The sequence below is a fragment of the Aotus nancymaae genome, unplaced genomic scaffold (assembly GCF_030222135.1).
Source record: "Aotus nancymaae isolate 86718 unplaced genomic scaffold, 86718_ANA_hifiasm-v0.15.2.pri h1tg000057l, whole genome shotgun sequence".
Lineage (NCBI taxonomy): Eukaryota > Metazoa > Chordata > Mammalia > Primates > Aotidae > Aotus > Aotus nancymaae.
Window position 1 is genome coordinate 39570570 of NW_026988471.1, and position 72089 is coordinate 39642658.

At 34.4% G+C, this 72089-nt stretch overlaps 1 long non-coding RNA gene across 1 annotated transcript; it reads left to right on the forward strand.

Annotated features, from left to right (window-relative positions):
• Window positions 1–25520: 25520 nt before the first annotated feature.
• Window positions 25521–49202, forward strand: LOC105716085 (uncharacterized). Its single transcript, XR_001107186.3, has 3 exons — window positions 25521–25700; window positions 41846–41896; window positions 48976–49202. It is a non-coding gene; the product is annotated as an uncharacterized LOC105716085 (long non-coding RNA).
• Window positions 49203–72089: the final 22887 nt, after the last annotated feature.

Consider the following 72089-nt stretch of genomic DNA (forward strand, 5'->3'; position numbering starts at 1 on the left):
GGGTTAGAGATGGGAGTAGAAATAAAATTAGCAATCTTGAGGTCGTTTTTCCTAGTCAGAAATTTAAGGCATGTCTAGTTGAATACTACTGTACTTTAGATTGTTTCAAAAATCTCAACTAACTGCAGTCTCTTGGACCTTGTTAATATTTTCTTATCTGTTTATAGGCTTATTGGAAATTCCTGGAACTGTTGTTGATGCCTGATAAATTCTTAAACTAAGAGAACCATGAAGTCAAGGTCTATTAAAATACTGCAAGGAAACCTTTGAGCCCATGAAATTTACATTCCACTGTGCTGATCACATTCTTTTTCTTAATGAAGAAACATTTTCACTCAGGGGTTCTCACAAGAGCAGCACTATAAATTTAGTACTCATGACCTCAGAATGTCACCTCTTGAAACTAGTAAATGTGAAATACCTTAACTAATGTTTGCATATAGTAGATTCCATTCTTCAGTATCTCTTCTAATAGAGACAAGAAAATACAGATCTGAAGATATTTGAAGGATGTATATTCGATGTTAAAAGTATTTTGAAAGATGATGAGACCTGAATCAAATTCATGAGACCTGAATCAAATCATACGAACTCAATGTAAAGGTCTCATTCATTAGAATATCTTTATACTGCTTTTATTCTCAAACTTAGAGATAAAATTGGTTTCACAGCACTATAAGAAGAAAAAATAAATGAGCATGTGTACTCTCTCTCTCTCTCTTTCTCTTCCTTTTTACTATTATGTACTTGTTCACGTTTTCCTTAGGGCTGAAAGATGGTTGTTCTATACTAAAAGGCATCTCTATCAACGGTGTTTGGAACAAATAAAGCATTTTCTTATGTTAGGGCATTGATCTTCAACTTAATACTTAAGTGAGGCCTTTCATTCTATGCTACTTCACAGTTGTTAAACATTTTAACATGTATTAGCTCATATTCTCAAACCAATATGAAAATAGAATGGGCAAATTGTTTTATTTTGTCTTTGTTTTTAACTAGAAATATGGAGACAGAAAGGACAAAAGCCATAGCCAGACAGACTCATCTAGTAAAATCCAAAGGGTCTAACTTCTACTTTATTGCTATTTCAGTTAGTTTATTTTTTTAGAATCTTTATCGTTAGGACTTTGTCTAAATCATAATATTCAAATTCTCGCATGTCATTCAAGATATTTTCTAATCTAGCCCAAACTTATTGGTTAAACTTTATTTCTAAACATTATTTTGAATCATCCAGCTCAGATAAGAAGTTTATTATCCCACAAACATCCCCTTTCCTCTCTGTGTTTACCTGCACCTGGAAAGTCTTCTTCCTGCTCCCAAACCCACCCAGGTCTCCTCTGACCTCCCATGCTCAACTGTTACCAAGTCCCTACTTGCTGCCACAGAACTTTCATAAACATTTCTCAGAAACAGATTTTTCCCTTCTCTGACCTCATAATGTACTTCTTATACTGCTTATTCCTCATTTATTGGACACTTCCTTTTAAATTTCTTGTTGTATAATGGCTTATGATGGTTTTTATCTGTGTGCATGCCTCCAAACATAGGTAACTTCTCCCTCACAAAACATTATGCTTTTCTTTGGTGAAAAGAGTATGTGTTATACCATTCTTTGGTGATGGTACTTTTCGTATGGTAACTGATTCACAATACATGTTTGAAAAATGAATGCAAATGTCAACAAAACAGACAAAACTCAAAAGCAAAATTTGCTGCAGATAATTATATTTTGGCAAATCAACTAGTGTTCCCAATTTACAAGCACATTTTATAATCGTTCAGTTAAAAATTACAATTTGAGATTTATAGGTAGTTTGGGATTTTTTTTTCTTTTTTTTAGAGATGGATTCTTTCTCCTTTGTCCAAGCTGGAGTACAGTAGCATGATCATACCTCACTGCATCCTTGAACTCCTGGGCTCACGGCATCCTCTTGCTTCAGCCTCCCAAGTAGCTGAGACTAGCTAAGATTTGTTTTTAACCTTTTTTTTTTTTTTAGAGATGACCATCTTGCTATGTTGCCCAGGCTAATCTCAAACTCTTGGCCTGAAGCAATCCTCCCACCTTGGCCTCCTGAGTTGTTAGGATTAAAGGTATGAGACATTCTCTATCGCTTGGAAAATCACTTCAGAGAATTCATAGTAGGAAGTTTAAACATTGAGATACTTAATTACAGATAACCTTTTTCCATAAAAATTACCTATTAAGCATTAAGCATTGTGGTAGATGGAATAATGCTTCTTCACTACTCCCAAAGATATCCACATTCTAATCACCAGAACTCATGAATATGTTACTTGGAATGGTAAATGAATATGGTAGAAGGGATACTATATGTGAAGTTAAAAATCTTCAAATGGGGAGATTATCCTGGATTATCAGATGGGCACAATAAAAATCACAGAAGTCCTTATCTGAAAAAGGAGAGAGAGTAAAAGTTTGAAAAAGGATGTGTCAACCGAATCAGAAGTTGAAGTAATATGCTTTGAAGATGGAGAAAGGGGCCACTTGTCAAATAATATGGTGACTTCTGGAAAGTAGGAAAGTCAAGAAAACCTTATCCCCTGAAGACTCTAGAAGGGACACAGCCATTCTAACATCTTGATTTGTAAGACATTACAAATGTAATCTTGTACAGTTCAAGTAACATCTTGAACTGTAAGAGATTAACTTTGTGATATTTGAAGCGATTATGTTTGCGGTAATTTGTTAGGACAGCAATAACAAACTAATGCAAACATAATAAAGATATTACCTTTGAAGTCAAGTTAGAATTTAAATTATTGACATAGAGTTGTTTTCTCTCCATAAAATTTGGCTGTTATTGTGTTGGTCACTGATATTGAGACCCTGATACTCTGAGCATGAGCTAATCTCAGCCAAATCTGGATAACACACTCAGACTTAATATTTTAGTTACCTTTAGTGTGAAAAAACAGAATTCAAAAGACTTGGGGATTTTTAGATTAAAGTCAGCATCACTGAATAACACCCCAAACCTAACTGCAATTTGGATTCACTGGTTTACATTCATCTCATAAGTTAAGTGAAACATAACTCTCCTTTCAACTTATTAAATGTTCAGTGATTAGGTGCTCATGGACTTGGGAGCAATTATGTTTGGTATTTTCCACTGGTTATTTCCCCATAGCTATGATTATTATATGCATTCTGTTAGAGCTGATAAGAAAATACCTCATTAATGACTGGTCTGCTATTTTCCTTGCCTGATTTTATAGTTCTTGAATATACTCACCAGATTTGCACAGTGATAAAATCTTAAACAAAACAAGCAACACATTTAACAGACATCCTGTTGAAAAACAGCCTTATAATTAAGCAAGCTCTCCTCTCTTCCCAAATAAAACATGCTCTAGCATGTGGTCATCTTCCATGTTAAAGAATTAGCTCCTCTCAGGTTAAATAAATTGGGTACATTTTTTAAAAATGGGATATTAGCCGTATAGAAATGGAATTATAGATGCAGATATATTGTCATGACATGGATAAATGTTCCTGGCAGATGGTTAAATATTGGAAAGCAAATTGCAAAACAATCTTAAGAGCAGCATTTCCTAATCTTTTTAGTTTCAAGACTCCTTTACATTTAGGGCACTGAAGTTATTTTGTTTACATGGATTTTATCTACTGATAGTTATTTGAAATTAAAACTGAGAAATATTTAACACATTTATATCATTTAAAAACAGTAAGAAGCCATTGCATTGTCATTAGTAATATTTTTTATAAAAGTAATTATGTTTTCCAAAGCAAGTAACAATTTAGTGAGAATAATGGCATTGTTATGCATTTTTGCAAGTCTGTTTAATGTCTTTCTTAATAGAAGGCACGTGGATTCCCATATCTGTTTCTGCCTACTGGCCTCAGAAATTTCAATATGTCTGTGAGACAATAAGAGTCAAAAAGGCAAATACCGTCTTAGAATTATATAAAAACAGTTTGACATTACAAACTCCCTGAGAAGATCTTAGAGGCCCCAAGATGTCCAGATGTCCCCAGACCGAATTCTGAGAATTGTGTGCTGTGTCTGTATATTTACATATTTCTCATATATCTGTACCTATGTATATCTATATCTGTGTCTTACTATCTTTTGTTTCCTTAGAAAAAGTTCTGAAAGAAGTCAGATTCCATTAAATGGTAATGGTGATGATAATAATATCACAGTATAGTTATAGCAACATTCATAATTAACATTTGGAATACCTAATATGTTGCAGGCACTGGAATAAATACTTAAAATGATTAATTGTTCATTCTTTAAAAGTCCTGTGACTCATATAATCTTATGATAGGTGAGGAAAGCTGTTTTACAGGTGAGGAAACAGATGAGAAAAATTACCTTGCCATTTCGTACTTAGATTTTATTCTAGCAGGATTTTACTCTAGCACGCTTCACTCTGAAACTAATGCTAAATGTTGTAATTATAAAATATTAGAGAAAAATTAGCTAACCAAGCACTTAAGTATGTGTGTGTGTATGCAGGCATGTTTGTATGTGCTTATGTGTGGGTGATGGCGTATGTATTCCTGCATACTTGTGAGTCTTTGTTTCTTTATTATACAAGCCTTTTGAGAGCAGAATACCTAATAATTTACGAAATTCCAAATTATAAGCAAGTCCATATTGGTGATTGCTTTTTTTTTCCATTGGTGTGGATACATTTTCACCCTTTTGCAAGATGACTGAAAAAGCTTTTTGTTTTAAGAAAGCAAAAATGACTCAAGTATGTATTTACTTTTTTCAAAAGAAGAGTTTTGTCAAACTCCTAGAGCAAATATAAATACACCAGTGAACACTTTTCATATTATTCATTGTAAAATGTTATTTGTGTTTATTTTTCTGATACGAGTTTGGCTTGGAAAATCTTAGTTTTTTATTTTTTAAACTTTTTTCCAGGAAATTGATCAATTTAATTAGCTCTTCAATCATTTTGAATAAGTTGCTATAAACCATTGAGTACATCTAAATAAACTGTTAAATAGAATGGCAGTGATTATATTTTACAACTAACATTAGAAAACAGATTTGACTTCAAATCAGCTCTAAATCTGAGGTCTAAGCATTCATTTCATTTACTTCCCCACTATCAATGGCATATATGCCAGGTGGATATATGCATGTGCACTTTTCTGGTAGATCTATATTTTATGTACATATATATTTACATATAAAAAGATGTATCCTGCCAGGCACGGTTGCTCAGGCCTGTAATCCCAGCACTTTGGGAGGCCGAGGCGGGCGGATCACAAGGTCAAGAGATCGAGACCATGGTGAAACCTCATAGCTACTAAAAAGTACAAAAATTAGCTGGGCGTGGTGGCGCGCACCTGTGGTCCCAGCTACTTGGGAGGCTGAGGCAGGAGAATTGCTTGAACCCTGGAGGCGGGAGGTTGCAGTGAGCCGAGATCGCGCCACTGCACTCCAGCCTGGCGTCTGGCAACAGAGCAAGACTCTGTCTCAAAAATATATATATGTATCCATTATCAGGTTTATGAGGGACCAGTGATCCAAAAAGGTAAAAATCATTCCTTTGGTCAAAACTGAATGCATCATGAAAAGAAATGTATCTAAATTACATTAGTGTGATTATATTATTATCAAGGCTAAAAAATATGCCCTTTGGGTAAAAAAACCAAAACAAAACAAAAAAAACTTTCAGAAATAATTACATATATTTATCATAGTTAACCTCTTTATTAATAAAAATTGATCATTTTAGCAAGTTATTTTACCAACATCAAAAACAGTGAAAAATAATAAAATGAAAATCTAAACAGCTGACTTTGTTAAAACAAGCAAAACGTTGAATTGATAGCTAATATATAAGGATATTTGAGCTTAATTTCTATTTTAATTTGAAGTAAATTATATTTCCCCTTAGGTTCTGACATTTTGAAATGTTACACTCAAAGAAGCAATATTTTATAATTCTTTGCTCTTACTAGGACCCATTATGAATGAAAAATTTTTTAAAGTTTGCTATAAATCCCCTTTTTTGTTGTTAGAAGGAATTATTGGTTTTATGTTGTGAATAGTCTGATATAATTTTGAAAGAAATGATCTTTCAGTGTGTTCATATGAACACCTTGTCCTCAAATATTTTTTCCCTTTATTCAAAACTGTCAGGTGAAGGAGATAAACACAATGTACTTATGATCCAGTTTCATCTTTGGGATAATGAGCAGAGCATTTTCTTATTTTATTAAAGGTTACTTAAGAAAGTAGAATAGAAAACATAGTAACTTACAATTTTAGCCTTATTTTGAACTAATAGCTACCATATATTCTTCCACCAATTACTTTCACTTTTATTATTCAGACAGGCAAAGATACCCAATTATAATTTTCCATCAGCATTCTTGTATTCCTTCCTTGTCATCCCCTCAACTGATGGGAGTATGGATACTCAAGCACATTCTAAATTATAGGTAGTGTAAGAAAAAAGGCAGAGGAAACTATAGCTTGATGAATTACAAATATATTATCTGTTTTGAAATCACCTAGAGTTAGACAAAATTTGTGTGTTTGTGTCCAGGTAATTTTCATGTCTCAAGTTAATATTTAGAAGTACCAGTCATTTATATTATTATATGTCTCAGTCAGAAATGATAACTTTTTAATTTACAAATTAAAGTCACTGAAAGTTACTTCAATAAAAAAATTCAAAGCTGCTGAAGTTACAGACTCAGTACTCTCATTTCCTTGTTTTCAATGAAATTTCCCTTGTGAATTATTGTGGAAATAACCCAGACTTCAATTATTATTGAACTGCATTTCATTGTTAAATGTTATACAAATAGTACTTCATAATTCTTTACACTTTAAGAAAAATACAAGTGTTGACATTTATGCCTGGACTTGAGCTTCAGCTATCCATTTGAAGATGATATTATAGAAATGATATAGTATGAGATTGGACCCTTTCCTTATACCTTACACAAAAATTAACTCAAGATGGGCTAAAGGCTTAAACATAAAACCTAAAACCATAAAAATTAAAACCCCAGAAGAAAACTTAGGCCATATAATTCAGGACAAAGGCATGGGCAAAGACTTCATGACTAAAACACCAAAAGCAATGGCAACAAAAGCCAAAATTGACAAATGGGATCTAATTAAACCAAAGAGCTTCTGCACAGCTAAAAAAAAAAAACTATCATCAGAGTGAACAAGCAACCTACAGAATGGGAGAAAATTTTTGCAATCTATCCATCTCACAAAGGGCTAATATCCAGAATCTGTAAGGAACTTAAACAAATTTACAAGAAAAAAAAACAAACCCCATCAAAAAAGGGGCAAAGGATATAAACAGACACTTTTCAAAACAAGGCATTTATGTGGCCAAAAAGCATGAAAAAAAGCTCATTATCACTGGTCATTAGAGAAATGCAAACAAAACCACCATCTCACACCAGTTAGAATGGCAATCATTAAAAAGTCAGGAAACAACGGATGCTGGAGAGGATGTGGAGAAATAGCAATGCTTTTACACTGTTGGTAGGATTGTAAATTAGTTCAACCATTGTAGAAGATGTATAGTGATTCCTCAAGGATCTAGAACCAGAAATACCATTTGACCCAGCAATCCCAATACTGGATATATACCCAAAGGATTATAAATCATTTTACTATAAAGACACATGCACACATATGTTTACCACAGCACTATTCATATTAGCAAAGACTTGGAACCAGCCCAAATGCCCATCAATGATAGACTGGATAAAGAAAATGTGGCACATATACACCAAGGAATACTATGCAGCCATAAAAAAGATGAGTTCATGTTTTTGCAGGGGCATGGATGAAGCTGGAAACCATCATTCTCAGCAAACTAACACAGGAACAGAAAACCAAACACCACATGTTCTCACTTATAAGTGGTAGTTGAACAATGAGAACATATGGACACAGGGAGGGGAACATCACACACCAGGGCTTATCAGGGGGTGTGGGACTAGGGGAGGGACAGCATTAGGAGAAATGCCTAATGTAGATGATGGGTTGATGGGTGTGGAAAATCACCATGGCATGTGTATACCTATGTAACAAACCTACATGTTCTGTACATGTGTCCCAGAACTTAAAGTGTAATTTTAAAAAACAGAAATGATGGCCAGGTGTGGTAGCTCACACCTGTAATCCCAGCACTTTGGGAGGCTGAGGTGGGCAGATCACTAGGTCAGAAGTTCTAGACTAAACTGACCAACATGGTGAAACTCCATCTCTACTAAAAAACACAAAAAAAATTAGCTGGGCATGGTGGCACACATCTGTAATCCTGACTACTCAGGGGGCTGAGGCAGGAGAATCGCTTGAACCCAGAAGCTGGAGGTTGCAGTGAGCCAGTATTCCGCCACTGCACTCCAGCCTGGGTGACAGAGCAAGACTCCATCTCAAAAAAAAAAAAAAAAGAAAAAAAAAAGATATAGTATCAGTCATTTTTTCTTTATAATTGCATTTTTAAAAATGCAAAGTACCTCTGTAGATAACAACCTACAACCTTTTCAGTCGGAAACATGACTGTGTTAGGGCTTTTGTTTGCCACCCAGAGACCCTGAACTCATACTAGTTTCAGAAAAAGAAAAAATATATATATTGTTTAGGATTACTCTGAAGTCCAGGGATAAGTTGGCACCAAAGACTCCAGGGTCTTGAATAATGTCACTGAGAATCTTTCTCTTCCAAATTCTTATTTGTTGGTTTTTTTTAAATTGTTATTTTTTGCAAGAGTGAGGAAAGGGAGGAAGAAATGTGCCTGTGATAACTTCAGGCTTGCAAAACTCAATATTCTCTGTCACAGAAGGCAGAGTTTCTTTCATCTAGATTCCATATATAAAGCATTGTGGTAGACATTCAGGAGTCTTATTAAAGCTATTGACAGATAATTATTGTAGCCAGAAGATAACATTATGTCTGGCAGCCCACTAAACCTTCATGGGTTGTAGAAGGCCATGCTGGTCAGGCATGCACTACAGGTTGATTCTACAACAACAATCTTGTACTGAAATTGTGCCTTTCTCATAAGCAAGCTCTATCTTGTGCAGGCTTTCTTGTAGCTTCTTAGATGTTAGCACTGTATTCCTTCCCACTCAGTCTTTTTCTTTGATTTGTAGGAAGCCCATTGTGTTAACTTAAGAAGTCTTTTCAAGTTGGCTCTCCACAATATGTGTTCTTTCTTTATACACTTTCTTCTCCTTCAAGTGCTTCTTCTATGTAGGCTCAGAAACAAATGAAAAACACCACAACAACAACAACAACAAAAAAAAACAAAAGCCCACTTCTTTTTCTAAGTTTGTTGTAATTCTTAATTATTCGGCAAATATTACACTAAGGAATGTTTAAAAGTTAAAAATGGTGGATTCCTCAAATATATCCTAAGTGATAAGTGAGGGTAGGACCAGGGATCTGAAAATCATACTTTTACTTGTATAAAATCTTCCTGAGTAGGTTCATTAGCTTTCTATTCATGGTATATAGGTTTAGTAATTGTGTATGTGTTTACACTTGCAACTGAGTATAGCCCCATTCAATATCCCTGTTCTAGTAACATATATTAGCAAATACCTATATTATATAATAATAATGATAAGGATGTTGCAGTTAGGAAAAAAAAAAAAACACTATTACACAGAATTGATTTATCAGATTATGGAAGCTGAACGGTCCCAAGATCTGCAGCGTGAGTCAGCAAACTGGAGACTCAGGTGAGCCAATGGTGCAGTTTCAGCCCAGAGGCTGGCAGGCTCAAGACCCAGGACTTCAATTTGAGTCTAAAGGCAGGAAAAAGCCAATGTCCCAGTTTGAAAGCAGTCAGGCAAAAAGAACTCTCTCTTCCTCTTGGGACTGTCAACCCTTTTGTTCTCTTCAGGTATTTAATTGATTAGCTGAGGCCCAGTCATATTATGGAGGCAATTTTCTTTACTTAGTATACATACTTAAATATTAGTCTCATCAAAAACACCCTCATAAAAATACCCTAAAAAATATTTGGCCAAATATCTGGGCACTTTGTGGCCCAGTTAATTTGACACATAAAATTTGCTATCACAGTATATGTGGCCAAGGCCTCTGATTTCCTTTCCATGGATTGGGGATGACTTCTCACCTGCAATATCCTGAGTTTCTTAAATAGGGTTTACCAGAAAATTTGGAAAATTAATGTTAAAGAGTACTAAATGTTTTTCAAGAAACCAATAGCCTAAAAAATTCCGAAGGCTCATCTGTTGCAGATTCCCCACATCGAATAAACTCAGAAGGGTCATGCCTACTTAAATGGAAAATACTTGCCTTTGGCCTGGTAAGTCATATCACTTAGCACAAAGACTTTATTCTTACAAATATGACTTGTATTAGCTTACAGCTTTGAGATTTCTTTCCGAGTCAGAAGTTTTAGAATCTTCATCAGAGCTGTGTCCTTTGTTCTCCACAATCCAATATCCTCTTTTCCCTTAATTAATAAATGTTTAAAATTCATGGCTACAAGAGAAATTCAGAGAACCATATACAGATTATCTGACAGGTATAGCTCTTCTAAGCACAGATACTTGGTTTCCATATGACAACTTGCCATTTTTCCTAATTTACCAGATTAACATGCTCTTACGGGTAGAATCTCCCCTAAATCAGCATGTGGGAGTGTGTGTCTGAGTTGTAACCTGTCATCACATTAGCATAGTCAATGGAAAATAATTGTAACTAGAGTCAGGAGACTTGCAGCTAAGTTCTAGCTCTGCCAGTGGAGTTATTTGGAAAGTTATGCTTAGGCTGTACTCCATTTTAAAAAGCAGATGTTTTCCTGTATCAATCTACCTCTCAAGTAAATTTTAATAAGAAGAAATGAAGGAAAGTTTTAAAACTGTATCAGTGATGATAAAAATAAAACAATAATCTATTTTATTGTAGCCACTGAGTCCACTGTAGTTCTGCATTGCTTTAAATAATTTGTTAAAGATAATGCTTTGTTTCAACATGTTACAATTTAATAATTGATATTTACCAGTTTAAAATCAAAGATAATATATGACTTTAGTTGAATATCATTATGTTATAGGATCCTTCAGAGCTGCATTTTCACTTCTAAATAAAATATGCTTTGTTTAATTTACCTTTCTGCTGTATAAAGTCACTAGGCCATTTTGGGTCCTCTTTTTTATTCTAACAGTAATAGACATTTTATATAGAATTTTATATTTGCAAAATGTTTCATTTATATGAATTCTCACAAATGACCCATCAGAGATGAAGAATTCAAAAGATACAGTTCTATCGAAGACAAAAATATGTGTGAATCAAGGCACAGATACAGCTTTATCTTGAAGTATTCAAAACTGCCAATCGTAAACATCTTGGAGCAAATGGGTAGCAATCTTCCATAAATACTACAATGAATGCTCTGGTGCTATTGTGTTATACTCCATATAGTTAATCTAATAATATAGTAAATTATTTGCCCTCATTTCTTGTTGCTTTGAGCTGAATATATACCATCCTTTACACTGTATTTCCCCAAACAAATCACTGAATAAAAGGTCAGCCTGGATTGAGTTATGTGAGCTGCCAATTTGTTTGCCATTTCATAGTTATCATGTAATGGAAATTTATTGACTTTTCAGAAACAAATACAGAAAAAAAAATGTAACAACAAGGAGATGTTTAAACATTTGTCACAGTCTGAGGATCAAAATGACCTAGACAAGTTAAATTCTTTAGTGGAAATTGACAAGAGAGACTTGATTGCACAGAAACTCATATGAAAACCTGAGTGTTGATTGCTTTTGTAGTGCAATTTCCTGTTGTTATGATTTAAGAAATTTAGGTGGCCTGGTACAATTTGGGCAAAAATGGGATGATAAGTCAGGTTGGGCTTACTTTAATAGACAACTCCATTAAAAACACTTGGGTCTCTGGTCTATTTGTTTTTATGCATTAAAATCAAACCCAGAGATGTTTCTTAATGCTAGTCTTTGATTCTAGGATATAGCCTTGGAAAGATTTTCTACTGATGGCCAGCCTGGCCTTCCTTGCACTGCCTTGCTCCTAGCCTCAGACTGAAATCCATTCTGTTGAGCAACATAAAAACACAGGATAGATGGTGATGCAAGGATAATCTACTCTTTGCCTTAGCTTGAATCTATCTGCATCTTCTTAATGAGTCATAATATACTTTTCAGGTACAAGATACTTAACACAGGTGCCTTGGAGCTGGTCTTGCTATTCTTGGAACCCGATATTTATTCTACGAGATCTACTTCCTCCTTGTCTCTGCTGGCCCTAACAGTTTGGGACAGAAATCTGGCTTTTTCTAATCCTGAATGAGAAATGATCATAATCTCTGTCAGGTTGGATGATAGATTATATTCAGAAAAGGCTCTAGCAAAGCAAAGTTTTCTTCCCTTTCTGGTCTCAAAATGGCCAGTTTTAACGCAAGTATTAATTCTAACAGCATGTCATTAAGGCGACAACACAACGTAGCACATCCAAATTCTCCTATGAAATATATTAATGCCGTAGGCTTTCAGCATATTCTCAGCTAATCAAGGAATTGTAAACCACAATTTGAGAAGAAAAGAATTAACTTAATGGCAAAGATGACTCGTTTGAAATATCCAGGATGCTCATTTTGCTGTTCCCTCCCAATTGCAACCCATTCCACATTTAAGATCTGTAACATGTAACACCCACCTTCCTTGAATCACATTCTATTACTAGAGAGAATGTTTTTATTTATAATTAAAAGAAAACCTATTTCACTTTTTAAAATAATGAAAGGATTATACAAACTATCTTTAAAGGTCAAATTTCAGAATAAGCTTTAGGTAAAGTTTGACTGGAATTCTGAACTCTGTCTTGTTCACTGTTTAATTCTGTTGTCTTCTTTGTATTTCCCTCATGATCACAAAATGGCTATAGCTCCAGTCCTCACACTGACACGTGCACCCCATATTGTCCAGAATGAGAGAGGGAGAGAGAGAAACCGTTTCCCAGAATTAACAGAAAATAAGCTGAGAGTCATTTTAAATAGAATGGTGTAAGTCACATGTTCACCTCTGAGCACATCAGTCTTTCTGAACCCAGGCCACCTGCTGCCTCCCTTAAAAATCTCTGGAATGGAATGAATCTACAGTAGGTATCTGGGTTTACTGGAAAGATGGAGGGTCAAGTGATCAAAATGTCTACTTTATTAGTGGAAACCCAGAGAAGTATCCACATGATAAGGGTCTGCACATCATGTTACATGAGAACTAGCTGAAGATTAAGCAGATGCTAAATCCGGACTGAGTTCATAGCTCAACAACATCATTTATGAAAATTGATCACTTTGTTTCATTTAATTTAAACATAATATTGGAGAACTATGGAATGAAGTTACAATGAAAGTTAACATGATCTTAGGCTATGTTCATAAGTATGTAGTTAAGTTTCAATTTATGCTAGTCTGATTTAACATGGATTACTATTATTAAGTGTAAGTGTAACAAATTAAAAGTGATATCATGTGAAGAAGGACAAGGAACTTAAAACAATTTCATATGACTATTCTGGTCAGAAAGTCATGTTTTAGCACTAACTACATACACATTTAAGCCATTTAGTTTCTGTGTGTATGAGTCTAGGCTTCAGACATACATACGTATAATATATATATGCTTTTATTTTTATTTTTGACTTTTGAATGCAATGTATGAAAGCATTCTCATTATAAAAATTCTGGCAATATTTATATTAGGTGAGCAAACCACCTTTTTATCTTCATATTTTCTATCCTTATAATTCATATATTTATGGAATTCTTTGTTTTATATTTTGCATTATAAATATTTTTAACAGAAAATATGAGAATAAATTATTTAAAAACATATACAAGTTTCATATAAACCATTTAAACAAACCCCCACCCAACTTAAATAAACTTAAATATATTTTAATATTTTCTTCAGATATGTATCTTTACTATGATAAAATATAGATCACATAAAATTTACCATTTTAACCATTTGTAGGTATACAGTTCAATGGCATTAAGTACATTCAAACTGTTGTACACAATCTCTGACACTCCTTTACAGAACTTTTTTTTTGTCTTTCCAAACTGAAACTCTGTATGCATTGAACAATAAGTCCATACTTCCTTCTCTTGCAGGTATATTTGTAAAGAAATAAAAAATTCCAGATACAATTTAAACTCTCTTCTAATACCTTTCCTGATACTAATCACTCTTCTCCCCAAGATAACTCCATCCAGATATTGGTTTCTATCCTTTTCTCAATGATTTACTAGTTTCACCAAGAGTTTACCTGTGTCTTTTAAGATTTAAATATAGTTTTTACTCAACATTAATTATGGAGATTTGTTTAAATTAACACCTGTGACCTTGATCCATTGATTTTAACTATTGTAGTACATTTGGTTGTGTGATTACATGTCAATGTATGTTCTTTCTAATTCTCAATGGATGTTTAGGTTATTCTACATTTTTTACTGTTATTATTTAATTTACTTGATATTTCAAAATTGCTATCGAAGTTGGCATACCAATTTACTTTCATACCAGCATTGAATAAGAGTTAATGTTTATTCACTTCTAGTGCTAACATTTAACATATGTTTTGCAAATCTGAGTGTATAATTTTAATTAATTAGATTTTACATTGCTTTTTTAATAGTAAGGTTAGGTATCTTTTCTTGGCCAATTGAATTTCCTACCCATGAATTCAAAATCTTTGCATGCTTTTCACATTGGGCATAATTTTAAGTTATATTTACTAACTTATAAGAGGTATTTGTATTTGCTGGCTGCTAATCTTTTATACTTTATATTTGTTAAAATAATTCTATTCAACTTTGTCTTTTCTTTTTTCTTTTTCTATAAAACCTTTTCTTGTGAACACGTCATTCATGTTAATTTAATTCAAATTACCTTTTTCTTTTTCTTGATTTATGTCTCTTGCTCCTGTGTTATATGCAATGACCTAAAGAGTGTTTTTCTTTCACATCTTGCTTTTAATGTTTTGGGGTTTTTTCCTAGTTTTTATGACAAAATCCAAGGTCATAAGTATGTTTTTCCTTTCCTTCTTTTTATTACTTTGCCATAAAGCAAGTCTGAAATGGCCTTCAAGGGCTTACTGGAGACTTTACTATCACGTTTGGTAACTCTTGATGTCTGTAGGTAAGAAACAGAGGCTCACCAATTACCTGATTATTTTTAATAACTTCACTGATACATCCCTGTTGGCAGTAAAAGATATTGAATGTGCTGATTTGCTTCCCTCAGCTGCACAAAGTCTAAGGTAGTGAATAACTCTGGGCTGAAAATCTCTTGACAGCTGGAGTGGAGGAAGGATCCCTAAATTCTATTGATTGTTATTCATGGGAGGAGGTCAAATATCAACATTAACAGGAGTTTGAACGGAGTTGATTTCAACCCTTGTGGATAACTTTGAGGGGTTCAAGACCAGTGGAGGAAGTAATTGCACATGTGGTGAAAATAGCCAGCAAACTAGAATTAAAAGTGGAGCCTGAATGTAACCAAATTGCTGCAATCTCATAATAAAACTTGAATGGATGAGGAGTTACTTCTTATGGATTAGCAAATAAAGTGGTTTTTTTGAAATGATGTGTACTCCTTGTTAAGATGCTGTGAACACTGTTGAAATGACAAAAAGATTTAAAATATTACATAAACTTAGTTGATAAAGCAGGGGCAATGTTTGAGAAAACTGACTCCAATATTGAAAGAAGTTCTGTAGGAAAATGCTATTAATATCAAACACCATCTTATGGGACAGAGAAATCTTTTATGAAAGAAAGAGTCCATGAGGCAGAAAAATTCATTGCTGTCTGATTTAAAAACTTGCCACAGCTCTCCAACCTTCTGCAACCACCACCCTGATCCATGAGCAGCCATCAACATGGAGATAAGACTCTTTATCAACATAAAGGTTATGACTTATTGAAGGCTTAAAGGTTCTCAGGATTTTTTGCAATGAAATATTTTTATAAATTAAGATATATACATTGTTTTTTAGACATAATGATTGCACATTCACTAGACTACAATATAGTGTAAACATAACTTTTATATGCACTTTTTGGGAAATCAAAAACTTTATGTGACTTGTTTCATTCTGTTACTCACTTTAATACAGTGGTCTGGAATGTAACCTGCAATATCTCTGAGGTATGCCTGTATTTTTAACTTTACAGTTTAAATATTGCCTATCCTGTTTGATTGTAACAAAAGCACTGTGAAGTGGGCAAGGCAAGGATTTTTCCCTTTCAACAAATGAGAAACAAACTCAGAGTAAATATCTTTCTTGAGATCACATAACTAATAAAAGAGGCAGTACTGTTTTCATTAATTCATTTATTCAACCAGAAAAGTGTATAGAGTGTATAGTGATAGACGCTTTCTAGGCCTTCAAAATACAACATATAGTAAGAAACTTATTAACTACATAACTAGATTTGCTTAATTTTGTCTAATTAATACTTGGACATTTATTTACTATAGTAACTCTCAGTATGGTCTCTGAACATTTATTCAAATTAATCTTACTACTTTATGAATCAAGCAATGCACAAACCTTATCCTCTTCTCAAGATAATGAAACATGTAGCAACTTTTGATGAGATAATTAGCATTATTCTGGCATTTCTGTAATTCCACCTAGAATAAGCGCATAAGAATAAATTACAGAGAACTCTGTAGTTATTAACGTACCTAAGGGGAAAGGCCTTGATCTTTAAAATTATTTTATTGAATGCTTGAAAACTATTGAGAGCTTAATAAATGTTAAATGAATGAGTAGTTTTTAATTTCAAAGATATAACAATTCCATGTGGAAGACATGTATTTATTTATTTTAGGAGTAATTTTTTTGGTTAATTTTATTTATTTTATTTTTCCATAAGTTACTGGGTACAGGTGGTATTTGGTGACATGAGTGAGTTCTTCAGTGATGAATTGTGAGATTCTGGTTCACTCATCACCCGAGCGGTATACACTGCACCACATTTGTAGTTTTATCCCTCTCTCTACTTCAACTCTTCCCCACAACTCTCCAAAGTCCATTGTGTCATTCTTATGCCTTTGTGTCCTCATAGCTTAGCTCCCCCATATCTGTGAGAACATACAATGTTTGGTTTTTCATTCCTGAGTTACATCGCTTAGAATAATAGTCTCCGGTCTCATCCAGGTTACTACAAATGCTGTTAATTCATTCCTTTTCGTGGCTGCATAGTATTTCATTATATACACATTATATACAATGTGTTATATACAATGACCTAAAGAGTGTTTTTCTTTCACATCTTGCTTTTAATGTTTTGGGTTTTTTTGCCCAATTTTTATGACAATATCGAAGGTCATGAGTATATATATATATATATATATATATATATATATATATATAAACAGTTTCTTTATCCACTTGTTGATTGATGATCATTTCAGTTGGTTCCACGATTTTGCAATTGTGAATTGTACTGCTGTAAACATGCATGTGCAAGTATCTTTTTTGCATAATGACTTCTTTTCCTCTGGGTAGATATCCAGTAGTGGGATTGCTGATCAAATGGTAGTTCTACTTTTAGTTATTTAAGGAATCTCCACACCATTTTCCATAGTGGCTGTACTAGTTTATATTCCCACAAGCACTGTAGGAGCATTCCCTATTCACTGCATCCATGTCAACATCTACTGTTTTTTTGATTTTTTGATTATGGCCATTCTTGCAGGAGTAAGGTGGTATCGCATTGTGGTTTTGATTTGCATTTCCCTGATCATTATTGATCCTGAGCAGGTTTTCATGTTTGTTGGCCATTTGTATATCTTCTTTTGAGAATTGTCTATTCATGTCCTTAGTTCAGTTTTCGATGGGATTGTTTTTTTCTTACCGATTTGCTTGAGTTCATTGTAGATTCTGGATATTAGTCCTTTGTCAGATGTATAGATTGTGAAGACTTTCTCCCACTCTGTGGGTTGTCTGTTTACTCTGCTGACTGTTCCTTTTGCTGTAGAGAAGCTCTTTTGTTTAATTAGGTACCAGCTATTTATCTTTTAATTGCATTTGCTTTTGGGTTCTTGGTCATGAAGTCCTTGCCTAAGCCAATGTTTAGAAGGGTTTTTCAAATGTTATCTTCTAGGATTTTTAGTTTCAGGTCTTAGGTTTAAGTCCTTAATCCATTTTGAGTTGATTTTTGTATAAGGTGAGAGATGAGAATCCAGTTTCATTCTCCTACATGTGGCTAGCCAATTAACTGAGCACCGTTTGTTTAAAAAGGTGTCCTTTCCCAACTTAACATTTTTGTTTGCTTTGTTGAAGATCAGTTGCCTGAAAATATTTGGGTTTATTTCTGGGTTCTCTATTCTGTTCCATTAGTCTATGTCCCTATTTTTATACCAGTACCATGCTGTTTTGGTGACTATGGCCTTGTAGTATAGTTTAAAATCAGGTAGTGTGATGCCTCCAGATGTATTCTTTTTGCTTAGTTGTGCTTTGGCTATGTGGGCTCTTTTTGGTTCCATACAAATTTTACAATTTTTTTTCTAACTCTGTGAAGAATGATGGTGGTATTCTGATGGGAATCGCACTGAATTTGTAGATTGCTTTTGGTAGTATGGGGAACACAGATATTTAAACCACAATAACCCACAATAAGAAAGTTACGCACAATCTGGGACATACACCCCTATATTGTCCATTGACATTTTATGTATTCATTAGGAATTAGTCTTGGTAAATCACAGCGGTAAATACAATTTCTTCTATTACCATTCTTCTTTACTTAAATAGGCCATTTCCAACTTTCCATTCTTCTTTATTTCATTTTTTATTATGGTTAAAGGTCTTAGGTTATCCCAGTGTCTCACTGAAGAGCTCTTCACATCATGTCTATCTAGAACATCAAAGTAGATTTTTTAACCCAATTTCTTCAGTGCAACCACTTTATCAAGTGGTTAAGAAGATCTATTTGCTATCATTAACAAACCTTTAAATAGTAATGCATTAATTCTCTTGAAGATATTTACATTAGGTGATTTTTGTCTTCAAGAATTTTGTTGACCCAAAAAAAAATGCATCACAGATGTTTTTGACGTTTTTGATGGGAAATATTCAAAGGTTTTTCCAAAGCCCCTCAGACCTCAGGAATGGGCAACTGCTTATCTTGTTTTGACTGAGACCAGCCCTGAGGAATTATTTGGAAGATCTGTGTTTGCCTTGAGCTCCAATTATTGGCATAAGACTATTAATTAATTTTTGTACTTCAATGTCTCACTTGAAATGAGAACCTTATCCGAACTTAACCTTCCAGAGCATGGTGTAGATTAATTAGATAAAGCACAGTGAATCATTACTTCAGAGGTTTATCATTAGTACAGTTCTATAGGAAATACCTTCATTATTCTACCATCATTTGGTTTATAAATTTATAAACATATAATTAATTATAATCTTTTTCTGTTAAGACCTTGAATATTTGTCTTTGATGAGTTTGATCAAAGGCTTAATCAAACAATGGTTGCTAATCTCATCTTGCTAATTGGTTTTGTTGTTAATTAAGAACTTATCTTCTTACAGGCACATTAAAATTTCTGAATTTATGAGTATCTCCAAAGTTTATTTCTTCCCCCAAAAAGGAACAGTTTTCTTTAGTGTCTTAATTCTGTAAATGTGAGGATATTATCTTTAACTCACACAACATATTATTTATTTCAGCTTAATACTGAACAAATTTCTAATGATTTTTTTTCTTTTATAACTTGTTAAATATTTTTGGAAAGCCCCATCTCTTATAAAAAGTCCCTCAAAATTATTTGTCTCTCAATAACTATCTTGAAATATCTTCTTTTATGAAATAAATATAGTTACTTATTAACTTGATATCTAATTTTACCTACCTATGATTCATTTATTAATACATAGATTAATTATGCATTCTTTCCCGTATTATTTCTATACATGTCCTAATTTACTGTTTTATGAGTTTAAATAATGTTACATATGATGGAGATAAGTATTTCCCTTCCTGTTCATCCTTTTTTCTTTCTTTATTACATCCACCTCCCCATCCCCCTTTTTTTGCCCAGCCTTTTTTTTTTTCTTTTCATCGTCTTTACTCTCTCCCTCCTTCTTTTACAACTCCACGTGAGGGCACTTCTTGCTTCAGGAAAACAGGCAATTCTATTATTTTCAGCTTTCATATTGCTACCCATTCTCAGGTTAAAACTGTCTTTTTGTACTACTTTCTGATGCTGCTGCGTGGTCATATTCCCATGCCATAGTCCTTTAAGCAAACATATTTTGCCCCCAAGTCACAGATATTGGTCCTTTAAAGAAGTTAAGAAATGTAGGGCTAAAGGCTTAGCTACATTTCAGCAAGAAGAAAACAAGTCACTTCCTCTCCTACGGAGAATGAACAGCTGAATGATAGTTGTGCTGTGATCAGTCACCTCAGCCTACTTATTTGCCTGTGAAATCATCTACAGAAACTGCTTAGTGTCAAGAATGGTTACATTCTGCAATTTGACACATTCAGAAGAAGGTACAGGGATGCTTGGAGCCTATAATAGACTCATTTCCACAGGAAACTGTAGTATAGAGAGGATTACTTTTTAAAAATGATAATAGTACCAGTTATTGAGTATATACAAAGGGTCAGTGTTGTACTTACTTTACATGCATTAGCTCAAATAGTGATTAGCCTAATAACTGCTAATATGGCAGGTATTATAAATAGCCTCATTTGATTGTTAAACTCTCTGAGCTTTGATTTGTTCATCTAAGTTTATGTCGGTCACATATTTATCAAGTGGAAGGGATGGGCAGGTTTGTTTGACTCCAAAATTAATGCATCTAACCATTTCTTAAGTATAGACCCCCACAGAGGGGCTTCATAGACAGCCATCTCAGTACTTGGCTAGAAACCCAAGGCAGAAAACACTGCCTTGTAAAAGTAAGAGACAAATTTGAACTCAGGGCTATTAAATTTCATACTTTCCATGATATGCTGATGCTCTTCAATCTTAGACCTGCTGTACCAAAATCTCTAAGAGATGGGGTCTAGTTACTGGAAATTTTATCATTTTAAGCATAGAATAAAATGTTCTATATGAAAAGAAATTTGCATTTAATTAATTTAGTTGTGAGACAATCACCAAGGGGGTCATTTATTCCCAATCCATACTCTCTAATAATGGTTAGCAGATAAATTACCTAGGTGTTTTCAATAAAACCTCTGCATGGAACATTGAAAGTACAAAAAAAAGAAAAAGAATTAAAGAGTTACTCATTGCAGTGTTGACTGCATTTCAAGTCCAGCAACAAAGATTAAATTAAAGTTCCAGAGGTGGCAGCAGGTGTTCAGGTGTTGAGTCATAACCAGATTGTACTTGTGGTGATCTTAAACATATACCCTATTCCCTAGCTTGCCCTATTATTCCTGAGCCTGATTCTCCAATATGCTTTATAAATTGCTTGATGTTCTTTCAACACATATTATTTATGCTTAAGCCCAAATTGGATTTTGTTGCTTGCAATGAAGACCAAGCCTGAATCACCAGGTGATTATCATAATAAGCTAGATTTCAATACACAGTATAGATTGTATGTCATTTTCCTGAAACAAACAAAAAGGTAAATCTGTGGAATCCAATAAACTCCTTATGTTTAATCTGTATTTAAAACAAAGCTTTCCAAAGACAAAAAATATAAATAATATTTAGTCATAGTGAAGTAGGTACTACTCTTGAAAGTTAAGGACATGTGATTTCTATGTTCTCTATATGGAAACCTTGTGGCTGAATAGTCAGAGACAGCACTGTAACCTTAAGCTGATGCCTAAAAGATAAGTAGAATCAGCTAGCCTGGAAGACAATCCCTTCAATATATGCCAGCAAAAGCCCCAAATATGTCGGTTACAGCAAAGAGTTAATGTCTTCACAAACCAAAGTCATCTTTAAGGAAAAATCTCAACATTCATTTGAAAAATATGTTCAAAATAACTTCTATCTTAGGAAAAAATATATTTAACAATAAGAAAATGCATTATCTGAATAAGCAGTAACATAAGAGAATCTGACTTTAATGTAGCAAGCATAGCAAACAAGTGCTGCCCCTGCAAAATATTTACCTTGACAGGTTTCATACATGGAAAACAGACATTTCGATTGCAAACATAATTTTGATAAACTCCTCTTGGAATTTTATTTAAGGCCTTGGACGGATCATTATTTAATGGTGGTCTGGCTTTTTTGGAAAAAAAAAAACCAAAAAACTATACAGTATTTGAAAAGTGTAGGGTTGGGATGGGGTTTATACATGTTTTTATAACAAAACCTAGAATGCCCTTAATATAATAAAATGCATTTTTTGTGTCTTTAAATGTGACTCACAAAACAAATCTCAATGATTCTTCACAAAACTTTTCTTAGTAATCAACACATCCTTGAAGATGATTGATTGATAGATAGATTAGATAGATAGATAGATAGATAGATAGATAGATTGATTGATTGATTGATTTATAGCCTGTGCAGAAGTCTTCTTTGAAGGGCACTAATTATTTGGAAATTGGATACACCAACTCTGCTATGGGAGTTTTGAAAAATAACCCAGAACCACTACTTTCTGATAAAATTCAGGTTGGCAGGTAATAAGAAGTATATACAGAAAAATCCTATATTATTTTAAAATTCTGAACCTACTATTTTTATTAAGTGAATAAGTCAACTATAGATGAAAATTATAAAATGATTAACACTTAGGCATTATGCTGAAACATAAAATACTTAAATGTATATTAATTGTCCTTTTTCTTTGACTTTCGATACATTGATTACCAGACTCTTATATGTGGCTCATTCACACCAACTTCATCATTTTTAAGAAAGTTAAGTCAGTTTGTTAAGTGTTAATAAAGCATATAATTTGTTTACCTGGAAGCAACAATTTCTTTTCGTTTCATACAATGTATTAGATTGTTTGATGTTTAGTGGAATTATGCAATTATAGGCTCATGTACAACAGAATAAATAGGTTTAGGAATAAATACAACTGACTATTAGAAAGTATTCAACTAAAATTATAGGAATCATAAGGTGGGGTGTCCTTAGCTTGCCAGTTACAAGGATAGAGTATGTTATGAATAGTTATCAATATGCCTTACAGAGAACATACTCAATCCAGTAGGCTTCAGAGATGAAATAGATGGAGTCTTGCTCTGTCATCCAGGTTGGAGTTAAGTGGTGTTATCTCAGCTCACTGTAACCTCCATCTCCCAGCTTCAGGTGACTCTCCTGCCTCTGTCTTCTGAGTAGTTGGAAGTACAGGAGCCTGCCACCATGCCAGGCTAATTTTTGTATTTTTAGGAGAGACAGGGTTTCACCATGTTGGCCAGGCTGGTCTTTAACCCCTGACCTCAAGAGATCTGTCTGCCTTGGCCTCTCAAAGTGCCAGGATTACAGGTGTGAGCCACTATTCCTAGCCTACAGGTGTGACAAGTTCTGATGTGAACAGCACATATACGATTACAACATTAAATTTGATCTTGCATTTTTTCAGTATTTGAAGGTTATTTACAACAAATTCAGCAAACTATATTTAGTCTTTGATGATTTGTCAGACTCAAAGTTAACACCTCTGTGCCTCGATTTCCTCATCTGAACTGGGATTAATATAGTCCCCACTCTACAGGTTGCTAGAAGGATTAAATGAGTTAATATATAAAGTATCTAGAGCAGTGCCTGGAACATAGTATGTGCCAGGGCTTCTCTGCTGTACTCTCTTGTTATTGTACAGTGCACAGCCTGTACAGCTCTGTGCAGCAGCCTTGGGGAATGCTATGTAATTGTTAGCTACTATTTCAATTCTTACAGTTGTGAAAAGTAGAAGTAAAGAGCTTATGTAACTTGCTCACAGTCACAGAGCTGATAAGCAGGAGATCAGATTCCAACTTACATGTGTAATGCTCTATTACTTGGCTTTGGAGGTGAATTACATGATAAAGGTCAACACAATGTTGCACTTGCTATCTTCTATATTTGGCATTAAAGCTGATTCTGATGACTGGACTTGTGCTTAAATGTCTGCTACCCTCTCCCTCGAAAAAGGACAGAAGTGCTTACTTTGTCATTTATGCAGAGAATAACAAGTCTCCAGGAGAGCTGAAGACATTTTTCAGATCATAAGTAAGCATACCAGATTGCAGGTACACTTACTGTGAAAGATGCCAACTGCTGTTGGGGGGTATTTGATACAGGAGTTTGATATTCGATAGTCTATTTATATATGGTTGAAAATCATTTTGAAAGTTAACTAAGTCAGATATAGTTTTGGAATTCAAAAATGAGAACATTTTAAACGGTTTTTTAGTTCACCTGTATTTCGATAATGCTTCTTTTACAAAACGCCACTGTCCTTTTAGTATATTATGATCTGTTTTTGTATTTTTTGAAATGGATACTAATGAGACACTCCTCTCTAATCTCAAGGTTTATTGCTCAATATTCTTAAAGCTTTTCTTGTCACATGTTCTTGCCAAACTTTAGCCCTTTGTGCTTTTCTCTTTTTTTCCTATTTATCCTAAAGTAGAGCCTCAAATTTTTTTCCTTTCAATTTCCTCTTTTAGAATATAAAGCAGCATTTTTAGAATGGCAATTTTTAGAATATAAAGCACCATCCTTTTACCCACATAATCTCCCATTAAATAAAGCATTGTTTTACCACATTAATTCTGTCAGCTAGTGTAGGATTTTTTTCCCTCATAGATGGCTTCTATGTATCCCAATACTCAATTTACCCTTCGTTCATATGGTGTTATAGTAATTTTTAAAAATTTCTTCTTCACATTTTTTTCTACTTTTTAAGATTCCCTTTCTCAAGTTCCTGTGTCTTTACTATAATGGGAGCCAAATCAGTAGGTGAGTGTCTAATTATTTCCTTCTGAACTTCACCTCCTGAAGAGATCCTAATAGACAGTGAACTATTCTAAATCAGGCAGCAGAACAAGAAGGAGGCAGAACAAATTTCTTGACTAATCCAGTTACTGGATGATTCTGGAAACCAGGCTCCACCAGTACATTAACAATATCACCATGCAGATTCATAAAGGATATGATTTTAGAATAATATTGCAGTATCTTGTGTGAGGCAATGAAAACTTCACAGGGTGATACTTATAAATTAGCACTGGAACCTAGGATGGCTACTTGAGACTTTCTATTTCTAGTTCATTGGGACATGCTAAAATAAGCCTCTGGCGAGTCAGATTTAACTACCATAGGAATCCCTCAACACACTGAAATTATATTTCTCTAGGTGATTAACATTTCCTAGTAGAGGTAATATTTTACCAGGAAGGTCATACCTCCCATCAATGGCCTCTTAAGAGAGCTGTGGGCCTCCAGATTCCCGTAACCACTCTCGCACTTACTTCTTTAAACTCTATTCCTACTGAGACTTTGACCAGTAAATGCTGGTTTCGGAGCAAAACTTGCTTAGAATTCTGGCTTCAGGATTTACTAACTTCAGGATTCATTTCAGTTATTTACTAAGATTTAATAACCTTGAGCAAGTTACTTAGCCTCTTTCTTTGACAACTGCTTCATCTGAAAACAAAAATAGTCAAGCTTTCCTCCTATGACTGAATGGGAATTAAATGAGATTATACAGGTAAACCGTTTGACATATTTTTGATGCATAAGTATTTATTTCATGTAACTTCCTGCCTCTCTTCATTATCTATTTTTGATAGTATGCCACAAAGAAATGAGGAGACAAGGAAGATTTTGTCAAGGAATGAAAAGTTTAAAAGATCTTTTTATCCTCTACTAAAATTATGAATATTATTAAGTCTTTTTATATTTACTTCAAGCCAATTGTTTTATTATAACCTCAATCTTTAGGTCTAAGATTGTGTATTTGCGTGTCTGCATGTGCGTGTGTAACAAAGAGAGAGAAAATGAGTGTGTATGTTTGTTTGTCTTATAGATTTTTACATGACAAAGTAGCTTTTTGTAACAGTTCAAACAGTTTCTTTGTAAAAGAAAAACAAAATAAAAAACAGGAGTTTCTCTTTGCCCCAAATCATTCCACTTTCCTCTCCAGAGGTCACTGTTGTTAAATTTTAATATATGTGCACACATACAAATACACACACTCCTAGTTACAAAAATAAAGCCCTATAATCTTCTGTTGCTTTAATGTGGCAAGGTATTTGAGTAAGATCATACAACATAAATTGTCGTGCCTTGCTTTTTTCACTGGATAATTATTATTTCAATTTCAGAGAACATAGAGAAATGTTCTTAATTGTTATAGTATTCCACTACAATGGGTATTTAATAATGTACTTTATATACCTCTACACATGCCTATTTGTTAAGTTTTTCACTGATAAAGGGTGCTGTAAGCCATAGCTCTATGTGAATTCACTTTGAAACTATAAAATAATTTCCCAAAAACAATTCTGTAGCCTTTTCTATTTTTCCTCCTGTCTAATGAACGAGTGGTATAGTTTAAAAAAAAAAAAAAAAAAGCAACAAACTAAGATTCTCTATGCTGTTACATAATAGGTCTTTAAGAATATTTATTTAATAAATGGAATGTGATGTGCTCTCTTGCCAAACAGCCAAGAATGTGCTACTAGCCTTTAAATTGATGTGATCTCGATAAATCATTTCATATTTGTGTTATTTACTTCAAAACTGTCCATATATTGATTTTAAAATATGATTTTCCAACTGAACTCTTTGCTCAAAAATGGTCTTTTATAAATCTCTAGTATTTTAAAGGTATTATATTATAAAGATAACTAGAGATTACCTTAAGCTAATGAATGTGGGTCAGTAGCATGTGGAAAATTTCAGAGCTTCTCTTTGACTGCCTTTTTCAACCACTAAATAGTCTGTTAGGCATCCTGGCAAAAACTACTGAATTCCTCAGAGACTTTTATGAAATTACCTGCTAAATCAGTGATCTCCAAAGTCAGTATTAAGAGTGATCTACTGGGGTTTGAAAATATTAGAACTTTATTTTATGTCCAACACTAATAATATGATTTTAATCTCTTTGCACATTTTATAATACACATAAAATATTAGTACAAATACAGGTACCTATATAGGAAAAAATACATATAGGGATGTGTGTGTATATATATATATGTTATATATATATATATATTCATATGAATGTGTAATTTTTAAATATCATTTCTAGGCCTAAGTTATAAGAATCTATTTTCTTGTATAATTACTATATACCCACTTTTGTGCCAAGTACTACAAAATTTTTAAACAAACAAAATATGTAGTGTATACTCTCTACAGTGAAGGAGCCCATATATAATATGGAAAATAAGTTTTGCTTAGCTAAAAACAGAGACCTGAGGGTATATAAGTCAAGTGAATGGTATAAAAGTGTTTAAGTGTTGCTGGACAGATGGAGACCAGTTCAGGCCCACCTAGTGTGGGAGATTTAAAGAGGTGCTGAACTTGGTATATGTCTTAAAAGGTCAAGAATATTTAAAAAGGAAAATAGGACCAGGAAGGATAAATGAACGATCAAGAGCGGAAGCCAGGTGGCAGGGATATAGAAATTTGTTTAACATTATTTATCTTCAGGATAAGTATAGATATAACAAAGAACAGAGAATAAAGATCAGTGACTCAGCCTCACTTAAAAAAAAAAAAAATCTCTTCCCTTAAAAAAAAAATTACATCACTTTAAATCCCAATCTCAGCTGCATGGAAAGAGACATACATTTTCCTTATTTTTCTTGCATTTACATGTCATTCAGGTCCTAAGAAAGATGTTTAAGGATACAATCTGCAATCAGTATAACTTTCTTCTCTTGGAGGTGTTGATTTATAGGGTCTAATTTAAGAGACTAGACTGGAAAAGAGGTAAGCTAGATAATACCAAGAATCAAAATAAGTGTTTCTAATTTGGGTTTGGAAGACAAAATTTTACTGAAGCTTTGAACTAAGAATAGAGCTAAATTCATCTGTCATAGCTTTGATTATCTGGGATAACGTTAATAAAGGTAAAACTAGGGTTATAATAGAAGAAGTAAATACATTTTATTCATTATTATTATGATTTTTTAGGACTTCATTTAGTAAATGAAGGACTACCTAATAAAATCTTGTAGAAGAAAAGGAAAATATCACGGATCATTACATCTAGTTCTCAGTGCTAATATTCCTTGAAGTTGATCTCAAATTTTACCATCTCTTTAAACTCTTTATTAACGATACCAATTGATAAAAAGCTTTCTGCTTCTCTGCCTATAGCATTTAATTGTCTTCCGCATTGCTATGGCACATCAATGGGTTTCCAGTTTAAAAACATGTGGGTAGTTCTATAATGAAATTCATTTCAAGCTCCATAGGAGCAGGAACTGGGTCATAACAGCACTCTGTGTGCTTTCTCTCCTTTGCCCTACCATTATAAAGTTTCATCTCTTAGTTTGTGAATGCTTTCTACATATGCTAAATAGAGCTGAGACAGAAGACGCTGATGCCTATGCCCTTGCGTATCCTGTGTTAAAACAACTTTGGCTTTCTTTTTTTTTTTTTTTTTTATTGCATTTTAGGTTTTGGGGTACATGTGAAAAACATGCAAAGTTGTTGCATAGGTGCATTCATGGCAGTGTGATTTGCTGCCTCCCTCCCCCTCACCCATATCTGGCATTTCTCCCCATGCTATCCCTCCCCAATGCCCCCCCGCTGTCCCCCCCACTCCCCCGCAACAGACCCCCGTATATAGTGCTCCCCTCCCTGTGTCCATGTGTTCTCCTTGTTCAACACCCTCCTATGAGTGAGAACATGTGGTGTTTGGTTTTGTGTTCTTGTGTCAGTTTGCTGAGAATGATGGTTTCCAGGTTCATCCATGTCCCTACAAAGGACGCGAACTGCTCATTTTTAATGGCTGCATAATATTCCATGGTGTATATGTGCCACATTTTTCCTGTCGAGTCTATCATCGATGGGCATTTGGATTGGTTCCAGGTCTTTGCTATTGTAAACTGTGCTGCAATGAACATTCGTGTGCATGTGTCCTTATAGTAGAACGATTTATAATCCTTTGGATATATGCCCAGTAATGGGATTGCTGGGTCAAATGGAATTTCTATTTCTAGGTCCTTGAGGAATCGCCACACTGTTTTCCACAGTGGTTGAACTAATTTACACTCCCACCAACAGTGTAAAAGTGTTCCTATTTCTCCACATCCTCTCCAGCATCTATTTTCTCCAGATTTTTTAATGATCACCATTCTAACTGGCATGAGATGGTATCTCAATGTAGTTTTGATTTGCATTTCTCTAATGACCAGTGATGATGAGTATTTTTTCATATGTTTGTTGGCCTCTTGTATGTCTTCTTTTGTAAAGTATCTGTTCATATCCTTCGCCCATTTTTGAATGGGTTTGTTTGTTTTTTTCTTGTAAATCTTTTTTAGCTCGTTGTAAATTCTGGCTGTGGAAAAAACCACCTTAAACTTCATATGGAACCAAAAGAGAGCCCGCATAGCCAAGTCAATTCTAAGCAAAAAGAACAAAGCAGGAGGCATCACACTACCGGACTTCAAACTCTACTACAAGGCTACGGTAATCAAAACAGCATGGTACTGATACCAAAACAGAGATATAGACCAATGGAACAGAACAGAGGCGTCAGAGGCGACACAACATATCTACAACTACCCGATCTTTGACAAACCTGATAAAAACAAGCAATGGGGAAAGGATTCCCTGTTCAATAAGTGGTGTTGGGAAAACTGGCTAACCATATGCAGAAAGCAGAAACTCGACCCCTTCCTGACACCTTACACTAAAATTGACTCCAGATGGATTAAAGATTTAAACATAAGGCCTAATACCATAAAAACACTAGAAGGAAACCTAGGCAAAACCATTCAGGACATAGGCGTAGGCAAGGACTTTATGACCAAAACACCAAAAGCATTGGCAACAAAAGCCAAAATAGACAAATGGGACCTGATCAAACTCCACAGCTTCTGCACGGCAAAAGAAACAGTCAATAGAGTGAATCGGCAACCAACAGAACGGGAAAAAATTTTTGCAGCCTACCCATCTGACAAAGGGCTGATATCCAGAATTTACAACTTTGGCTTTCTTATTCCAAGAAACCAGAAGCTTCCTGAAAAATGCCAAGTAGATATTAAACAATGTATGTAAACTACCACTCAAAATTACTAACACTAATTATGTTAATAGCTTGGGAAACAGGTAGCAATAGATAATCTAATAATAAAATATGGACTTGCCCTAAACAAAATGTACAAGACACCCACATTCTTCCCAGAAAATATAAGGCAGCCATGTAGGTGAAAAAAATACTAGACACTTTTAACATTAGATGTAAGTTTGGGGGAAACTTTCAAGGAATCAAAAACCTGTGCTATGTTCTAAGAAAGCTGATTATTAAATATAAAATTATTGATTATTAAAGAAAAGAGCTATAGGGTACAGAACATCCTTTCTAGATGTAAGGATAATGAAATCTTTTAAAAAGCTATGCTGTTTAAGGAGCAGTAATAAGCATGTAAATAATCATTTCTCAATTTACCATGTAAGCATTTTAAAGAGAAAAACAAAAGGCTTTAAAATCATTTGCTCTATAGGCACTTGCCCTCTCTTTAAACCCCATCATCAATCTGTAAGAGTGATTGGAAATGGATTGAATATATTGATCTGGTCCAGATGAATATTTTTAAATGATGCTTTGAAAAAGAGGTGAGACTCACCATTAAATCATTTTAAAGTCTAAACAAATTGTGAAATACATGTGTTTGAGAGTAAGTAACGAACAGAATCAGACAATGTTTATGGAAGAGATAAAGGAGAATTTCATAAAATATTTATCCTCTACAGATGTGCTACTGAGGAAGTTTATATGAATTTAGAGGTTTCCAAACCTGGCTGCATCTGAATCACCTAGACATATGCTTTTAGAAGACCTGGCTGCATCCAGGAAATCATAATTACTAGGGTGGAGCACTGAGCTGTCTTTTTATTAAAAAGTTCCCAGATGATTCAGGTGAAGCTGAATCAATGGACAGCACTCATGAACTATTGCAACTAACATATCCCAAGAGGCAGATTACCAGTGGAGACCCCCTACAACACATTGTCAAACCCAACCATTACCCACATGGAACTTACATCTTCATATGGGCCTGCTTTTCTCTCTCAAGTTTAGGCTTCCCTAATTAGTAGAGATATCTGACAGAGTTTTCCAAATTCTCTGGCCTCATAGATCACTAAAATTGAGAGTAACTAATGTTTTAATTCCTAGACGCTTTGTTTTACATATGAAGAAATTGAGGAACAGATCATTATAAATATGTCGGGGTCAGGTACCAAATCAGTGACCAATTGGGAGCTGAAATTTAAATCTTCGCCTCAACAGCCTGTGATCATTTTGCATTGATGTGAATGACAATCAATCTGTACATAATGTTACACTAGATTTTGAGTGGAGTATGGAATAAAAAGTATAAGGCATAATATTAATATGGTGCAAAAGTAATTGCAGTTTTTGCTATTACTTTCAATAACATGACACAGAAATAACAACATATACTAACATAATAACATAAAGTAGAAAATATGATTAAGTATTCTACTTGGCTTTCTTCTCTTATCTATGGTATGTCCTCATGGAATGACACAGCATTTCTGCATTTTTGTTCTGTAAAATGCTTTCCTAAGTCGGGTTCACACGATTACTCATCTTTTTATATTACTTTTATTATTATTATACTGTAAGTTCTGGGGTACATGTGCAGCTCATGCAGGATTGTTACATAGGTGTACACATGCCATGGTAAAGTCCTTAGAAATGGATGCTACACTACACACTTACCCTCTATAAGTGGATTATATAAAATCTATGCCACCAACTCACTTTGGTTCTCTTTTGATTAATAACTAAAGTCATGAAAATGGACTGCTTTCATTACGGTTCCAGTGTTGACTGCATGCAAATTTAAAAGCTATACTATGATGTAGCTCAGATATTTCTGCTTATAAATCCATAAAGAACCAACTTACGTTATTTTTATGTGATTACTTTTTACATACAGAAGACTCCTATAACCACTAACATTCTTCTTAGGCAGTCACTAGGAGGCATTTTGACGTTGGGTAAGTAGTTAAATCCCTAACTCCACATCACATTCTGCTTCCTCATTCAATATTCTGGGAGTGTCAGCCCACACTTTCTGGGTCTGGTAACAGTCTCTGGAAGGTGATTATATGTGCACTATTGCTTATCGAATGATTGTCCAGCTAATCGTTATGCTGTTGTAAATTATAAATATATCCACCTCTGAGACTATGGAGCAAAGTTCTATTAAAATGCCAATATTTTATATACCATTCAACTGCCAAAATTTCTCTAACAAATGAAACTCAGAACCATTTAAAAGACAAACCTAGGTTTCCTAACCATCAGAAATCTACATTTAATGGCTAAAGACAGGTGTAACAGAATTTCGAAGATAAGGGCTTCCTGAGGAAACTGCTTTCTGTGTTGAAATGAGTTTGCATTCACCTTCTTATATGCCTTCCTAATAACAATGAGAGGAGTTTGTGTTTCTATTCTTCTCAGTTGCTATGACTGCAATTGAAGTTTATTGGGAGGCTGCTTCACAAATGTCTGTTGTTGAGAAGCTCATAAAATCATGTGGCACACAAACCAGACAGCTCAAAGAATCAGCTGGGATATGTCACGTGCTGGAGAAAGAAGAGAGTATGTTTTAGGTTCTCTTAATTTGAATTTTGCCAATAATTTAAAATGAGAAATTATCCATTTCTATCTCTGTACCTCTGGATGCCTTCCCATTTCTCGGCCTGATTTATTTCTGAATGAATATTGAAGGTTTATTTGGCATCAATTTAGTTCCTTCCTAACACAATTAAAATGTCAGGTATTATTAATTTTAGTTTTGAAAGTGACAAATACTTGAGGTCAGATTGATTTTTGAGGACACTCTGGTGTAACAGATGCACTCTACTCAGACACCATTTTTAGAAAGTTGATTATTATCAGTTCCGACCCAGTAGCAAACCAAATTTTTAGTATAATTTTTGAATTAGGCCACCCCATTTGGGAAGCTCATTATATTAATAGAATTCAAGAGTTCATAGAATCAACTGTTTCTTTAAAATTATTTCTAGAGACGGGGGCTTGCTATATTGCCGAGGCTGGTCTCAAACAACTGGGTTTAAGCAATCTTTTGGTCTCAGACTCTCAAGTAGCTGGGACTAAAGGTGTGTGCCACCATGATGCACTGAGAAAACTAATTTTATTTGAGAAGAACAAATCCACATTACAGCCTTTATAGAGTTTATTAAACCAAACAGTAATCTATTTATATGTGCTGATGTGCAGGAAAATTGCATTTGTAAATCAAATACCCATGTGAAAGAAAGAAATGATCATTAAGTATCTTCATATTGAGTACCCTTCTTACTAAATATTCACATTTACCAATACTATGTATATATGGCCTGGTGTCAGCATTAACTACAAATCCTTTTTCTTAAAGACTTTGGTAAATCTCAGGACAAAATTATAGCCCCAACTTTGCCTTTCTCCCAGAAGGGAACTCACTCTATTCCAGGAGCCACCCTGCACTACTGGTTACTATTAAAATAATGAAAGAATGATATCCATGGGACTATAGGGACGAGGGGTAGCAATACTATGTTGAAGTGGAGAGAAGCCATTTCAATGGAGCAATGCATGGCTAGAGGTGAGAGGGAGTATACCCGCAGGTTTTCCACCTCTATGCACTGAGGTTAATAAGATACTTTTAAAGCTTTTACACTAAATAATTTTTCTAGCAAATATATGAATGCAATATATTTGTATTTTTTACACAATAAAGAATTTTTTTAGTGTTGAGAAATGCTATGTAAATGATTGCTGAGAAATGCTGAGTGTATGATAAAATTATATTGTTTGCTAAGAAGAACGATGGCAAGGAAAACCTAGCTGGTCCCCTCCCAAAGGTGAAAAACTGATTGGGGCATTCTAAAGTAGCAAAACAGTATATGTATATCATACACCGGTTAAAACAATTCTTTAAGCATGGGATATGCGACCCTGCCCCCGTGGCTCCCTCATGGAGAACACTTTCTAGTTTGTCCCTGATCAGCAGTAAGCAGGCACCAGCTGCCTACCTAGTTCATTTTGGTTCTATAAAAAAACATAGAACACCTATTAGTAATAATCACCTGTTCAGAGAGAATAAATACATGGGTCAGAATCTGCTTGAGATCCTCAGCCCAGAATGCTGTCAGACCCCTGAAGCTCTCAACTCAGAAGGCTGTTGGCCCTCGGATAGTATCACTTTGCTGTTCTTTCTGGGTGTCGTCTGCTTCTTAATGCCTTCAGCACCACCTGGCTGGGGGTCTCTATGGCCGAGCTGGTCTCGGTATTTTAGAAAGAAAATAATTAATGGTGCACCAAAGGCACCATAGACTGGGAATGAAAACAAGTTTCAAAATGTTGGATACACATTTCCTGTTTCTCGTGTCAGCATATCCCTGTGACTGTATTGGAGAAGTCTCCATTTGAGCTTTTTGAGAATATGAGGCTTGGGATACAGGGCACTCCCATCTGCTCTGGTATAAATTAAAAACAAATTGAGACCTTATTTTAACAGACCAGTTTTCAGTTGTTAAAGAGCGAGAAAATGAGTTTTCATCCTCAAACTTCAGTTGTGAACCAGAAATACCATTTGACCCAGCAATCCCATTACTGGGTATATACCCAAAGGATTATAAATCATTCTACTATAAAGACACATGCATACATGTTTATTGTGGCACTGTTCACAATAGCAAAGACTTGGAACCAACCCAAATGCCCATCAATGATAGGCTAGAAAAAGATAATGTGGCACATATACACCATGGAATACTATGCAGCCATAAAAAAGGATGAGTTCATGTCCTCTGCAGGGACATGGATGAAGCTGGAAACCATCATTCTCAGCAAACTAACACAAGAACAGAAAACCAAACACTTCATGTTCTCACTCATAAGTGGGAATTGAACAATGAGAACACACGGACACAGGGAGGGGAACATCACACACTTGGGCCTGTTGGTGGTTGGGGGCTAGGGGAGGGATAGCATTAGGAGAAATACCTAATGTAGATGACAGGTTGATGGGTGCAGCAAACCATAAAGGGCACGTGTATACCTATGTAACAAACCTGCAGGTTCTGCACATGTATACCAGAACTTAAAGTATAATAATAAAAAAAGAAAGAAAAATTTGTCAGGGTCAAGGAAGTGTCTATTTTGTTTCTGCCTGTGGTCTCTGTTGTTTGTGTTTCTTCTTGTTCTTTTCCATTATATTAGTTGAGATTTGTCTAGTTGTTTTCTTGGATTGGTTTTGACTTCTAATTAAGAGACTACTCCATTGTTTAATACTTCATCTTAAAATAAATACACCTGCTTCATTTCTGTTGCTTCTCTATGTACCCATTTCTCTACTGAACTACAATCACAATATATGTGGGGATTATATACAGTGACTTTTCCAGTGGTACTATATATACATAGATAATGCAGTCTGCAGATATGTCAGATGCTACCACTGCATAACTACCTTGCTGTGGCGGAAGAGGTATCATAAATAGCTGCAGCTCTGAGGGAAAGAGAACATCTAGTTGGATTGAATGTTGATTGGAAAATCTTCCCCCTTTTTTTTTTACAAGTACTTTACTTCGTTTTGCCATAAGTTCAAATTGCCTCAGTCTCCTGCTCCTTTCACCCCCTTGCAACTGTCTTAGCTTCCTTCCTTCTCCATCCATTCATCTCTGTTTTAACCTAATACTGCTACTTTCAAGGGATGTTGCTGTTCATCTGCTTTTGCCCCTTGATGTGTGCTGCATTGGAAACTGGGAATCTTCAATCATTAAGCTGCCATGGTCTTGAAATACTGCTGTAATATTAGTACTTCAATAGGAAAAACTGCAGAACATAGTTTGGGCATTTTAAACGTATACTGAATATCTGAATATATGCAGATTTGTTTGAGATATATTTACCTTTCATGCTTAATCTTCACTATATGGATACATTGCATATTTTAAAACATAAGAACATATTATTTATAGCAAGTATGAATGGACTAATTGTGCAAGTTATTTTTAGCTTATCTAAGTTTAGTATTTTTACTGGGTATCTTTGATGCTATTAACATTTATTTAATCTTAAAAATATTAACAAAGGACAGGTTGATATGCTTTATAATCTCACTGATAATAATTATGAGAGCACATGAAATTATATTAAAATGAAAAGTCTTAAGAGATACTGATGACTGCTACCTAGCATAATATGGTTTACATTTTGGGGAAAGGTATTCTGTGAGAAACTGGTTGAATAAAACCATTTGAAGGCAGCTACAGGGGTATTGCAAACTTTTCATAACTGTGAATTGTTCATCTCCCATCATGTTTACATGTTTCTGGAAATTAACATTTTGCAAAGTTTTAAACTGGAATTAAGGACACATAAGGGACTATTTGGGTTGGGGGCATGGGTGTATGAAGGACTCTGGACAAAAATGACTGAAAACATACCTAGTTACAAGCTTCTTTTGTGTAAGTTTAAGTTTCTGGGGGACTCTAAACATAGTGTAACATCAGAAACATGGTTTTATTGTTATGTTTGGCATCAAATTAAGTCTAATTGTTTGCTGCCATTGTAATACAGGTATATTGATGATCCAATTATTTAAAGAATACCTACATACCTCAATAACAGAATGTAAAGGACATTAAAAAGTGTGAATATACTTCAAATTAAATAATAGAAATTACTCAATCTGAACAACAGATAGAAATAAACTGCAAAAATAAAAAACATTTTCTGGGACAATATCAAATATTTAACATTTGTGTCATCAGAATTCCAAAGAGAGAGAAGTAAAAGTGTTGAGTTGAAAAAGTATTGGAAGAAATTGTGGTTGAAGGGTTTCTGATTATTGCAGAAAGTCTACGCCAACAAATTAACAAAGCTGAATGAACCCAAAATAACATATATCCAACGATATCCACCACAGAACATATCTTTGTCAAACTTCTGAACCCTAAACCCAAAGAAAGTCTTGAAAAGGGCCAGAGAGAAGTGATTCATTACCCACAAAGAAATAGCAATTGGAATGGTAGCATATTTCAAAACAAATATCATAGAACCAAAAGGAAATGGTGCAGTATCTTTCAACTGCTAGAAAAAAACAAAAGCAAGCAAAAAGAAAAAACCAAGAGAGAAAGAAAGAGAAAGAAAAGAAAGAACTGCCAACTTAGAATTCTATATAATACAGAAATTAAGGAGAAATTCTATTGCATTCCAGAACACATATATCATACCAATGTCAAATACAAAGTTGTGATATTGTACTGTAGTTAAGACATAACAATTGGGGGAACTGGGTAAAGCGTAAGTGAAAACTATGGTACTATCTATGTCATGTCGTATGACTCCACGACTATTTCAATTTGGAAATTTTTTTATGTTAAATCAATTAGATTTGGCCACAAATTAAGTTTTAGAGGTATTGTCACCATGTCATATGGCATCAACTACTGTGGTTAGCAAGAGTACAGTTTCCAAATCCATGAATCTTATGTATTTACTTTCTTAAGTGCCTAACATCCCAGGAATATTTCTAAGAAAAATTGCTTTTTGCTTGATTATTAAAAAGTATTAGACATAATTGGTCTCCTAAACATTCATTATCAAGACTGATAACTAGGTAAAAGTCTAAAATCCAACTTATAAATTGCTCATGCAAACTATTAATTTTTATGTAATAAAGCTGGAAACCATCATTCTCAGCAAACTGACACAAGAACAGAAAACCAAACACCACATGTTCTCATTCATAAGTGGGTGTTGAACAATGAGAACACATGGACACAGGAAGGGGAACATCACACATGGGCCTGTTGGGGGTGGGGGGCTAGGGGAAGGATAGCAGGAGGTGGGAGGATAGGGGAGGGATAGCATTAGGAGAAGTATCTAATGTAGATGATGGGGTGATGGATGCAGCAAACCACCATGGCACGTATATACCTATGTAACAAACCTGCACGTTCTGCATATATTTTTAAGTATAATTAAATAAAAAAGAAAAGTGTTAATCTTTGCATAATCATTTTAATTGTATTTTAAAAACAGGGTAGATTTGAAATAGTCATAGCTATTTCCAACCTAATATTTTAGAAAGTAATAATATTTAGTCTGAATGTAGTACTATAAATGTGTGAATTTTTTTTAAATAATGGATTATTTAATACTGCTCCTGACAGTACTATATTGCTATATCACAGCCAATACGCAACAAACCTGTGACTGACCGAAATGCTGTGCAGCTGTGGTGACCTCCTCATAGACCACAGGCTTAAGACCATTTTACACTTTTAAAACATCTCTTTAAAAATCTTTTAAAGCATCTCTTGGAGAGAAGGTACATCAAGTGAAAAGCCAGAGACAAGGTAGAATCATGAAAGAGCTTTTAATGGGAAAGTGGTTTCCTGAATGTTAAAACGAAACAAAACAAAACAAAAACGTGAGTAGGAAAGCTGGAAATTGCAAATAAATGCTTTCCTGGCCTTGGGTGCATTTTCTAACCTCAAAGGCTGGAGTACTTGGTGGACACTGCAATAAGGAGGTAACTATCTTACAAAGCTGTAACTGAACCTCAGATATACAAGAATTCAGGGATACAACTCAGTGCAAATACATGAATGAAGTATATTTGCTTCCTTATGTGATTTTTATCTAATGCAGGTATTGAAACTTTTGTTATTACTATGGTAGAACCCAACTGAAGAACATGTTATTCAGATTACATTGTGGTTTAATGAAGTGGAGGAAATCATCGGTGCATCTATTTTAAAACACATTTTGGAGAATGCTCTATGTTCTTATCACTTGGAAGTCAATGGCAAATAGCTTTTGCGACTCTACTGAATTTTTTTAAATGGTCAATTAATAAAGCATTTTTTACTGACATACATGTATATGTTTAACAAAAATATACAGAGAGACATTTAAAATCCTTAGATCAAAGTGCCAATCAATTTTACAAACGTTGAGGATAGAACATTATGATCTCTTAAGACTAAATTTCAGTGAAAATAGCATAGTCGGTGAACTTGACCTCTTTTAAATATTTAATATTTGCCTTAATTCATTGGAGAACAAAATCAACATCATATTTAGGACACATTTAAAAACCACATTCAAATATAGTGAGAGAGTTTAAATATTTTGCAAAGTCAAATGACAAACAAAGAAACAAAGGAAGGACTGGGAAACAATTTGACATTACCTTTCAAGTTAAAATACTGTATTGTGCCATCCAGCTATTTCTTATTTGAGAAACAGCTCTATATCAAAGTGCATGTTGGATATAAACATATGAAACTCTCTGTAGGGTGTTATGAGAGACTTCCAGGCAAGCTGCTACACTGGCACTGAGGTTTTCCCTCTCATGGGAATCAGATAGTATTAACACTCAAACTGTTGCCTCAAGTTCACTTTTAAGTCAGTAAAAAATGTGTTTAACTTAGCAATACATAGATATAGTTTAAAAATAAGGCAGCAAAATACATAATGTAAAACATACGTCTTCTCTACCTCTCTACAGCCAGGATGTATACCCCCAATAAGCAATAACTTAACTCTCTTAGTTAAATTTATCTATTTATTTATTTATTTATACTTTAAGTTCTGGGATAAATGTGCAGAACGTGCAGCTTACATAGGTATACACGTACCGTGGTGGTTTGCTGCGCCCATCAACATGTCATCTACATTAGGTATTAGTTTACTTTCATTTTCTAAATAGCTTGCGTAAAATGTTTTTTTCTTACATTTGTTTCTCCAGTTGTAGGTGCAATGAACTGACTTTCTGATCAGAACATGGGAATTCAACTGTGTTATACATGCCCCCTGTCTTTCCCCCTCCTCTCCTTCCAACAGTTATTTTACTTTTTACATTTAAATAAATACTCAGTATTTAGAGTATTAAAACAAATGAGTTTTCACAGTTGAGATATATTAAATGTTCATTTCGTGCAACTTTTAAATGATTTTTTTTCTATTCTAGTTAACAATAGTCTATTTTTTCCTGTTGCCTTCCTTTCCCATGAAGTTATCAATAATTCCCAAACCCTATGAGCGTGCTCTGCATGTGCTCTAGTATATTAAAAAGCACAAGAACACCATTTTGAAAACTAAAATCGGGCCAAAAACTCAAAGGAAAAGACAAAACTACATCTTTAGAATAAAATGGGGTAATTTTCATGACCTCAGATGTGGCAATAATTTCTGAGGTATGACACCAGAAGTATGTGTCAAAGAGAAAAATAGATAAATTAGACTTCATCAGCATTTTTCACTTCAAATGATGCCATAAATAAAGTGAAAAATCTACCCAGTGAATGACAACAAATATTTGTGTGTTTTTTTTTTTTTTTTGAGACAAGAGTCTCGCTCTACCGCCAGGCTGGAATGCAGTGGCGCGATCCCGGCTCACTGTAACTTCCGTTTTCCAGTTTCAAGCAATTCTCCTGCCTCAGCCTCCTGAGTAGCTGGGACTACAGGCACGCACCACCACACCCAGCTAATTTTTTGTATTTTTAGTAGAGACAGCGTTTCACCATCTTGGCCAGGATGGTCTCGATCTCTTGACCTCGTGATCCGCCCACCTCGGCCTCCTAAAGTACCGGGATTACCAGCGTGAGCCACCGGGAGTTATTTTTAATATACACCATCTTACAACTCAGTAATAAGACAAATAGTACACTTTTTTAAATTGACAAAGGATGTGAATAGATGATGCATCAAAGCAGATAATTGAAAAATATATTATGCTTTCTGTATGTTTAAACATTCATTGGTGTGACTGTTCTGGCCTTTTTGGCTTTTCTGTGTATGAACTATGTCCTCCAATTCTGGGAAATATCCTTATAATTTTTCTTTGATGTTTATTCTCAATAATGACCTAACATTATTTGGGACATTTTAATTTAGTAGAAATAAAATGCAAGAAGAAAAATTAACTGAAACCTGCACAACACCTCAAGCTACCTGTTAAAACTCTAGATATAGATTCCTTATAGAAATTGAGATACAGATTCTTCTTTTTTCTTTGTTTTAGCTTTTACTTTAAAGTTCAGCGGTACAAGTACAGGTTTGTTACATAGATAAACTTGTATCATATGTGTTTGTTGTACAGATTATTCATCACCCAGGTATAGTATTAAGCCTAGTACTCATTGTTTTCATCCTCTTCCTTCTCTCACCCTCTACCCTCAAAAAGGCCCCAGTGTGTTTTGTTCCCCTCTGTGTGTCCACGAGTTCTCATAATTTACCTCTCGCTTATAAGTGAGCACATGCAATATTTGGTTTTATGTTCCTGTGTTTGTTTGTTGAGGATAATGATGGCTTCCAACTCCATTCATGTTCCTACAAAGGACCTGATCTCATACTTCTTTATGGCTGCATAGGTAGACTGGATAAGGAAAATGTGGTAGATATACACCATTGATACAGATTCTTCAAATAATTTTATAGAAACTTCAAATAATTTTATGCCTGTCTTTGAAGTGCTATTTTCAGAAATATTGTTATAATCCTTTAAAATATGAACTAAATCCCTCTTCTGTGACTATTCTTAAAGAGTATTAACTGGTCTGTAAATGTTGTGAATTTGAGAAGCATTGCCATAACAATGTTTCACTTTTTTCTAGGGATTGTGATGACCTTTACACGACAAGATATTGTTTTGCCTTTCACTTGTGGTAAGAATTATGTTTGCATTTTAATAGTGACTATTTCTCATTGAGAATGTTCCCAGCAGCTAAAATTAACATGTGTGATGGACATAATCTCAGATTTAAATTCAATTCTTATCTAACTCCTAATATGACCAGCAAGTACATGTCACAGAGTTACTGAATCGCAACAAAGAATTCAAAAATGCCAGCATCTGAGCCCCATATTTGGTGCTGCTTAAACAAAAGATTAAACCCTTCCTCTGTGATAGCACCTAATAATAGCTCACCTGGCTGGCTGACATTCTATTAAACCACAAAAGTTCCTTCACTTTTTTCTTGTTGACCTCATTCACATCCTGTATAAGAAGCAAAAGATTCAAACCATATTTGCCTCATAGTTTAAAAAAATACTCTAAAATTCAACTAACAAAAAAATTCCAAATAGTCCAAAGATAGTTTGAGATTTAGAAATTATTACTTTGTCATTATTGACATCCAAATCTTTTAGGGCAAATTATAGCCCTCTAAGAGCATGTTTCGATGACAGCATCTCAGAAAACTTAAAGGTCCTACAGTAGATTTGGCTTGTTCCTAATTGGGCCCAGAATTTGGAGTAAAGATGGGAAATCAGGAAGAAGTCAGGGTGCAGCGGAAGGCTTCTAGTTTTCTCACAAAGGGAAAGTCATATGAAAAAGTTTAGCTGGGTTAATTTGTTTTAACTCAAATACTGCACCAAGATGCAGCACCAGTGGCAAAACTTAACAAATTACATTATAACATTGGAAATAAAGATAGGGCATTATGTTTTCCCCTAATCGTAGTTATCTGTGGCCATTTTTCTTAAAAGCAATGCAATATGAGCTTCTGACCCTATTTTTTCTTGTAGAGTGGATTCTGACTCTAATAACCAAATCAATGGGACCCTTGCTGCTGTATGGCAATGACTAACGAATTCACTATTATGACTTCGTTTAACCATAGGGTGTGCTGCAGTGCATTCGGGTGCATCTTTGTTGCTACATGCTTATGAGCACTCTGCAGCTTTTGTAGGCACTGAGAATGTTGGCAACGAAAATGCTTGAGATATGTGCTGCTGGCCTGCACGGAGACAGGTTTCCTCCAGATAACAAACACTTACAGCTTGCTATTAAAATGCCGAATCAATAACTTACAGTCTAGTAAACACATACTATCTTTAGAAATACTGTGTCTGCATTGCTTCAGATGACAACAGGCTATCAAGCACAAGAAAACAAAAAGTGGCAATTAAATAGAGGCTTTTCTTTCTCCCAACTCTTTGGCAGAAAGGAAAAGATGATGGAGGCGTGTCTCTTAGTAGTCTCTTCATTTCCTTCTGAATGGAAGTGGAAGTATGAGGGTAAAAATCTTTCAAAGGCAGATGGACTAGGGCTCATATTTTTAACTTGAGCCAGTTCCTTAACTTTTCTAAGTCTGTTTGTTCAGTTACAAAACTAATATAAAATTGCTGTTGAAGTACATCAGGAGAGAATGTAGGGAAAGAGACACTTAGGAGGGGATCAACAAATAGTGGATTTTAAAAGGCAAAGAAACAGGAGGATGGGACGAAAAGACACTACACTAAGAATCAGAGGGTGCCTTGTTTTGTCACCGACCAGCTATGGCACTGTATTTAGGTCACTTTACATCTCTGGCTCTTATTTCTCTTCTAATTAGGAAAATTTAGGTGGTAAATAAGAAAGATCCATTTAAACTAGTTCAACCCAAATGGAATAACTATTATGCCTCCCTTTCTGAAGAATGGTAGGTACTGTTGCAACCTCACATTGCTCTCATATTAAAGAAGTGGCTACAGCTCACCTGACTGACATTCATAAATAAAAATTATTTCGGTCATTCCAGGGCAAGAAATGTATACAGCCAAGCCTTATATGGGGCTGAAACTAGAAAGTCAGAAAATGCAATAATTTTTCTTACCATGAGCTATTATGATATCTTCATTGCCTCCACTTTTCTTTACATTTTTGCTGCATTCTTCTTCCTATTCCCCCCTCTAGATTACTTTTCTTTGCTTACTCATCATGAGTATGCTCACTGCATTATACCTTACTACTCCATACATTCACAGCATTTCAATTGCACCACCCAGGACAGACTGACCACAGTGCCAGTGTCTCTTTTATCAAATTATTACAGGAGAAAAAACAGTTTATTCTACTGTGTTTACTGGTTTCCCTTGAGTCAGCTGTTCCTCTTAATTTAATCAGCTATTGACAGAATGGAGATAATTTGTTGTATAGGTGTTTGCCTTGTAGGTGGAGTGAGTGAAGCTAGAAAGAGAATTTGAATACAAACCTTTATGTCTAGAACATTTTCTTCATATAGCTAATGAAAAAGATAAAGCCTTTAATGTCTAACATTGTTTATTGGGTGACAAGCCCAATTAAACCACATTGATTTTGTCATTCTGCTGCTGCTACAACTTTTACTACAAAATTTGAAGCTCATGGGCCTAGCGAGGTGGTTGACGCCTATAATCCCAGTACTTTGGGAAGCCGAGGAAGACAGACCACTTAAAGTCAGGTGTTCCAGACCAGCCTGGCCAACTTGGTGAAACCCTGTCTCTGCTAAAAATACAAAAATTGGCCAAGCATGGTGGCAGGCACCTGTAATCCCAACTACTTGGAAGGCTGAGGCAGGAGTATCACTTGAACCCAGTAGGCAGAGGTTGCAGTGAGCCAGGATCAAGTCACTGCACTTCAGCCTGGGAGACAAAGTGAGACATCAGCTCAAAAAAAAAAAAAGAAAAATTGAAGCTCACAAATTGAGTATTAGAAGAATATATTCACCTTGAAAAAAGTAAAACAACAAATAAATTAAATTTTACTTTGACCACCACCTCTAATTTTCTTCTTCAGCAGTAACCACTATAATCATTTGGTATTTCCTTCCAGAACTTTTTCTACACTTTTCCATACATATGTCTGTACCCAGGGAAAAAAATCATTAATTTTAAATTATTTTAAAATAGTGACATTACTATACTTTTTTGTAATTAACGGTTTTTACATGCTATGTCTTGAAGGTGCTCCCTTTTAATAAATAGACATTTACTATTCCTCTTAAATTAGGCATATTATTTTGATTTAAGATTGTACTCTATTTAACCTTTATCATATAGATAATCATATAGTTTGTTTATAATTTTAAATACTGCTGAAAATAATCTTGTTGTAGAGGCTTTTTTATGACATGAATGAAAATTTCCCTAGAGTATATACTTCTGGGTGAAGTGGCTGGATTGATGTGTGTGTGCAATCTTCGAAGTTGGTGGATATTGCCATTTTGATCTTCAATATTGCAGTATCAGTTTATGCTCCCAACAGCTGTATATGGAAGTTTCTGTTACTCCACACCCTTACCAATACTTGGTGTTGTCCAGCTCGTTAATTTCTTGCCTTTTGATGGGTTTGTAATAGCTTCTCATGGTTATCATACGCATTTGTATGGTGACCAGCAGCTAGTGAAGCACTTTCCCAATTAGACAAGTAATCTCTGGATTGTCACAGACTTATCTTTTAACCTAGCCACAGTCTAGCCAAGTCTATCCTAGTCTGTTCTACTATACTGTGAGTCATTTAATATCCAATATAAACCCCTTTGTACTTAAATCAGTAGCTATAAATTTTGTTTTTTGCATGTGAATACTGAAGCACATCATAATAAAGAAGTATGTGAGAATGGACATCTTTAGCATCTTGAGATTCGGACATAAACCTATTCTATCTCTTTACTTTTGTCTTCTAAAATTTTAATAAAGTACTTTTGTTTTCTCCATCAAATTCTTACACACACATTTATATGTGTAATTATAGGATATATATATTTCTTATTACTCAGTGTACTAAAAGGTTGGTTCCAATGTGAATGAGGCTATTTTTATGTTCCCTTATATTTTCTGATTAGATGTTGCTGTTGTGCAGTAATGAGGATCTTAAGGTTTGTTGGTGACAGAACCTCCCCTCAAACTGGCCTCAACAAAAATAAGAAATGTATTGGTTTGCTTTGCAAAAGTTGGATTCAGAGCTGAAACAATGACATCAGGACTCAGAATCTCTCTGTCACTTGCATCAGTTTTCCATTGTGTCATCTGCTTCAAGCAGGCTCTCTGCTTGAGATAATGAAATGTCCATCAGTAGCTTCAGGGCAATATCTCTCAACAGCAGAGCAGAATCAGCTAAAGGGAAGCTTTCTTTCCAATAGGCCCATAGTAACTGGAAAGGTTTGCATGCTCCATAGGTAAACACCTGGGCAGGTAGATAGAGCACTGTGATTGGTCTGGTTTGACTTGATGACTGCCAGCATAGGGACTGGGGCAATCTACTGTGAAAGGCCTAGGGACCTGGAATAATGGCAAAAGGAAATCAAGGTAAGCATTCTAAAAGTAGAAGAAATGGATGTCATGCAGGCAAAAAGTACAGATAACAACTACTAGCTATGTAAGAGTTCTGTTCATTTCTGATTGTTGATCTGTTCTACACCCATATTCCAAACTCTCTAATTAGTTTTGGTATTTTTAATTTCTTGGCTGTTTTTAGACAGATTATTATGTCAATAAATAATACATTAACCTTTCCTTTTGAAAGCTTTTCTTTCACTTACTTTTATGGTATTATTGATTTGTCTAGGCTCTCTAGTACAATGTTGAATAGCAAGGATATCAGTACTGATGTTTACTGGTAATTTTAATGCGATGCTTTTTATAATTAATTGCTAACTTGATATTTGCTTCAACTCTTTGGTAGACATCTTTATTAAGATAAGAAAATCACCTTAGATTCAGAATTTACTAAAAGTTTTGTTTTTAAATGAAAGCTTGTTAGATGTAATCAGATGTTTTCTTTCTCATTATATTAAAATCACATTTTTCTGCCTTGGAACACAAAACAGTAAATTGTTACCAGACTGCTACAACAAATCTTAACTTTGTGACATTTGCCTCAGATATTTTTTTCAAGTGAAACATTGCAGATATAGTTAAAATCCTTGTGTAACTCTTCTAGTACATAGCTATCTTTCTCTGATCGCTGTGAAGAGAATTTATTGACCTTCTAAGCAGTGGGATTTTGCCCTTCTGATTGCTATAGTCAGGACCTGTTAATATTAGGGTACTGAGAATGCTTTGAACAACTGCAGAGGACAAGTGATAATGAGATCTCAAACTGAACTACGTTTTATTTTACTTTTACAAAATCCATGTCACATTGTCCCCAGAAGTTATATTTGTAAAACTAGTAAAAGCTGCTTGTTTTGCAGTGATTTGTCTTTATAGCCTCTTTTGTTTGTGTAAATTCACATCTTTTTAAAGTCCCTTATTGATGCAATTGCTATTTTGTGCTTCTTCTTTTCTATATAGTATATCAGAATTAGCTCAGTATATCACAAGTTTTGTTTTCAAAAACATAATGAATAATATATATTATTATATAGCCAGGACCAAGGACAGAATCTTAAAAATAGCATTTCATTTAGACTTTGCATTATTCAGAAATCAAATAATGTTATGTTTATGTCAAAAGGAACCATTTTCAAATACTTTCTTTTCCATAAAAATTAGTAGGCAAAGGCTAAATTGGTGTTTTACTTTGGGGCTGGACTATATTGATAACAATTACTTAATCTCATTTATTTATTCACTGCTCATTTACTGTCTGCAATCAACACAGTTGCTATAAATACTTGCGAAAGAACTACATACGCAAAGCAAAAGTTAAAAGCTTATGGCTAGATTCTGTGGTTTAGAAAAAGCTAGAAGCCCACTGGTGTTCCAGCTTTAAGCTTCCAGCTCCAAAAATTTCATTTGATCTATACTCTAAGGAAGAGGTAAGGATGCCTATATCAAAACAGGCTCCCATGGGTAGAGCAGATATATTTCCAGAGTATTTGCCCAATGACAAGCTAACAGAAAGTTATCATTCTGGTAATTTTCCTTCGTCACTAAATGACCATTAACATGATGTACAAAGGAGGATATTTTGCTTAGTTGCCCAAACAGTGAAAGCCATGATAAAAATCTTTTGTGCCTTTTTGAAGACAGCTACCCTAAAATCAGAAGAACCTGAGTTCCAACCAGGCTCTGATAGGTTTTGGAAAATGATAGTTAACACTTATTAGACTTATTTCCTTGTTAGTAAAGTGAGAATAATTAAGCCACTCCACATAATACAAGTTGGTATTCAAATTGGAATGAACCTATTTGTGCAGTGTTTAATACGTTAGCTGTGACAAAGTAGTTACTCAAAATAGGTGTACTCCCTATTTTTAATTCTCCCAGAATCATTCTGCTATAATCTTTCCTAAAATATTACAAGATAATAACACAGAAACTCAAAAAAGAACATGAATATTATCAATATAACATGGCATGGTCTGGCATATCAATTTTGTTCTTTCAACTTAGCTATTAAGAAGTATCATTTCTGAATCATTTACTGTAATTCCAGTGCTATATTAAGCACTTTATATATAGTACATCATGAAAGCTTCCAGACAATACTGTGAAGTTGTTGATATTATGACAGGTTCACAACTAAGAAAACAGGTGTGGGAAACTTAGATAAACATTTTCATGTCACACAACTTAGGTGCCATGTCCATTATTTGAACTCAAGCCTGGCTAGTCACAAAGCACCTGTGCTTTTACCCAACATTCTCTCTTACCTCTGCTTACTGGCGAATAATCCATCACCCAACATGGACTGTCTTTTTCAGAGGCTGTCCCAGCACAGTACTAGTGGCAGCCTCTGTCTGTTGCTTTTACAAGTGGTAGGCTCTCTCCTAAAAGGGGCCCTTTCTCTCAGAAGACACATTATTTGAGACATGAGGGAGGGATATGCTGATGGACAGGCACATACGGGTAAGTAGAATGTGCCCTCAATTCCCTTTCCAGATACTATCTGTGGTCATGTGACCAAGCAAGGTCTAGGCTTGCTATATCTTAATAACCCTCAAATTCCAGTTTCTATTCAAATGGTTCCTGTACTTAAAACCCTTTGCCTCCATCTGCAATTGCCTTTTGTTATGATGTTTCTTAATATTGAAAATTTCTTTCTGATTTCATCCAGATTTTTGAAGGAAGCTCCCAGTTAAATTACTGCTCCCCTGAAACCATCACCTGCCTCATCGGTTGCCAGTCTCTTCTGCAGCATGAACCAGTCCCATCCTATCCCTTAGCTGTTGCCAATCCTGGTTTCTGTCTAAGTTTGAACTTTTCAGGACAGTATTCACACCTTTGAGTCACCAAGAAAAAGAGTGGTTTTTAACCAAGTAATCCTGTACAGATCAGTAAACATTCTGTGCTCTTCTTTGTCTGTGTCCTTTCAAACTTGTTAGGAAGAGCTTACTGGCTCTGGAGTCAGAGAGTGAGTATGAATCACATTTCTATTACATGTCATTTTCACATTTATGATACATACTGACATAAACTGGCTCGTTAAAATAGTCCCTTGATTTCATAAGGTCAAATATGGTTCAATCAAGAGGTGCTATTGAATAGCTTTATTATGAACATCATCGCATCATGGAAACGTGTACAAGAACAGAAGAGCAACGACCCATTGCAGATGTGTACAATGTAAAAAGAGATGCCTTCAAAAGGCTACTGAGTTAATCTATGGCATTTAAATCTCGACAACAAGCACTACTACAAGAGTGCCTTATTATTCAAAATACAACAAACGCCCCTGGGCACATGAATCGCAGAAATAAGGTGGTTAATAAACAGTAGTGTTTCAAGCCCATTTTATCTATAAAGGTTACTTTAAGAATCAGGATGCATGTCATATTCAGATGCACCTCATCATTAATTAAAGTAATAGGCTACTACTTCCCACTCTTATCCTGAATTGAATTCTTCTGTTTGCTATCCCAGACTGTGGTAAATATAAACAAGCTGGAGGTGTGCAAGAACAGTCATCACAAACCTTTTTTTTTTTTTCCCATTTAGGCATTTAGGAACCTTTTTGAGAAGCTGCAGTGTGTCAGACATATTTCTGAGCGCTGGTAGAAACAAAGTTGAATAATGCATGACTTCTGTCTTTATGAATCTTACATTCTAATGAGTGACAGATATTACAGAACTGTCAAGTACAATAAGTACTATTACAGAGATATTCTCAATGCAGTATATGCTACACACCAGAGAAGTGTAAAGGCTTTCCAATTCAAATGGAAGGAGATTTGGGAAATCTGACAAAACATGATCCTTGAGCTGATGGTTGCAGTATGCTGTTGGTTAAAGTGGAAAAGAATAGGCCAAGAGACCAGGATAAGGAAAAGTGCTGTGCCATAAACATCAGTTTATTAGTTTGTAGTTACTTTATATGAAAGGAGCAAATGTTCACGTAGGTAATGGGTAAAGATGAATAAAAGAGGTGACAGCACAGATGGCTTTGAGTAACAAGGTATGATTTTTCTTCTAAGGGATATAATAAAATTCAAAATGGCCTAATATATTGTTATGCTTTTATAAAAATTATTTGGGAATAATCTAGAAAAACATGAATTTGAGACAGAAAAATCAGACCATCATTGCAGAGAGGAGTTCGTTACCATAATTTATGCAAAAGGTGTTAATAACTTGTACTTAGACAAAGACAGAATATATTTGAAAATGGAATGAATTGGGGACTTTTTTAAAAGTACAATGTAGAGTACTATAAAACAGTAGATATAAATGAAAATGAAAAAGGAGACTAAGGCAATTTACAGATTCTTGGCTTAGGTGATGAGGTGGCTTAGGTGACGAAGTGGGTTTGGGCTGGAAAGGTAATAATGAATCCAATATTTTACTTGTATAACAGAATCTGATATATCTGTGAAACATCTGCATGACTATGCAAACATATTGATTTGGAAGTCATCAGTATTTCAGCAAAAGCTGGTTTTAGATCAAACTTAAGGGTTATATAAAGAGCAAGAAAAACTTTCTGCCAAGACTTGATCCTTGCAGTATATTCAATATTTAAGAGAATAGGAACTTGGGTAGAAGACTGATGCATAACTTCCAAAGAAGTAGGGAGAGCAGGAGAAAAGCCAGGAATTAGGACAATCTGAAACCAAAAAAGGAGAACTCAAAATAAACAAAATAAACAAGGTGGTGATCGATATTAACATGGAAGTGTCACAAAAAAGTATGTGTGTATATAATGATGTGACAAAAGGGAAAAATATATACTGAGATACAGAAGACTGATCATTGGATATTACAGAATTGCATTTATGGAAATCACTAAGGATGTCTGCAAAAAGTTGAAGTAAAATGATGGAGCAGAAATTAGATTGTAGGGGTTTGTGTTATTAATGGAAAACAAGAAGTCGGAGAGAATTATAAGAAACTGGATTAGATGAGTCATCCACGAAGCTTGATTTCGAATGGAAAGAGATATGGACTGATACATGAGTGGAAATAATGGAAAATGTTAAAAATTATATATACATACGTATGTTTTTTGTTTGTTCGTTTGTTTGTTTTTGAGACAGAGTTTCAATTTTGTTGCCCAGGCTGGAGGGCAATGGTGCAATCTCGGCTCACTGCAACCTCCGCCTCCCAGGTTCAAGTGATTCTCCTGACTCAGCCCCCAAGTGGTTGGGATTATAGGCATGAGCCATCACACCTGGCTAATTTTGTATTTTTAGTAGATGAGGTCTCTCCATGTTGGTCAGGCTGGTCTCAAACTCCTGACCTCAGGTTATCCGCCTGCCTGGGCCTCCCAAAGTGTTGGGATTACAAGAGTAAGCCACTGCGTCCAACCATTAATATATTTTTGAATGCACCAAATATTCACAGAGTATGAAATTTAATAAGTACAAAAGATAACATAGTAAAAAATTAGATATCACTTACCTCACATCCATTAATATCTTCTACCCGAAGTTAATCTTGTGACTAGTTTCTTCCTTTTTTTTTTTTTTTTTTTCAGACAGAGTCTCACTTTGTCACCCAGGCTCAGCTTCAAGTTCAGTAGCATAATCATAGCTCACTGCAATCTTGAACTCCTGGGTTCAGACCATCCTCCCACCTTAGCCTCCCGAGTAGCTAGGACTATGGCAGCACGACACCACTCACGACACTCAGCAGCATTCACCACCACCACTCAGGACACTTAAAGGGAAAAAATAGAGCACGACACCACTCACGACACTCAGCAGTACTCACCACCACTCACTCACGACTCTCAGCAGCACTCACCATCACCATTCACGACACTTAGAGGGAAACTAGAGCACGACATCACTCACTCACGATACTCAGCAGCACTCAGCACCACTCACTCACAACACTTAAAGGGAAAATAGAGCACCATAATTTTCATCAGTAGTTCTTAACTTTCACTTGTTACAATGCTCTGTTTTTTTATAACATGTGTGGGTAATGTAACCTACCAGAATAAATGAGTTTTTAAAAAAATACTACGAGATAATGTTTAAAGGCAATTTATAACTAAATGGATTTTAAAATCTGTAATTGTTTTCTTAAAAATATCAGGTCAATGTACCAGTACTACATCCTACCTTCTCTCTATTTTCCCTTTAAGGGCAGATTTTTAAAGTTGGGAGATCCTGAAGCCCTTTTCTAGGGTTAAAACAATAGAGAAAAATGTTTACTAAAAGAAAAATTTTAAAAACAGGAAGAGGAAGATTGATAGGGCAGCTTTCTTTGGTGGCAGAAAGAGAAAGGATTGAAGGCAAAGGCAGAGATTGGCCTTGAGCAAGATGTAGGATACTTCACTTTCTGAGACAGTAGGAGGAAAAGTATAAATATTAGGCTTAGGTGGAGATAACTTCCTAAGAAGATGGGAAATAAGTGGGTAGTTCTTACACAATGGTTATATTTTTTGAATGGAGCAAAATTATGAATTGATGGAGTACAGGGGAATGTAAGAAAAATTTGAAAATCAATGTGAGTATTTATAATAGCTATGGTTTTGAACTACTTATCCAGGTGAAGTCAGTGGGCCTCTACTGAGAATAATATTCATAGATGAGTAATTGTAAATGAATATTTGTAAATGAAATAATGTTAAAATTAAGTTATTAAATATTTTTAAAATTTGTGATATTATATGTGCTTTTAGATTAATGCATTAAATTGCAAGCATTAGCAGTAGTTCTAATAACTACCATAACTTATGAGAAGAGCAAAAACAGACTATATCTGAAAAAACTTAAGTGAAAATGACTGTAATTTCTATTAATGACAACATTGCAGGAACTCTTAATATTATCATTGTACACTCACTATACATTCTTAATTGAAGGAAATGCTAAATATCAGTTAAAAGTTATTGCAAATATATATACGACATTTTCCCATCCAAATTTTAGCCCCTTGAATTCTAAGATATCCTGTTTCAGGACTATATAAAGAATTTCTAATAAATAAAAATGGTGTTAGAGACAATTTGCAATGGTGCAACTTCTTGAAATGGCATAATTTTCTACAGTTTTGTATAGGGGTCTAGATGGAGGAGCACAGAATTCCAAAACATTGAATTAATTCAAAGTTGGGGTTTTAGTTGAAACTACAATAAAAACTGCTAATTTCCAAGTGACTAAAGTGCAACATAAAAGGAGAAATTAAGTGAAATGCATACAGGTTCTTTGTTGGATAGGCAAAAAAAGTAATATCAGAAGAAAAGCTATAAGTTGGGAAAAATTCAGTAGTCAAAAGGCCAAAGGCCTCTGTAAAGTTGAAGAGTAACTGCATTGTTAATAATGAAGTAAGAAAGTCTGAAGTTAAACAGTTGTATATTAATGCTTTGATCTAATGTGTCAGCGATCACTCATACTGATGAGTGCTTTAATGATGGAAATTATTAGTGTAGAGAAAATCAGTAATTAGGACAAACTGGCTGCATGGACACATAAGAGGCTATGAGGAGAAAAAAGAATGGAAAAGATCATGATCATCTAGGCACAAGAATGGGTGACCCTATCTAAAAAAAAAAAAAGAAAAGAAAAATTTTTTAAAAGTCTAGAAATCTCACTACTGGGCATATATCCAAAGGAAATTAAATAAGTATATCTAAGAGACTTCTACACTCACGTATTTATTGTGGCACTTTTCATAGCAGCTAAAATACGGAATTTAATTAAGTGATCAACAACAAATGAATAAAGATAATGGGGTGCATGTATACCTAATGGAATACCATTCAGCCGTAAAAAATAAAATCCTATCATCTGTGACAATATGGATGAACCCAGAAGGCATGATGTTGAATAAAGTAAGTGAGACATGGAAAGACAAATACCAAATGATCTCATTCATATGTGAGATTCTTTTTTTTTAAAAAAAAGCTGATATGGTAGAAGTAGAGAGTAGAACAGGGAAGGGTTGTGAGGAGGGGAAATGGATAGAGATTGCTCAATGTGAACAACATTACAGGACAGACAAGTTAGATAGGAGAAACAAGTTTTGATGTTCTATTGCACAGGAGGATGACTATGGCTAACAGTAAAATATTGTGTCCTTGACTGCCCTCCCCTGGACTAGAATTTGTCACTCTGGTTTAGAAGGTGGAGGGAGGCAGTGGATTGCAGTTCATATGCCAAGACTCTTATTGTCCTTACTGAGTGTTTGTACATTTTCAATTGTTTTTGATGGCAGAAAACTGGAGGCCACCTAGGAGCCTATAACCAGGGAATGGATAAGCAAAATGTTGATGTGTGCTGTGGGATACAATTCAGTTATTAGAATTAACACAGTGGCTGTATTCTCAGCAGTATGGATAAATCTTGAAAATACTGCCAATAGAAATGAAAACAATATAAGATCCATAGCAAAATGGCATTCACTTAAATTTAAAAATGTTCACAAAATAATATATATTTTGCAAAGATGTATGAATATCTAAGGAGACATCTATTTAACACAGTAGAGTAGAAGTATATGGGAGGAGAAAGAAGGGGATATGAAAGAAGTGAGGAAGAAAAACTCCAGAGATAATGTGTTTTGAACTGAGATGTACAATGGACTATTTGCACCTGAATCCTATCCCTAAAAATAGAGTAACAACAACAAAAAAAACCCGACTGAATTATATTGAAAATTTCTATTTGTTACATGTAACATCAGATATATCATCCATTTATTCCACAAATAGTTTTCAGCACCAGCTGTGTGTTCTACTGTTCTAAATACTTAGAACAGAGGGGTGTATAACATATGCCAGGTCTCAGCTTGCATGATAATCTCCTGGAGGTGACAGAAAATAAGCAAGCATATACCTAACTAAATAAACTTAATACATGAATGATTGCTAATGTAGTAAAGCTATGATATTGTAAGTGCTATGGAGAAAAATAAAACAGAATGAGCTGGGCTCACACCTGTAATCCCAGCACTTTGGAGGCCCAGGCAGGCAGACCACTTGAGGTCAGGAGTTTGAGACCATCCTGACCAACATGGTGAAACCTCATCTCTACTAAAAATACAAAACCTAGCTGGGCAGGGCGGCATGTGCCTGTAGTCCCAGCTACTCGGGAGGCTGAGGTATGAACTCTTTTGATGTGTAATCTTTATTCCTTTTTAATGTTTTTACTTACATGGTTATTTAATGACCAAATCTCAAATATTCAATGAATTTTTGTATATGTAACCATCATCAAGATCAAGATACAGTATATTGCAAGCTTTCCTTGAGCTCCTTCCCGGACAATACCCATCACTACTATTCTTACTTCTATAATCATCAATTAATTTTGCTTGTTTCTGAAATTCATATAAATGGAAGCAAAGCATATTCACTTCTGGACTTGCACATTTTTTTCACATTTTTTTTAGATTAATCTATGTTGTTGTATGTAGCAGGAATTTTTAAAAATTATTTGGTGGTATTACATTGTAAAAATATACCAAAAATTATATCTATTCTCATGTGGAGGGAAACTGGTTGTTTTGAACATTTTGGTTATTCTAAATAATGGTTGCATGCAAATTTTTGTATATATTTTTTTGGTGGTCATGCACACATTTGGATGTACACATAGTAGGAGTGTACATAGTACCCTTATTTTGTATACATAGAATGGCTGGATAGGGCATATACTTTAGTAAGTAATATCAAACAATTTTCCAAAGTAGTTATACAAATTTATACTCCCTCCAAGTATGGTATTTATAGTTTCTCAACCTATTTAAGATAACTTGAAAGTTTCTATCTTTTTCATTATAATAATTCTAGTAGTTGTGTAGTGTTATTTGATTTGGGGTTAATTTGCATATCTATTTTTTAATGTGCTCATTGGCATTTAGGAATTTATTTTTTTAAACAACTTCACTATTTATGCCAATTTTTTTTAGAGTTTCTTGTCTCTTCCTTGAATACAAGTCATTCAGCAAATAGATTGAAAATATTCTTCAATCTGTTTTCATTTTCATTGTTTCATTGCTCTATTCAAATGAACAGAAGTTTTTAGTTTTAATAAACTCAACTATTTTATTTTTCCCTTATAATCAGGATTTTTACGTCCTAATTGAAAATTTTTTCTAATATGAAGATAAATTTTTGAGGTGATGGATAACCTAATTATTCTAATTTGATCATTATACATTATATATAGGTATCAAAACATCACATGAACTCCCAAAATATAGAAAACTATTATTACATTAATAAAAAAGAAATTATTGTCAAAGGTGAGATTATGAAAATATATACGTATTTTCCAGTCTTTATGTTTTACCTTTCATATTTAGTTTTATATCTACGTGAAACTTTTTTTTGGTATGGTGTGACACAGGAGATCAAGGGTCACTTTTTGTTTGCCTCAGATATCCAATTAATTAATTCAGCATCATTTATCAAAAAACACAATTATTTTCCCCGCTGATTTATAGGGGTGCCTTTGTTGTATATCGGAAGACTAGACATTCAATTCTGTTTCACTGGTCATGTACATTGACCTATATTACACTGTCTTCATAACTGTAGCTACACAGTAAATCTTGGTATGTAGTAGTTTAAAACCATCAATTATTATTCTTAAAAATGGCTATTCTATTCTGTATGCTGTGTGCTTCTATATAAACATAAAATATGTCTACTTATCAGTTTTCCCCCAAAAAATATGCTTGGATTTTGGTAAACTATACTATACTATGAGTAAATTTATATGATTCAATCTAAAAATACTTGAGAAATGAACAAATTCAGAAAAATCTAACTGATCAAAACTAACCTGAGAAATTAGAGAGAATCTAGAGAGCTCAAATCCAATATAAACATTGATTAACAGTTAAAAATGTCCTATAAATAAAACTCCATTCCTACACAGTTTTAAAGATGAGTTCTCCTAATCAATTCTACTTTTATATTTCAGAATATAGAAAAAAAGATTTTTAAAAACTTATTTAATTATGCTAGCATAACCTTGATACCAAAATTCAAAAAGAATAGTAGGTAATAAAAAATTACAGGACAAATTTACTTATGGATATAAATGCACATACCCTTACCAAAATCTTAATAAGCCCAAGAAGGCAATGTATAAAATTATAGCATGATTTACATTGAGTTTATTTAGGAAGTTCAAGGTTATTTTGTATAAGAAGTCCAATATATTTATCATATTAAGAATTAAAGTAGAATAGTGTTATAACTATCTCAATAAATGCACAAAGAACATCTGATAAAATTCAACATCAGTTCATGGTTAAAAAATTGAAATAAAGAAGACTCTGAAGTTTAAGGAGACGTCCTTAACCTGGTAAAGCTACAAAAGTCTTTTTAAAATTAAAACTCTATCAAGATATTGAAAATAAGAGCTCTAAGATTAGAAATAAAAATATGTTCCTATATAATCATTTTAATTCATCATTAGTGAAGAAGCCAAATCACTAATGCAGGAAAGATAAAAATACACATAAATAAAATAAAAGGATTAGGGAGTAAGAAATTAAACTCATTATTTGTGGATTATATGATTATCTACCTAGAGAATCATACTGACTCAATCAATGTATGTATTTAGTATGTATTTAACTATGTTATTAGAATTAATACAAAATTTCTGCATAAAAAAATTAAAGAACAAAGTTCAATTGCATTTCAAAATACAGGAAACAAAACTTTTTAAATGTGATAAAATAGATTCTTTTTACTATAACATAAAATTCTAAAGTATTTAGAAATAAATGTACGAACAGGAAAGGACTTTGGAAAGAAAATTATAAACTGCTTGACAATTTTTAAAATCTAAATAGCAAGATTTACTGTGTATCTTCCCTGTAATATTCAATACCATAGACACGTAAGTATACTTTAAGTGGAAAATTTAAAGATATATGAACATATGAATATTGAATATAATTCTAATTTAATTCCCAATAGTTTTTTTTTTCCTTGCTCCTTGACAAAGTAATTCTAAAAGCATTGGGGAATAAAATATCTATTAAAAAGCAAGGCACTCTCAAAACTCTCAGTGAAGAAATTGCCTTAAAGGCATTAAGAATTATTATAAAGCTAAAATACTTAAGATATTGTACAATGGGGACAGAGTTAAAGAAACTAAGTAGAGAATTTAGACCTAGATGTATCCATATACAGCAGTTTAATTTATGACAGAGTTAGAAAATTTAATGAGAAAAGAGGCTTTCAAATAAATGATGACTGAGGCAATTAGCCATTCATATTAAAAAAGTGAAATTGCATTTTCCTTTGTCTCATTTTCAAACCATCATTCCTAGGTGGAATACAGATACATAAACTTTAGACTATAATATAGAATACTATCTTAAGGCTGTCATGGTAAGAAAAGATTTTCTGAATTGAACCCAGACAAATAGCATAATCAAAAAAAATGTTGATAAATTTGGGTACATTAAAATGAAAAATATTTGTGTACTGAAAATGTTATTAAGGTAACAAAAATGCAAGCTACAAACATAATAGACTATATATGCCATGCTTATACCAAATAATATTTTTTATCAACAATATATAAAGAAACATATGAGTCAATAAAAACAGACAATGAAAATAAATGGGAACATTACAGGGAAGAGAGTGCATGTGACAAAAATATTTAATCTTATTGTAATTATGTAAATAACCATAAATTAGAAGTATAATTTTATACTTTTCAATAAACAAAAGACAAAACATTATATGTTTAAAATTTTAAAACTATTATCAATTGTTGATAGAGTATAAAATTAATTAATATTCTTGGACATTTAAATTGGTACGTTTAATTGAAAAGCAATTTAACATATCTTTTTTTTTTTTTGAGACAGAGTCTCACTCTCTCACCCAGGCTAGAGTGCAATGATGCAATCTTGGCTTACTGCAACCTCTGTCTTCCAGGTTCAAGTGATTCTCCTGCCTCAGGCTCCCCAGTAACTGGGATTACAGGCACCCACAACCATGCTCAGCTAAATTTTTGTATTTTTAGTAGAGACTGGGTTTCACCATGTTGGCCAGGCTGATCTCAAACTCCTGACTTCAGGTGATGCTCCTGCCTCAACCTCCCAAAGTGCTGGGATTACAGGCATGAGCCACCGCACCCGGCCTTAACATATCTTCTAAAGTTAACCATTCATATGTGGAATTGTGCTATTTTTTTCGCCATTCAGAAACTCTTGCACATTTTACTAAGTGCAATGGACAAGAATGCATAATATAAAACCTTGCTTACGACAGCAAAACAAAATTAAACAAAAGAATAAACGGCAAAAGACCGAATAAACAACTGTTTGCATTAACATAAATTAATTTGAGAAAAGCATAATGCTGAATGAAAGAAGGTACTCATAATTGATATAGTATGGCTATAAAATTATATAATACTCCAAGGATTCATGTACTTGTAGCAAAAGTGTTAAAAGGCAAAATTCAAAACAGTCATAGAATCTGATAAAAGAGGAGAATATAAAAGGGGTAGGCCACAGGGGTCTTTTTGTATTTTGCTACTATTAAATTTCCTGGATTGGGTGGTGGTTATACATAAAATTATTCTTTAAATTTTATTTTAGAATAAAATAAAATAGAATAAAATAAAATAAAAAAATAGAATAGAATAAAATAAAACTTTAATGTATACATTAAAGTCAAGTGTCTTTTCACACTCATATTCATGCCACAAAACATTATAAAAATATGGTATACTAAAATATCTTTTATAAAGTTGGTGTGTCTCAAAAGGAACCTATTAATTAGCGGCCCTCACAATAAAATGATCATACAGGGATTGATAAATTTCCTTAACTATAAATTTCTCTTTGTCCTTTTCTAATGTTAGATATTTTTCCAGAGAAAAATCCATTAAATTTACAGTTTAATTGAGGCAGGAGTATAGGATCTGGAGGCAGGGAACCTAAGGCCAATTCAGGCTGACTTCCAAGAACTAAATAAAAAGGAAAACCCCAACTTTCTACACCATGTAACAAAAGCATGAGAGGTTACTCCCTATGTAATCCTGGACCCCTTTTCTTCACAGCAGATGAAAAATTGAAGGCACCTCTGATTAGTCACCTCCCGCAACCAATCAAACTGGTCATGGTGCTAGCTTTCATTTGCATAGGACTATAACTTTATAACTTCACTTCAGCCTCTGATGGATCACCTCACACAACTAGACTGGTGATGGTGTAAACCAAGTAACCAGGTGGTTACAGAATTTTCTGGTATTTAGATGGCCTCTAGAGGATTCCTGTTCCTTGTGAGCCACTTCCTTGAGCACACTCCCACTCTGTAGAGTGTACTTTCATTTCAATAAATGTCCGCTTTGGTTGCTTCATATTTTCATTGTTTTGTTTGTGCATTTTGTCCAATTCTTTCTTCAAAATGCCAAGAACCTGGATGATTCATAGTCAAGACCCTCCACCAGTAACACAATGCCTTAAGCCTAGCTGGCAATAGTCCTCTAAATGCTGAATGTGAAAACTGGAGTCAAGAAAAAAAAAGCTTGCCACCTGAGTCTCTCCTTTATCAGTGCACCACTGAGCCTTAATTCAGAGCCTCTCTGATTTAAATCTCTCAATGAGTAAATCCCAATCATTACTTTTTATTGTGGTAAAAAATCATATAACACAAACTTTACTATCTCAGCCATTTTTAAACGTACACTTTGGTAGTGTTAAGTATATTTCCATTGTGGTGAAACAGATCTCCAGAACATTTTCATCTTGCAAAACTGAAAATCCATACACATTAAACAACAACTCCCCCCATTTTTCCCTCTCCCCAGCCATTGGTAACAACTATTCTACTTTTATGTTTCTATACATTTGACTATTTTAGATTCTACTTTAGATATAAGTGGAATCATATAGTATTTATCTTATTTGGCTTACTTCCCCAGTAATTATTTTAGATGTTTGACTTTTAAAAATTAAACTCTTAATTTTGAGATAATTATAGATTCACATTCAGTTGTAAAAATAATAAGGAGAGATCCTGTGCCCTTTGCCAACTTACCGTCAATGGTAACAACTTTCAAAACTATAGTCAATATTACAGCCAGGATATTAACATCAACACCTTCAAGATACAGAATATTTCCATCACAACAAGCATCCTATATGTTGCCCTTTTATTACCACACCCACTTTCCTCACACCCACACCCCTTCCTTAGCTTTGTCAACAACGAATCTATTCTTTATTTCTCTAATTTTGTTATTTTAAGAATGTTGTAGGCATGGAATTATAAGGTATGCAACCTTTTGGAATTGGCATTTTTCCCCTATTAATTTTCTGTAGATTGTTCCAGTTGTTACATGTTTCAAGATTATGTTCCTTTTCATTTCTGAGAATAATTCAATGGTAGGAATATACCACAGTTTGTTTAATCATTCAACCATTGCAGTTCAATTTGTTTGTTTCCAGTTTTTGGTCCTTATGAATAAAGCTACTATGTATATTCAGTACATGTTTTTGTGTTAACATAGTTTCATTTCTATGGGAAAACTGTCAGTTAAGAGTGTAATAGTTGACTCCCATGGCAAATGAATGTTTAGTAAATAAATTATTGAACTGTTTTCCAGAGTGACTGTATCATTTTACATTCCCACTACAAAGTCTTAGTGGTACAGTTATTCTGCATCTTTGTGAAACTTTGGCATGGTCACTATTTTATGTTTCATCCATTCTAGATATGTAAGAATATCGTATTGTGGGATTAATTTGTATTTCACTCAGAGTGATATTGAACATTTTTTCATGTACTAACTTAGCATCTATATAATCTATATATCTTTGGTGAAATATTTCTTCTTTCACACAGGTTCTAATTAGACTGCATTTTTGCTGTTGAATTTTGAGGTTCTTTTTACATTGTAGATACTAGCCTTTTGTCAATTGTGGGGTGTGCAAATATTTTCTCCCAGTTTGTAGCTTTCCTTTTTATCTTCTAAATAGAGCCTTTCATAATTAAAAAGTTTACATGCTAATGAAGTCCAGCTGGTCAATTTTTCTTTTGATTGATTATACATTTTGTGTAAAGTCTAAGAACTCTGCCTAGTCCTAGGTTCCAAAAATATCTCCTATGCTTTTTTTCTAAATGTTTTATACTTTTATGTTTTACACTTAAGTCCATAATTAATTTTAGATCAATTTCTGTATAAGGCGTATTACTTAACTGAAGCTTCTTTTCTCTCTTACTTGCTCACTTACTCTCTTTTTTTGCATATAGAAGGTTAATTGCTCTCATCTTCTTTTGAAAATACTATCTTTCCTCTATTGAATTAGATTAGTTATGTAATGGTTTCAAAAATCAGTTTGGCATATTTTTATGCATCGATTTCTGAATTTTTTACTTAGTTTTATTGCTCTATGAGTTTGTTCCTCTGCTATTACCATAGTCTTGATTAATGTAACTATGTGAATATCTTGAAATTTGGCAGACTAATTTCCTCTCACTTCATTCTTTATTTTGAAAAGTGTTTACCTATTCTAGATTATTTGCCTTCCCATACAAATTTGAGAATAGTTTTGTGTATGTCCACAAAAGTATTGCTGGAATTTTGATATAGATTGTATTAAAACCTGAATATAAATTTGGGGAGAACTGACATCTACACTATGTTGCATCTTCCATTCAATGAGCATGTTATAACACTTTATTATATTTTGACTTTTCTGATTTTTCAGCAGCATTGTATATTTTTCAACACACAAGTTGAGTATTACATTTTTGAGTGATTATAAATGGTATAATATTTTTAATCTTTGTGTTCACTGCTAGGGGACTTCAATGATTTCATGTTTCTCTTGAATCCTGTGACCTTGTACTCATTAGACCTAGGTGTTATTTTTGTAGATGTCTTGTTAGTTTGTACACAGACAATATTTTCATCCGTAATTAGGGATCATTTTATTTTTTTCCTTTCTAATCTGCATGCCTTTTATTTTATTTATCTGCCTTATATTGCTGACTCACTCAAACTTCTTGATCAAGACTGGTGAGAGGAGATATCCTTGCTCAGCAGGAAAAGCATGCAGTCATTCACCATTATGATATTAGTTATAAGTTATTTTGCTAATGCTTTTTATCAAAGTTTCCCTATCTTCCTAATTTTATGACTGTTATGATCATTAATATGTGTTAAATTTTAAGAATTTTTTCCTACATACTGATATGAGATCATGTGATATTTCTTCTTTAGCCTGTTTATAGTGGATTACATTAATTGACTTTCAAATATTGAAACATCCTTGCATCCTAGGAATAAACTCTACTTGCTCATGAAGTATAATCCTTTTACATATTGATATGGTCTCACTTTGCGTCCCCACCCAGATCTCACTTTGAATTGTAATAATCCCCATGTGTCAAGGGTGGGACCAGGTAGAAATAATTGAATAATGGGGGTGGTTTCCCCCATGCTATTCCTGTGATAGTGAGTGAGTTCTCAAGAGATCTGATGGTTTTATAAGGGACTTTCCACTCCTTCACTGAGCACTTCTCCTTCCTGCCTCTGTGTGAAGAAGGACATGTTTGCTTCCTCTTGCACCATGGTTGTAAGTTTCCTGAGGCTCCCCAGCCCTGTGGAACTGTAAGTCAATTAAACCTTTTTCCTTTATAAATTACTCAGTCTTGGGCAGTTCTTTATAGCACTATGCAAATGGTCTAACACAGCAAATTGGGACCAGAAATGGGATTACTACCACAGAGAGTGGGGAGCTGCTGTAAAGATATTAAAAAATGTGGAAGCGACATTGGAACTGGGTAACAAGCAGAGTTTGGAACGGCTTGGAGGACTCAGAAGAAGACAGGAAAATGTCGGAAAGTTTGGAACTTCCTAGAGACTTGAAGGACTCAGAAGACAGGAAGATGTGAAAAAGTTTGGAATTTCCCAGAGACTTGTTCAATGGCTTTGGCCAAAATGATGATAGTGATATGGACAATGAAGTTCAAGCTGAGGTGGTCTCAGATGGAGATGAGGAGCTTGTTGGGAACTGGAGTAAGGTCATTTTTGCTATGCTTTAGCAAGGAGACTGGCAGCATTTTGACCCTGCCCTAGAGATCCGTGGAACTTTGAACTTGAGAGAGATGATTTAGGCTATCTGGCAGAAGAAATTTCTATGCGGCAAAGTGCTCAAGAGGAAGCAGAGCATAAAAATTTAGAAAATTTGCAGGCTGATGATGCATAAAAAGAAAAATCTATCTTCTGGGGAGAATTCAAGCCCACTGCAGAAATTTGGAAATTTGCATAAGTAACCTAGGAGCTAAATGTTAATCACCAAGACAATGAGGAAGATATCTCCAGGGCATGTCAGGGACATGTCTATTTTTTTGCCTATCCTTCATACTTCTCTTACATTTCATTTTTTTAAGTTGTTTAAATATGGGAATTATAGAATAGTAATCAATTTTGACAGATATAAATAGATTGTAAATATAATCAGTTTCTGTTACATGCATGAGATGAATTTGAGAGGGAGGAGAGATGGGAAGAAAACAATCATTTCTGGTCACTGTGATAATAATATTATAAATGCAATTCCATATCTTACTAATTAGTGTACATTCTCTCATTATGCTATCTCACTCAGCCTCATGACTTTAAATGCCATTCATTTGTTGACTCATTCCCAGATTTATATTCCTAGCCCTCATTCTTAGAGCTAAGATCCAGGTGCACATACTCAACTGCCTACTTGCTAAATGCTCTTAGAAGTTTGTATGTATCTTAATGTTAACAAGGTAAATGTAAGCATTTTTGTTTTTCTATAAAAATCTGTTCTTCCATCAAGCTTTCTAATTTCGGTAAAAGGTGTCACTGGTCAGATGCTACTCAGAAATCAGAATAATCTTTAATTTTCATTGTAAATTAATTCACCCACAATCCATTAACAAGACTTAAAATATACTCTGAATTTGCCCATTTTCTGGCATCTGACCATTTCTGTGGTAGTTACCAACAAAAATTGACAAAATATCTTGCTTGGACTATTCCAAAAGGATACTAAGATTTTCTCTTTCAACTCTTACCCTACTGTGATCTATTCTTCATATCACAGTCAGAGTGGTATTTTCAACATGGAAATAAGAATAGTTCATTTTTATTAACACCTTATAATGGTTTCTTATTGCTTTTAAAGTATAAGACAAACTCCAAGCATTGGTCTAACAAACTCTGCATGGCTCTTGCCAGCTTCTCCAAATTGATCTCCTGCCCCCTCACTGGGCTTTAATATTTCCAATAATTCTAGATTTCTATTTCCGTATTCATGTATAACTTGTGGGGTTTTTACTTATTATTTTCACTGCCTGGAATATTTTCCTACCATGTCTGTTTATCAAGCTCCTTCTTTTGATTCAAGTATAAATTTCTTCCTATCTATTCCATCCAAATTACTGAGGAAACTCTGCCTTCTTAATGAATATACACATCTCTCTTCCTGTTCTATTTACTATAGTCTGTGCTTCCATGCTGAGTAAAATAGCAAACTACTGAATTTCCTGATAACTTCTAGCACAATCAGTAAAATCCTCCACCTCTGTTTTAAAGGTAGTTTGTCCAATAAAGTTTTCAGTTAATGTTTACAATCATGATTTAACATGCCACTCTAGAAAATGCAATTAAAAATATGATTTGGATTCTCACTAAAGAGAATCTTCAGCCACTAGAATGCATGCATTGTAAACATGTGTGATTACAGAAACGTGTGAAACTCTTCTTCAGAGAGTGGTTTTTAAGGCTTCTTTTTCATTAGATTTATATTGACAGGAATGTTTTTCAGCCCCCTGCACACACTAGTTCTTGAAACTTATCTGGAGCTCACTGTCAGGCTCATCTTTACTATAAACCCTGGGATCAGCTCTGTCCTTTGTTTAAGAGAAAATGAGAACCCTGTATTAAGTTCACTTTGTTCTATTCTTAACATCTAGGACTCCACCTAGTATTCCATTTCTAGCATTGAGGGCCCTGTTTTATTGACTTTTGTCTCACTCTCTTCCTGGGTAATCTGTTCATCTCCTCCAAAACCTAGATCTTAACATGAACATTCCTAATTCCCAAAAGATTGACATTCTTCTTCTGAATCGTAGTCCCTAAAAATGACACCCTGCTTTTTCTTACTACAATTTTCTCAATCAATTATCCACAGAATGTTGGAATCTCTACATATAGCCTAGTCCATTGTGATTTTTCAGCAAGTACATTTGACATATATTTCCTATCTCTTACCAGGGCTTTCTGATGCTTCCTTATCCAACTATTGTCATGATAAAGCTGTGTAAGAAACCCCCATATTTAGTGCATTCTTAAAAAAAGTATTTACTTCTCAGTCACTGGTTTGCTGGAGGTTATGACTCTGGTGGATGTGTCTAAGGTTAACTAGACTTGGCTCATGCTGTGGCTTGGGTTCACGTCTTTTCCACATCATTTCTGGAACTACGTTTCTCTCCTATCCAGTGACAGAAGCACAAGAGAGCCAAGGCTTTATCTCAGAACTAGCTTATTATCATTTCATCCTGTATTCTATTTTGTTTTCTTTTTTTTTTTTTTTTTTTGAGACAGAGTTTTTCTCTGTCATCCAGGCTGGAGTGCAATGGTGTTCACTGCAACCTCCATTTCCTAGATTCAAGTGATTCTCATGTCTCAGCTTCCTGAGTAACTGGGATTAGAGGAGTGTGCCACCACGTCTGGCTAATTTTTGTATTTTTAGTACAGACAGGGTTTCACCATGTTGGCTAAGCTGGTTTTGAACTCCAGGCTGGTTATGAACAAGTGATCCGTAGGCATCAGCCTCCAAAAGTGCTGGGATTATAGACATGAGCCACTGTGCCCAGCCTTCATATTCTACTTTCCAAAACAAATCTCATAGCCAAACCTATTATTAAAGAAGTAGGTAAGTATACCCTGCCATAGGTGTGCCATTACAATATAGGAGAGAATAAATAATTGTGAACGAATTCAGTTTACTGCAGATTCCTTAATTTGACTGATGAGGCTGTTCATCATGCATTGCAAAGGCTATATTCTACTAATTTATTTATGTAGAAATATCTATTGAATGTTATGTATCAGACACTGGGGTTTTATTACTGAATAAGAAATTATCTCTCTTCTCATGAAGTTCAAAAATCTCCTGCGAAAGTCAAAAAGGTAAAGAGACAGTTATAATGTCAGATATGCTGCAGTATCATTGTACATTAAATTGCTCTGAATTCTTTAACTCAGTCTCAGTGGTTACAGAAAGCTCTGTAGATGAGCAGTTTTTCCATCCATAAATATTCACCAGCTCCCAAGTTTTTAAAATCTTCCCTGGGTTTATTTAATCCCAATATTTCCTACTTTCCTACTTAGATGTATCTCTCTCTGTTTCCTGAGTTCTCAATTATTATTTTCAAAAACAACAACAACAACATGATTTGCTTTTATTCATAAAATTCATAACAAATTTATGTTGAGATAATATATCCTTTGAGGATAATTATCTTCAATAAATTAAAATATGGCAATAAGTAGAATATTAGTCATATTTTATGATATATGCATTTTCTAGAAAGATTGTTGGAAGAATGTTTTGAAGTCTGCCCCATTGGGTCATTCAGAGTTCTGTAGAAAGAACCAATAGACTATATATACATGTATATATGTATACACATACACACACACACACACACACACTCTCTCTTTCTCTCTCTCACACATTCATGACATGAGATTTTTTAAGGGAATTAGCTCATGCAATTATGGAGGCTGAGAAGCACCATGACAAGCCATTTGAAAGCCTCAAAACCAGAGAAGCCGATGGTATAACTCTCAGTCTAAAGCCAAAGGCCTGAGAACCCAAAAGTCCACTGGTGCAGGTCCTGGAGTTCAAAGGCTAGGGAACCTAGGGTTCTGATGTCCAAAAGCAGGATAAAATAGGTCTCTCAGATTCAGAGGAGATAAAGTGAATTTGTTTTTTCTTTGCCTTTTTGTTCTATCTGGGACCTCAGCAGATTGAATGGTGCCCAGCCACACCAATGGTGGATCTATCTTACTCTGTCCACTGATTCTAATGACATTCTCTTACGGAGTCATTCTCACAGGCATACCCAGAAATAATACATACCAGCTATCCGTGTTACTTTAATCCAGTTGACACCTAAAATTAACTGTCACAGTCACCTTAGAGGATATTAAATTATTTCTTATAATGACATTTTAGAATATATAAATATTATAATTATTGATATTATGGCAATAATAGTACTGACTTCACTACAAGTGGATACTTTTTACATACTATGATAATCGCATATAAAAATAGTTTATATATATTTTTCATGGCTTAAAAAATTTTTGACATAGACTTGTTACTATTATCAATGCTGCCCTCCTAAATTCTCACTAGTATTACTTTCTGTCCATAGTTGACTAACTTCACAGAAGTCTCAAGCAGAAATTAACAAGAAATGCACCCAGCAGCATTTCTTGTCATTCCAACCCACATTACACTTAAGAAAGTCAATGTGAAGAGTATGGAGAGTTTAATATGAGAGACATCTGATTCTAATCACAAGTCCTCCACTCACCAATTGAATAACTATGAATTGGTTACTGAACCTCTCTAAACTTCTATTTTCTCACTTACAAATGTAATAATTTTTAAAGTAGTTATAATATCACTTATTGATAGAGTTGTTACGGAGATTAAATGTGATGTGGCATGTGCTTCACAGCACTATTTTGCAGATATTTATCATTCAAAACTATCAGCTTACATTACTGTGAAAGGAATAGTGAGCCTGTATTTGCTAGTGCATGGTGATTGGCTGTTCTTGGTGTCATGAATGACTTTCTAAAGGTCAGACACTGCTTAAAGTCAGTATGCAAGCATAACTCTTTGTTTCTTAGGGTCTTAAGAGACTAAAAACTCTCTCTCTCTCTCTCTCTCTCTCTCCCTCCTCATCTGGATCTATGCTTGAACTTTGGACATCAGAACTACAATTCAGAATGAGAAGAGTTGACTCTTACAGACAGAAATAAAACATCTAATTTCTGTTCCTTCCATTTATGTATTCTAGAATCAGATATCGTATCAAGAATATATGAATGAATACAAAAGAAAAGAACAAAGGCTAAAATATTCCAGACTTAAATGTAGAAAAGGTCAGAGTAGAGCTAGAATATGGGAAATTGGTATTCATAAAACTAACTTGTCTCCATTATTATGAATTGAATTCTGAAATATTTTTTGATGTCTTCATACTCATATAACCAAATTCAGAAACTTAAATTTTACAAGTCAGTCTTCCCAAGTTTATTGTCAAGGTTATTTTTAACTTCTTTATTTAAAACCACTGTACTTTATAAATTTGTTTTGCAATTTAATATTTTAAAATAATGTCCCTAATTAAAATTTATTATTCAAAAGCAAACTAAAAATAATGTACTTTTTGGAAAACATCCTACTATTTTGGAAAGCTTGCCTTCACTTTAATAAAATTTGTTTCATCACTCTCTCCCTGTTTAAATGAAGAATGCAGTTCTTAGTATAATGTTTGGCAAAAAGTAGATGCTGAAATACTAGTTGAATGGGTTCTACGTATAATCTAAGTTTTGTCTTCTGAGACAATAGGGAAGGAACTTATGTAATAGCAACATGCTTGTAGTCCTTTATAGTTTCATAATCTATTTTAATTCTTAGATAATCATATAAAGTGATGCCATTATTGTGTTTATTTACAAAATTAGGAAACGAAATTTCTTGTTTGCCTAAGAGCAAAGAACCAAAACATGAGTTTATGTCATATGGCCCCCAACAATAAAATATTTCAAGAATTGTGTCAGTGTTTCACAGCATTTATCTTATTAAAAACACTTGACAGCCTTGTTATTAATATATAGAATAGTCATTTGAGGTTATATTAGTCAAGGTTTTTCAGAAAAATAGAATCAATAGGATAGATCTATACATGTGAATATAGATATATGAGAGAAATTTTATTAGGGGCATTGGCTCCCATGATTATGGAGGCTAAGAAGTCCCAGGATATGCTATTTGCAAGCTGGAGAATTTGGGAAGCTGGTAGCATAACTCAAAATCTGAGAAAGTCTTAATCAGGCTTGGGAACCTGAGGGACACTGGTACAAGTCTCAAGGCTGGAGAACCTCGAGTTCTGATGCCCAAGACTAGAAGAAGATGGGTGTCTCTGCTCCAGAAGAGTGAGAGAGGGCACATTTGCCTTTCCTCTACCTTTTTGTCCTACCCAGGCCCTCAGCTTGTTGGATCATGCCCACCCACACTGGGTGAGAATGAATTTTCCTTGGTCTACTGATTCAAATGCCAATCTATTGCGGAAATGCTGTCACAGATATAGCCAGAAATAATGCTTTACCAGCTGTCTTGGAATCCCTTAATCCAGTCAAGTTGACATCTAAAATTAATCATCACAGAGGTTTATATAGGTTAACTGATATGTCTTGAGTGTTACAGATCCAAATATAGGGGCAGGGTTTCTAACACAGTTCTGTTCAGAAACCACAGCGCTCTGTGTCTTCATAATAGAGATGATGGCAGTGGCGTATAGCTTGTGGGGAGTGTCTTCAAATCTAGCTACTCTGATGCTCAAGAAGTTCAAAAGAGATTTTCTTTTAGAAACACATGAGTAATGCAGTACCTTTTTTGGAAATATATATTCATTGTGCTATTCCTTATGCATCGCTTATTACTTTATTTTAAGCAGTCCCCAAATGACTTTTATTTGGTCATGAAATAAAGACCATGTTCCTCATCCTGGTAATTAAGCATAGGTTCAATGTGCTGCCATAACTCTTACTACTCTTTATTCTCAACTGTATGCTTTGGCCTTTTTTCCTCAAATACTCAGAGCATTTTCCCAGTCATCTGTTAGGTGGTTTATGCCATTGTGGTGCCTGGAATTCCTTAATTTATCAATTGCATCTTCTCCTATTGCCAAGATCAGACAAATGCTATGCTAATAAATATCTCATGGAATTTGGCATTGTCTCATAATTACAAGATATTAGGTAGAATTATAGTTTCTTTGAATGGCAGGTCACAACACGAAAGACATTGGATAAATGAAAGTCAGAACTCCTTGTTACTTCCTATTGCAAATGAGAGAAGGCTGAGTCACACAGGGGGTTGCTCCCAGGGACAGGGTAACAGACAGCTGGAGGCAGCTTTGTATGGCAAGCCAGGTGGGGTTAGCCAGGTTTTGCTGGCTTCCTGTGGATAGGTTAAATTGAATCATTTTGTGGGCCCCAGTGGCACAGAGGCTGTCCCTTAATTGTCTGTACCTAGCCCTAGGGCATAGCAGCCCCAGAGTGAGAGAGCCTGAGAAGGGATTTAGTTGCAGTGTAGACTTAATAAAGAAGGGAAATGGACTTGTCTCTGGCCAGAGACTCAAGACTGGGTCAAACAGCATTAATAACAAACAAGCAAACACAAACTCTGTGACAGATATATTCTGAGTCTATGTCTGTGTGTAGCAGTGGTTTTGGGAAATGCTGTTTGAGTTTCAATTCTCATGGTATCCATTTTATATAATAAAATTCATATGATACCTGAATTTTATGGACCATTACTGGGTAGTGTATCTTCCTGTCCTCCTATACCTAGAACATCTGAAACACTGGAAGAGACCTTCTTCCGTCCCTGCTGGTACTGGTACTCGCATTAGATCAGTTACCGCCTTCCAGAAAGCTATCTAGACTATTACTCAGGAGAAGAGGCCCATGAATGAGAGGACAATTGAAGGGATTCTCCAAT